Raw genomic sequence first — 72,089 nt, forward strand, 5'->3', positions numbered from 1 at the left:
GTTCCATCAAATGTTTCTTTTAATCAGTTTCTTTCTAGCTGGTGCCAAACAGAGCTAATTTGTTTAGTCTTAAGTGTTTTCAGCATGTCTTTAATTCCCATGTTCATGAAGGAGCCCACATTTCTCATTTACCATTTTTGTTACAACTTTCACACAATTGGGCAAGTGACCTTGAAATGCTAACTGGGAAGTCAGCAGAATAATCTCTCCAAATCTTGTTTTTTCTTTCTAATTGACGTTTTGAAAAACAAAACAGCAAACACGGAACCATTGTTGTACTTTCTATAAATATGGCTGTGCATATAGTCCACAACTGAACAGATAATAATAGAAAAATAATGGTATGAAAATAGTTTATTCTACAATAGATGTATTTGCCATAGTATAGCTACAAGCATGTTGTAGATAGCTATCAGTCCATTGGAAAGGAAGATAGCAGTTTTCAGGGCAATGTTTAAATGCAATTTAGTTTCATTATAGAATAAAGGCTATATAATCAAGTAAATATTTATTCTAGTATATTAATTATAAAATATACTCTCTTCCCTTAAAAATGGCTTAAACAAAGTAAATTAGCATATAATTATTAAAATCAGTAACAGATAAAAATAGCATACTATAATGAAATATTAGTATAGACTTGGTGGAAAACATGAGACTTAACCAATTAAGCTAATTTAGATCATTTTGATTTTAATGGGTATAATTTAATATGGCTAAACCCAAACTTCCTCCACATATTAGAAAATGCATTTTTACAGGAATAGTATACTATATTCCTATATGTCTCTCTCAATTACAGAATATTATTATAGAAATAAAGTCAAAATAATAACTACAATGACAAAAGTTTAAAACAAAATACCCAGTTAGAAAACACTTGAAAAATAGCATTCAATTTAATGCTTGCCAAAATAACAGTTTTCTTCACAAGTATTCAGTAGATTCTCCCAAATGTTTATATAAAATTTTCTTAGATTCTGTGGAGACATAAAACAAACAAAAATGATTTAACATTGGGCATTATCTATTTCATCTAAGAGCCTTTTTTAAAAAACAAATTATACTATTTGGGTTGCTTACAATGCAAATAAGACTTCTGTGGTTTTAATTACTTTTTAAGAAGTTCATTATTTAGTTGTTTCTATAGTCTGAGTTTATATGTTGGATAATAACAAATTATTAATAGAAAATGACACGAGAACACTTAATTAATAGTGCTCCATATATATCACAATCCAGCCAAAAGTTGGCAAGATTTTGGAGCTTCACTGAGCTCTGTGAGAAGAAGTTAAATGAGTGCTAAATTCTCCATTGAATGTTGTCTTATAAATTTATTAACTTTGGCCAGACAGTCCTCGTAGTGTATATACATTGTTTTTACAGAACTATATATTGGATGAACATCCCAAACTAGTTTATTAAACAGTAGATTGATGGCTAAGAGTTTATGCTTTATTAAGGTGACCAATAATGATGGTTAGATGGCCTACTAATAACTGAGAAACAATTTTACGATTCGAACGACAAAACCAATCTGTAACATCTTATCTGACAAATGGACACCCATATAAATTAGCTTAAAATAATATATAGATAGCAATATTTATATATTATGAGCCTTGGTGGCGCAGCGGACTAAAGTGCTGTTAAGTAGTACTTAGCTGCCAGCTGCCTGCAATTACTGCAAATTCAAATCTCACCAGGCTCAAGGTTGACTCAGTCTTCCATCCTTCCGAGGTAGGTAAAATGAGGACCCGGATTGTGGGGCAATAAGCTGACTTTGTATAAAAAAGAACATCGCTTAGGGGGGGCTGAAAGCCCTACTAAGCAGGTATATACAAAAGTATGAAGGCTATTGCTTAACGCATTTAAGCCACCCAGAGTCTCCAGAGAAGGGTGGCATACAGGGCCTGGTGGCTCAGCAAACTGATAGCATTGTGATTAACACCAGCTGTCTGCAATTACTGTAAGTTCGAATCTCACCAGGCTCAAGGTTGACTCAGCCTTCCATCCTTTCTAAGGTAGGTAAATTGAGGACCCAGTTTGTGGGGGCAATAAGCTGACTTTATATAAATATACAAAAGTATGAAGGCTATTGCTTAACGCATTGTAAGCCGCCCTGAGTCTCCGGAGAAGGGCGGCATATAAATCAAAATTATATATATATATGTCGAACCAATAAATAAATAAATAAAATATTGCAGACTGGTGGATTTTCTGTCCAGGGTTCAGACTGTTTCATTCAGTGGCTTCCGTGCACTGTTTATAATTTTCTGCCCATTAGCCTACTCAATCACTGCTGAGCTGTTTACTTTTCTTCCTCTTAAATGTTTCTTTTAATACCCCTGCAAGGGCTGAATGAAATTTTCCCCTTGCTATCCTCTCATTTGGATGGGTGGTTCTGATTTAACTATACAAGCTAGTTTGTCCTCAGCCTTCATCCTAAGGTAGAGGAAAAAGGTTCCCATTTAGACAAGAAGGGTGGGCCCGCAGAGTCATCAAAAACAAAAATTTGAAGGCTGAAATGGAAAGAATGTGGAGAGGTTCTGGCTATATTTAGTTTCAAGAGGCTGGTGGTATCCAGCTTTCTAGTGGGGAAGAAGCTGTAGAAGATACTTTTCAGGATTTCAAAGGCAGGAGATCTGTTTGCTTCCAATATACTCATCCTACATATTTGTAAATAAAGCAAATATTACAAATCTTGCATCTCTTTCTGAGTAAAAACCCAACTGGCTGAATTCCTGCATCATGTTAAGTAGTGGTTTGTTTAAATATGGCTTGTGTATATAGCATGCTAGTATAATACTAGTAGTGTAGCAGAAATCTCCACCTGGAAACCCTATGTACATAGAAACAGCAAACCCTCAGGTAGGAAACATATGACAAATATGTATAATAATTAATCTTTTTAATAATTCACTTTCAGACTTTGGTTTATAACTTCATTAACAGTTAACAAATTGCTCAGAGAGTAGCCTCAATTGGCATATGAGGCTGAACAAGGTGGGACTCTTAGTGAGTGGTTAACAATTAAACTAATTTTCTGCAATGGAATGCAGCCATGTTCTTTCAAGTAGCTATGTTCTTCTTGAAGTGCTGGCCCACTAACAGGAATATCCTCAAATCCTTAGGCATTTGAGCAGTGGCCTTCAACCTTTTGGGCACCAGGGACTGGTTCTGTGGAGAGAGGTTTTTCCGTGGACCAGAGGGGGCGTGGTTTCCCATGCTGCCTACATCCTGCAGATGGGGCTTTGCTTGTTTGCGCAGCCCGGTTTCTGGCATGCCGGAGTCCAGTGCTGATCCATGGACCAGCGTTTTGGGACTCCTGTATTAGAGAGAAGGCGAGTTGCACTAGTCAGTTAGTACAATTAGGCTAGAGTGCTTCATGAAAACTCCTAACTGGCACAAGTTAAGGCTCCTTACATGGTTAGGCATAGCTCTAACATCTCTAGCATAGATATATTTAAGGATCAGAGGGAGATGTAAGGTGTTTTCTACATTGCCTTGTTTTTCTTTTAAAAAGTACTGAATATCCAGTGCAGTGGTTCTCACCCTGTGGTCTGTGGAACCCTGGGGGGCCGTGAGATCATCACAGGGCGTCCACTAAGGCTTGAAGAAATGTTATGATTTAAATCTTGAGTTAAGTCTTGGTAGTCTGTGGCTATGGTTCGTGGCCACAAAAGGTATCTAAAGGCGAGTTGAAGAAAAAGTTGAGAACCACCGTCCTAATGTATCATGCACATATGACAGAGTGTGCATGACTAGATTAATACACACTATTCCCCTGTGCCTTAATTCATTTTAATCATAGTTCACTGATTATGCCACAAAGGATAGGTTTACATTTTACATTAAACTGCAGTTTTCTTAACTATAATTTATTGAATGAACGCAACTGGCCGGGTTCTCATTTTGTAATCCATTATATAAAAGCACAATGGCTGGCTTCACATATTAATGAAATATGTTACTCCAGTCTATGCCTGAATGAGTTATGTCTAGTGCACGGGTATCAAACCCGCGGTGTCACGTTGCTGTCACATGACGTTTTGTGACGGTTTTCCCATTTGCGGAGCTGGGGTGGGCGTGGCCTGTGCGTGATGCATCCAGCACACGGGCTGCCAGTTTGGTACCCCTGAGTCCAATAGTCCTTCAGATTCAGATCAGGGTCCAATAGTCCTTCAGATTTTTGTAGCCCAGCATGGAAGAAATGTAAATTATCTAGGTGAATGAGAAAAAATGTCTTGATATGATTTAGAGATGCATCGCTGGCTAATTACTGCCTCATCTGCCAATCTTCTATCTGGGAAATTGTGACTTAATGTATCTTAAGCGAGAATTTTGGCAAGGAAACTTGGGGGCGGGGGGGGAATGAAAGTCTGATTTGACTTCTTCTGGAAAGATTCACACAACACACTTGGCTAAAATGTGGTTGGCTAATGTATGGTATAGTAGTGCATTGTATAAACTTGTTTAATACCCCATGGATAATTTAATCATGGATAAGCTTCATTGTTCTGTCACACTCAGAACTATCTGTATTCATTGTTAGCAGCACTCTAGGTCAGGGGTGTCAAAATGGTGGCTCGCGGGCCAGATGCGTCATGTGCAGGCCACGCCCACCCCAGCTCTGCAAAGGGAAAAAATGTTGTGAAATGTCACGGCAACAGGACGCCACGAGTTTGACACCTGTGCTCTAGGTGTTTAGGTAAATTCTCATGTTTTCTTCTCAAGAACTTGAAAATGAATTTATTGAAGGCTACACTTATGAGGTTCATGTATATGTATGCAGTTCAGCACTAAGCTGTCATTACTACATGACACACAGAGCTATAGCTGTTACTTATATCTTATTTTACCCACATACTATTCTCTTGGTATAACATATAAGGCGTAATCTTCAGCTTTATGCTGTTCTGGTGTTTTGGAGTACATTCCTGTTATCTAGCCAATGTGGCCTTTGGTTATATTAGTTGATGATGGTATTTAGTGCCAGGTCCGGGATTACAACCAGAGCTGCTGGTATTCTGAAAATCCACTCAAAACAAATTAGAAAGTTGCATATTTTACCACCTTTCATGAATGTTGTCCATTAATTTTCAGCTATTCCCACCAATGGGGTGGGGAGGGGGGAAGAATGCAATCAGATTGGTTTTAATTCTGAAGGAAACATACACTGCTCAAAATGTATTTCAGATAATAATATCAAATGACCAGTACTAAAAGATATTGAGGCTATATTCCCATAAATCCATGGGACTTCTGTGAGTCTTCTTGGTCTTTCTGAGTAGGAATGCCTAATACAGTTAATGAATGCCACAACTTCAGCCAACCAGAAAATGGACTGCATGCTTAAGAACAGAGAAGTATAGTTTGCTTCTAATAATTTTACTGACATCTAGTGGTAACACTTGCAGAAACTCTTGAGAAATTATTAATATAGAATTGAATTTCATTAAAGGCAAGATCCAGTCATGGTTTAAAAAGAATAAAATGCATTCATTCTTATTCCGCTTCTGAAGCTCCTTGGATGTTTGCTAAATATCTCAATTTTTTTACTTCTGCTATTCCCTTATTTTTTTTCAAATTTTTGCTGTAAAAATCTATCCTATATTATCCTCCATAGCAAATACAATTGGATGCAGCAAAACTTAATGCGAAACATATGAAAATCTACAGGTAGTCTTTGATTTATGACCACGATACAAACTCAGAATTTTGGTCATAAGTCACTACAGTCAATAAGTTGGAGCACTGCATGAGATAGGACTTGATTTTACAAACATGTTAATGATAATTGTAAAATGAGTTATTGTGGTCCTTAAGTGAACCACATACCTATGAAGCAAATCCATTCTCCCGGATGGGTGTTTGTGTTTTTTCCTGGAAATTGGCAAAAAATATATATCATAAATTGTAGTCATGTGACCCCAGAACGCTGCAACTGGTTGTAAATGCGAGTCAGTTGCCAAGCAACCAAAATGTGATCACGTGACCAGAGTGGCAGAGGTCAGAATTTCAAGGACGACTTACTTGTAAGTGGCTATTTTGAAGTCATCATAGCTTCGAATGGTCTTGAACAACCAGTTGTAAATTGAGGACTACCAGTAGTGTTTTACTGATCTTTCCTTTGTCAGGTTTTTATTTTAATGTCTCAATCAGGGCATGAAATTATACACATGCACATACCCTTTTGTTTGAAAGATTACCAGAACAAGTTGAAATGTGACCATAGGAGAGATTTCTTTCTCATCGAAGTTAATCAGTATTTTTACCTTTTATGAGTTACAAACAAGTGCATTCATTGGATTCAAACTTTTAAACAATAGTTTTCTCCCAGGGCTCCTTTCTGGGAGAGCCACTATTGTTAGCAAGTATGGAGGATTAGGATGTTCTGGTTCAGGATAAGAAAAACAGTTAGTGGTAGCAGTATAAAAGGGAAGTCAGCTAAAGTTAGGGCAGCAAATCAGGATTTCAAATCAGAAGTTGTAGGGGCTTCATCACTGGAAGTTTTTTTTAAAAAGAGTGGGCAGCCACCTATCTGAAATGGTATAAGGTCTTCTGCTTAAGCAGGGTGTTGGAGTTCACTAGAAGATCTCCAAGGTCCTTCCCAGCTGTGTTCTGATTGATTAATTGATTGATTGGGTGAAAAAAATCCCACAAAGTTATATAGAGATTTTTTTTTTTTAAATTTGATTTATATGCCGCCCTTCTCCGGAGACTCAGGGCGGCTTACAATGCGTTAAGCAATAGCCTTCATACTTTTGTATATTTATACAAAGTCAGCTTATTGCCCCCACAAACTGGGTCCTTAATTTACCTACCTTAGAAAGGATGGAAGGCTGAGTCAACCTTGAGCCTGGTGAGATTCGAACTTACAGTAATTGCAGAGAGCTGGTATTAATCACAATGCTATCAGTCTGCTGAGCCACCAGGCCCTTAATTCTTAAGTCTTTGCTGCCATCTGAAGATTATCTGGATTTTTACACTCCAGATCTAGCTGTCCTAATTTAAAAATTCTCACTTCCCTCTTCCAGCAAGAAAAAAAGTTGGGACCCACTTCACTCTGCATATGAAAAAGCATTTGCAAAAATGGCCTCCAGCTATTAAAAAGGACCATGTGAAGAATGTGTAATTCCCCCAGCCCAATTCATTGGGAGCACAAAACTGTTTCTGTTCTGTCGCCAGTGCATTATTTTAGTTGTATCTACAGGACAATCTACAGGTAGTCCTCGATTTACGACCACAATTGAGCCCAAAATTCCAAGGTTGGGAAACACTGATTTGGAGAATGATGTGTGTATCTATTCTGTTTTTATTCTCTTTTTAACTGTTAGCTGCCCAGAGTTATACATATAAAATGGGTGGCCACGTAAAACAAATAAACTTATTAACCAGAAAATCCATATAATCTTTCAGCTTGTTTTATTTTGCTAAATACATAAGGTGGTACTTTTGTCTTAACAGTCTGAAGACACTTCATTTTTCACATTTCTGTATGACTTATCTTCCTCAAAGAGTAAGGCATTACTTAAGGTGTTAATTAGGTAAAGCAGCAATTATAGTGCTATATTTTACCAAATAGACAACATGGTCTCTATCATTTCTTGGTAACAAGAATGGAATAGTTAATCTAACAACACCCATCCACAGTGGGTAATATGCAGATTTGCAGATAGAACATTAATTTGCAGATAGAACAGCCTTTTCATATAATATAGTGAAGTGGTTGCTTCAAGGTGTTTTTTTTTTTATATAGAGGTAGGAACTGTTTGAATAATGCAGCCCTTCTTGGTGGAGGGGTAGTATTCAGGGGTGGGTTCTAAATTTTTTTACTACCGGTTCTGTGGGTGTGGCTTATTTTGTGGGTGTGGCTTGGAAGTCATGTGACTAGGTGGGCGTGGCTAGCTGGTCAGAGTCATTTCTGGAAGGTCCTCGCACTTATGACGAGTCCTCACACTTACGACCTGACTCATTTGTTTGCTTTTAACACTGATCAGCTGTAGGACGGCCCTTTGAAGCCCTGCAGCAAGAGTTTAAACAGTTTTTTCCCCTCTAGTCATCAGCTGGGACTCAGGAGGCAGCAATAGATTGGGGGTGGGACCAAATAAAAGGTAAGAATAATGTGGGTGGGTGGGTGGGAGGGAGGGCGGGGGGGTGGAGAACCGGTTCGGTGATGTCATATCGTCACCGCTACCGGCTCGACCGAACCGGGCCGAACTGGGAGGAACCCACCACTGGTAGTATTGCTTTTGGTTAGCCAGCAGTACACCAAAGTTGCTCATTGACCCCAATCAGACTTGGATGGTGACGGAGACCATTGAAAGAAATTGATGCTCTCTAACCTCTTGATCATGTACAAAGATATGGAGTTTTAAAAAGAAATAATAGAGCTTCAAGTGAGCTTGTCAGGACTACAGTGTAAACCATGGCTACTTTAAGACTTGTGGTCTTCAACTCCCAGAATTCCCCATTCCTCAGCATGGCTGGCTAAGGAATTCTGGGAGTTGAAGTCCACAAGTCTTAAAGTTGCCAAGGTTGAAGACCCAGGCCTAAACTGTGTGAAATTTTCACTAGGATGATGGCCAAGCCGTATATCTCCTTGGTAGGACTAATTACCTGAATCTTTTACCCCCCTAATTACCTGAATCTTTGTGCATTAGAATGTAGACATCCTCTTTATTGTCTCATCGAAGGTCTTCTGAAATCAGTGGGCTTTTTAAGCATAGCAGCATTCCTGGAAAACTGTGATGCCTGGTTTTTAAGTATTTTATACCGGGGAGACTTTGGTAGTAATTTATTTTCCTCGAAGCTGTCCAATCTCTTTTTGATGACCTCATTAATTAAGCCTGCAAAAGTAATTACCTTAAATTAACATTTACCTGAGTAGATAATCTCTTAACTGTAAAAATAGCTTCAGTTTTGAAATTGTATTTTGTTTCATCAACATAGCCTCAGATACACATCATTAAGGAAGGCAATAGAACTGAATAAAAAAAAGACAAGGACATAATTTGAATGCCACAAGGACAGCAGGTTAATGCTGAAATGTATGTTCAGAAAGAAGTAGATGGATGGAAACTAAAGTTGCTGCTGTTGCATCTTTGGGTTCTTGTGTGTTTTCTGAGCAGCTTTACAATAGAGATGTGTACAATATCGGAACATTACCATTTTCAATCTAGAGGTAACACAACATAAGCAGGCAAGAAACCAAAAACTTCACCCCAAACATGCCACCCTCTTGGTCTTTAGATCTTGCACACCTTGCAGCCAGTTGTACCATCACATGGTTGTGTGCTACTGCAAGATTACCAAAAATTCACATGTAAACTCTCAGCTATTTCAGATGGAAGATTATTAACTGATATGCCAGGGATTAAATCTAAAAAGAAAAAAAGAAAAGAAAGAGAGAGTGTGTCCAAAATGAAAACTACAAAAATTAAATCATGCAGTTTTGCTCAAATGAAATCAACTCAGGGCAGTTACTATGATGACCATATGTGTTTTTAATACACTTCCTTTTCTGCCTTATTAAATGCATGAGAAAAATATTGTGGAAGCTACAACCAAGGTTCTTGGTGGTTCACACAGTTGTGCACTCTTGCATTAAAGCAAGCATTAAGTTCTGACCATTATACTAGTGTCCTTTCCTCTGATTTTTGTATAATTCAGATGTTCACAATGCTAATTGCTTGGGCATCGTATTGATTTGGCTTTTCTCTGACCAGCAGGAGCAAATCCTGGATAGCCAGAGCATTTTGGTATACTTGCCATCTGTCATTATTCTTCCTAGAAGCGTTTTCTGCAGCCGAAGTTCTACACGGCCCATCACATATGGAAGGAATCCTTTCTCAATATCTATTTATGCAAAGTACCAAAGGAAAACAAGCATTATACAGTGCTGTGATTCTTAAATAGGTAGAAAACTCCTGTGTCCACTAAGTACAATGGCTGATTCTTTAGAAATTGTAATAAATAAGATTACAACTTATCAGGTTGGTATTTTTTGTTCATTATCTAGATAATTTTATGCGTGAAGCAAAGTGAGAAAAATGAAATATAGCATGATCCTAGATGTAATTATTTGGTGATATATCCATTCAGTTTCATTAACTTTCTTTCCAAATATGTAAGAACTTTTCTCAGGTTAGCTAACTATGCTGTGCTATTTCTTTATTTCCTTTTGCATTTTAGATATCTTTTCTTTTTACAAATAATTAGAATAATTTAGTGTATTAAATAACTTTTAATCTATCCAGAGAACTGACTACTAATGGATTAAAAATTTAATAGAATGGCTACTTAGTGCATATTTTAAAAATAGATACAAAAATCATTGTATGTTTTTTGTATTTATCAGCATTATCCTTTATTCAGAAAATATTTCTAACTGTAAAATACTAAGGACTCTTATTCTGAAAGAAGTGTTAAGTTTAAAAATAGTACTGATTCACAATATCCAGGAGGAGGAGATAGTTTTTTGAAGTATACCATGTGGAACTCAAGATGTGAGTTCCATGTGGAACTTTATCGAACTAACATGGGATTCTGTATGGAATTCTTGATAGAATTCCAAAAGAAACTAATGGTAAAAAAAGTCACTTGAAAATAGCTTTTTCTATCACTAGAACTTTGCCTCTCAATCAGGGGTTCTAGATGATGATGATGATGATGATGATAATGATCGATGGCCTGGAAACTTTGAAGCCCTTGCTTTTAGGAGATAGTTCTCTCCAGTTCTCTAGCTAGGTCCTGATCCCCGCTGCTTGGCCTAGGACATTGATGGTGAACCAGTGGTGGGTTTCACATTTTTTTACTACCGGTTCTGTGGGCATGGCTTGGTGGGCATAGCTTGGTGGGCGTGGCAGGGGAAGGATACTGCAAAATCCCCATTTCCTCCCGATCAGCTGGGACTTGGGAGGCAGAGAATAGATGGGGCGAGGCCAGTCAGAATTTTTACTACTGGTTCTCCAAACTACTCAAAATTTCTGCTACCGGTTCTCCAGAACTGGTCAGAACCTGCTGAAACCCACCTCTGTGGTGAACCTGTGGCACATGTGCCAGAGATGGCATGCAGCTCCCTCTCTGTGGGCATGCGAACTGCCGTCCCAGCTCAGCTCTGTCATGCATGCTCCCGCGCCTCCCACGGGCCAGCTGGTCTTCGGGTTTCTGCTGCACATGTGTGGGGGCTGGGGCGGCATGTGGGGGGCATGCGTGCATGTGCAGGGACCAGGACTGGGGCACATGTGGGGGGCACATGCATGCATGGGGTGGGCCACATGCACAGGGGGCAGGGTGCATGTGGGGTATGTGCACATGCATGGGGTGGGGTGCATGCAGGAGGCGCACATGCACAGGGGCAGGGCGCATGCGGGGGGCATGCACATTGCATTTGGGGGTTCATGCGCACTTGCACACATTCGCGTATGCACGCTTTGGGCATTCAGTCTGGAAAAATTCACCATCACTGGCCTAGGATATTTTCTATCTCCATCTTTTCTCAGAGAGTTTGTGATTACTTTCTGAATGTTTTGTTGGTTTGTTTTTTCCTTTCCTTTCTTTTAATATGCAAAAGCAACAATAGATAACAATACAGTGGAGACTTTAGGATTAACTATTAAATTTAAGACAGAAACCTTTAGCATATAATAAATGTTTGCAGTTTATTGATGCCACATTCATCTTTAAATCCAAGTAATCTTATGCTTATCAACTTGAATATTTCAGAAATCGCAGCTAATATTGATGCAACCCTTTTCATTTTTAATGGTTTAATTGCCTTGAAATTAATACTACCCCTTAGTCAATGTTGTGTAAATATCACTGTTAATTGATTATGTGCCATCAAGTTTTTTGTGATCCTAATCACTACATAGATTTTCTCCATGACAATATATCCCTAGCTAAATACCACTGACAATAATAATAGTAGTAGTAATAATAATAATAATAATAATAATAATAATAATAATAATGATGATGATGATGATGATGATGATGAAGATGATGATGATACCTTAACAGTTCCTAGGTCTTTGGTTAGGACTCGAGCTGCTGAGCTATTAACCAGCCTCAAAGGCTATGAATCTCACTAAAGATTAAATAATAATAATAATAATAATAATAATAATAATAATAATAATAATGATGGTTTGGGATCAAGCAACATATTTTTCCCCATCTGAATTTGCTCACTGCTTAAAAATAAATGACTGAGGCTCATGGTATTGTATGGATTATCCTTCTCTAGAGATTAGGCGAGATGATTAATGGAGTTTAAAGCCCCTTTCAGTTTTGGCTGCTGCTGTTTTTACTGTAGTCTTAAGTATCAGCTTAAGACACTTCTGCTTTCTCAATAGAGCTTAACCATTAAGGTTCTTGCGTAATTATATTACTTGCCAATTTAAGCTACTCAATTAATTCTTACTGTAGGGGGTTTTCTTTTAATCTCATCCATGTTATATAGAGTTTATCAGGGTTGATTTTTTTTTAAAAAAATAACTGCATAAGATATTAAAAGGCAGTCATATCTGAACCTAATCAAGCAAACACCATATGCAATTTTGTTCGTCACCTTGAGAATTTTTCAAAAAATGTAAAGTAAGTAAAAAAAATACTTATCAAGCAACACATGAACAAGAGAAATATTGTCCTAGCAAAGTCTTTTAAAATATTCTACACATTTGGGTTTGGCACATTTTGGAGGGCCAAGTGTTATCACATAGGATGATTTAAGGGATTACAGATATGGATTTTAAAATTTTATTTCCAATATGAATGACACTTACCTCTTTGTACTTCATCATAGAAAAATCCTTGATTTCGAAGGTTAAAAAAGGCTGAAGGAAACAGATCTGCCAGATATTGGAAAGAAAATGCCTGGGCTGCCACTTTCTTAGACACCGTTTCTCTTTTTGCTTTTATTTCATGTTGCTTTGCCATGCGACGTCTCTTTAAATAATCATCAATTTTTCCATGTGACTTTTAGTAATGTGGATATTTTTACATAATATATAAAATATGCAGACTTTTCCCCTTCCCCCTTATCTGTAAGTATTGAACAATGCATTGATTCCAGAGAAAACCAATAATAATGACTTTCTGCTGAAAGTCATTATTGTATTTTTTTAATTTTTTTTTTAAGAACAAAAACAAACATAAAAACATTATCATTCCAGACAGTTACAGACAACGTATCAGTCGGTGACATTTTTTGTGCTCCTCCTCTCTTCAATTTATCATTAAATATGCTTGCTTATTTCCAAAAATTTCAACATTCATTTATATCATAATTATCTCCAATTCTTATTCTCTATCCATTGATAAAATAAATCCCATATCAAATAATATTGTCTATCTTCCTGCTCTCTTATTTCAAATGTCAGTTTATTCATTTCAGCACACTCCATCATTTTCTTAATAATTTCTTCATCATTAGGTAATTTTTCTCCTTTCCAATTTTTAGCAAATACAATTCTGGCTGCTGTCAAAAGATTCACAATTAAGTATTGCAATTCTTTGTTATATATCTCTGGTATGATCCCTAATAAAAATATCTGGTTTAAAGTCAATACGGCTCTTTATCATTTTTTCCAACCACGTGTGTATCTTATTCCAGTATCTCCTTGCTTCGGCGATGACCACCACATGTGGTAATAAGATCATTATTGTATTTTGATTGTCTTATTAACGTTTGTATGGCTCCAATTATAAGTCATTTCTCAGACTGCTTTCAAATGTCAAGAAGGGCAAAAGTCTAACAAATATATAGCTGGGTTACCTGTCCCAAGGAACCTGCCTACTTTCTAAGGAGCTACAGGACCAAACTCCTCCCAGGTAACCAAGCAAAATTGCACTCCTGTTACCTTGACTCAATCTGTTTAATTGGAATTAAATTCCAAGTGAATTTCAGCAACATTGTTTGATAGGCACTTGGCCTGTATTAAGAATATGCTGTATGGATAAAGCCATCAAAATCTATTTTTAATCCTGAAGGCAGGACAAGAAGCAATGGATGGAAACTAATCAAGGAGAGAACCAGCTAAGAAATAAAAAGAAATTTCTTGGCAGTTAGAACAATTAATCAGTGGAATGACTTGCTTTCAGAAGTTGTGGATGCTCCAACACTGGAATTTTCTAAGAAGAGACTGGACTGCCACTTGTCTGAAATGGTATAGGGTTTGCTGCCTGAACAGGGGGTTGGACTAGGAGACCTCCAAGATACCTTCCATCTCTGTTATTCTGTTACTTTAAGTATTTATATGCCTTTTCCCTCATATTTGTATTTAACAGTATCAGTTTGTCTTACTTTACTTGCTATAAAAGAAGCTGTCCTTTTGAGATCATATCTAATTTAAATTATTTGTAACTTCAAGTCACTGAAAACTTGACAGATTTGAAACTAAGTGTATAAGAATCACTAATTTTTAGAGTGAGATGAAAACATTTTGATGCTCAAAGCAAAGGATAAGATGGCACCCAGCCTCAATTCCTTGTTTAAAAAATGCTAGAGCAAAATACATAAGCATCAAAGCAAACCACTAAGTAATGGTTTCTACAACAATTCTACCTTCTCCTCGCTGTGTCGCCGTTCTTTTTCTTCGAGGCGTTGCACTTCAGCCAACTCTGCATTGCGCAATTCCTGATAGACATGTTGGTGTGCCCGAAGATTGCTAAGATCCTCTTCTTCTCTGACTTCAAGCAAAGCTTGCTCCAAAGTTTTCCCTACCAACACCTCAAGCATTGGTTTAACTTCAACATCAAAGTCAAAGAGCTGAGGGTTAAAAAAAAAAAAAAGAGCCGAATGAATGCTGTGCAATATCATTCTACTCCATGACAGGAAACAAGAAAATATATTCTTCTGGTCAGGTCATAGACAAGCCTGTTCTGTCCCCCTTCCTCACACAGGCAAACATAATACTAAGCACGCCTGCCAATATTTTATTAGGTAAACAGATTAGAATTCTTGGCAGACCAAGGTTTTGGCAGCAAACTGCCGAATGCCTGCCAAGACCGTTTTCACTTCCATAAAGCAGAAGAGGAGTCATCTTCAGTCCGTTCCAGGAGCAACAAATTATCCACGAGACAAGAGTTTAGTCAATGTTCAGTCCAAAATATATCCAAGCCGAATTTCAGAGATCACAATGTGACTTTTAGGGTTTAACTTTGTTCGTCACAAAGCCTGAAGAGCAATCCGACCCACTTTTATTCTTGGTGGGGCGTGGCTTCGTGACTCAGCTCAATCTCTGGCCCTCCCACGCCTCTTCCGTTGCTGCACAAGCTTCTCCCTCCGACACTGCCAGGGATCAAGCCAGGATTCATCATCCTCGCTCCCTATTAATTGATGCTCCAATATGCCTTCCTCCTGGCACATCCCAGGCTGTTCCTCCTGGCCTTCGGATGGAACCTGAGGCATTGCCAGAAAGGAGGGTCCTGGAGAGGAAGGCCTTGTCAGTTTCTCCCCATTACCTTCTGAGTCCTCTTCCTCTGTTAGGACAGGCTCGGGAGTCGGGGTCACAACAAAGCCTTTCATTTGTTAAAAGGAGACAATCATTCTTATAAAGGACAATATTTGTAAGTTAGGGTTAAAATGAAGGGTCCTTGGTCCTCTTATGAGCTTGTTTCCTTGCAGATGTTTCATTATCCAATCTAGGTAACGTCATTAGAGCATCAAGTTCAGAGAGCATCAAGGACCTCCTCATAAATCATTCTTACCAAGCTTACAGAGTTGTTGAAAGGCTAGCTGGGCAACGGAAGTTTGGAGAAAGACAATAAATATGGTCTGTTCCTAAGGATCACATTGGGATTCTCAAATGAAATGAAATCCATCAAGCTTATGAAAATTGAGCAGGTGAAAGGCTTTATGTTAGATTTTGATATACCTTAACATGGACCACTTTTTCCATTCATGAAGAGCATTAGGGTCAATAGGAGGCATGGAAAAGGTGGAAATTGCTGTTATTGTTCAAGGGTCATTTTCCCTGAAAAGAAAGACTGGTGAAAAACATCCCCTTTCTCACTGCAGTGGCAACAAAGCAATTCTGTTTCCAACCTCTTTGTTAGATGTTGTCATTTTCTTCCTCCAGCTTCAATTGACCTAGGGTAAGAGGGGGAAACTTGTATCCCTCCAGATGTTCTGAGCTACAATCCTCAGCTTCCCAAATTAGTGGTCATGTAATAGAAATTAAAATCATCTGGACAAACATAAGTATCTTACTCCAGGTCTAGAGGTAAACAACTTTGACATGGATGGATGTCCTATGAGATGTACTTTCCTTTTGCTTGAATTTTCCCATAGCCCAGAGATCACGACCTCCAGAAGATGTTTTTTGTTATTATCATTTCTCAATCAGGAATTGCAGCCTGAAATATACGCCATAGTTATTTGTCTCTATTTCCCCTTTTAAACATTATTGTTGTCTTTGGGCAACCAGTTCTAGCAATCAGTGTGGGCACCATTAGGGAAGCTGCTTCAGTCCTTGTATCTGAGCATGCTCAGACACTTTAAACATGCTGAGAGTGTAAATACAGCAAATGTTAGGAAAGCGGGTGCAACAGTGATTTTTCTGGAGCACCTGCTAGATGCCTGGAGGTCATATTGTGCCACATGCTGCTTTCCTTGCTTTACTGAATGATTGCTAGGACCTTAGAGACAGGTCTTTATGGGCACATCACTGCCCCCCCCCAAAAAATTAGCTGACTCCCATTTTCTTGTAAGCACCTCAGTTGAAAAAAAATAGAACTGGGGTTCAGAATATCTGATGTGGTGTTTCACAGTTCTCATATAGTATTGAATTTTAGAATGATTGAAAGAACAAACTATTACAAAATGTTTTAACTTCTAAAGCAAGGCTGTCAAACTCGTGGCCCAGATGCATCATGTGCTGGCCACGCCCGGTTTAGCAAAGGGGAAAAAGTTGCAATATATCACGTGATGCTGCTGTGACCCTGCTAGTTTGACACCCCTGTTCTTTTTTTTTTTTTTAATAATCTTTATTTACATTTCAGTTAAAAAGAAAAGACAACACAACATAAAGTGACACACAAAAAACCAATACAACAATAAACAAACATACTTCCATATAGTACCTTAATGAACAAATATTCGGTACTATAACTCTATATTGTATTCCGGAGAAGACAGAACAGCTTATATACCTTAATACATCAATTAGGTCTATCCGACCTCACTTATCCTATATAATATAAGTTTCTCATTAAATACCGTTCCTCATCTAATGTGGGTTATAGTTTCCTCTTTTCTAACCATTTATAAAATTTGTCCCAAGCTAAACCTACTTGTGTTTGCTCTCTATCTTTTAATTTTTTAGTTAGCATATCTGCTTCCGCACATTCTAAAATTTTTTTTATAATAGCCTCCTCTGTTGGGATATTTTGATTTTTCCAGAGTTGAGCATACGTCAGTCTCGCCGCTGTAATGATATGTAGTGCCAAATACCATAAGTCCCTTTTTATATTTTCCGGCTTAGAAAACACTCCTGTTCTAAAGCTTCTACAATAGGAATTTTTAAAGATGTGTTTGGCAAAAAAACCCATTACCTCTTGAATTACCTAGAACAGGGGTCCCCAATCTTTTGGACCTCAAGGACCACCAAGTTCATAATTTTAAATCCCACAGACCACTAATATGAATCCAGCGCACCGCTTGCTGAAGCGCCTGGACTCCCAGTGACAAGATGGGGTCCTTCAGGCACTCTCCCTCCTCTCTCTCTCTCTCTCTCCCCCTCCCCACTCTTTCTCTCTCATTCTCCCTTTCTCTCTCTCCCCCCTCTCTTTCTCTCTCTTTCCCACACATTCTTTCTCTCATATCTCTCTTTCTCTCTCTCCAACCTCTGTCTCTTTTTCTCTCTTTCTGTCTCATTCTGATTCTCTCTCATTCTCTCTTTCATTCTCTCTTTCTCTCCCCCCTCTCTCTCTCCCTCTTTGTCATTCTCTCTCTCATTCTCTCTCTGTCTCTTTCTCTCTCTCTGTCTCTTTCATTCTCTCTTTGATTCTCTCTCTCTCATCTCTCTCTCTCTTTCATTCTCTCTCTGATTCTGATTCCCCGGAGATTCGTAGGATCCCCGACCTTCGCACCTTTCGCCGCGCCCTCAAAACGCTATTGTTTCACCAAGCAGGGCTGGCCTAAATGCTATTTTAATGGGTGGTTTCTATTTTAGCTCTTTCAGCCAAATTATTTAATATTTTTAAATTGTCTTTTAACTTTCATATAGTTGTGTTTTATTTTTGGCTGTACACCGCCCTGAGTCCTTCGGGAGAAGGGCGGTATAAAAATTTAATAAAATAAAATAAAACAAACAAACAAACAAACAAACAAACAAACAAATAAATAAATAAATAAATAAATTCTCTCTCTCCCTCTCTCATTCTCTCCCTCTCTCTCTCATCTCATGGGCTAGCCAGCGTCTTGGGGCTGAGAGGAAGTCAGGCATCTCCCCGTGCGTGGAGGACCAACAAGGGCCGGAAGATCCAGCAAGAGACGAAGCTTCGCTCTTGCTCTGAAATATGGAACAAATCTCCATCCCCCACCCTTCCCTTGCCAGGCAAGGAGTGACTGGGAAGGAAGGGCGAGGGGCAGGGACAGCCACTGGTGGGTTCAGTCGACAGGAAGCTACAGCAGGGGGAAGAAAGAGCCTGGGGTTGCCACCACCCATTCCTTCAGCCTGCCTGCACAGCCACCCCCCCCTTGCACCATTACCTCATTCCGGCTGGCGAGGGCTGCACTGCAAAGTTGCAAGTTGCACAAACCTCATGGTGGGGTTGAGATTTACAACTCCATCATGAGCTGCCTGGCCAGTTCCATATTCCAGAGCTCTAGTCACAGGACTGGTCATTGCTCATCCCGGAGCAGCTCCTCTACCCGGGTGCGTCTTGGACCACCAAAATTTTCTCGTGGACCACCAGTGGTCCACAGACCACCGGTTGGTAACCACTGATCTAGAATAGTATTGAAATATTGTTTGTACCTCTCCTTCTTCAATTTGTGTTGCTACATCAACTCCAGTCTTCTGTGGGATGAACACTGGGCTGGATAGCCTTTTTATAAAAGCATCTGTTTGACACTCAATGTCAACTTCAATAATACGATCTAAAATCTCTTCCAGGTACAGTTCTGAAAAATAAAACTCATGGAAGTCGGTCTTGTAATACTTCATGTTCCTAGGCTCTATCTGTGGTTCCTAGAACAGCCACTGAAAAAAAATATAGACTTCTTTTTTAATTTTACTTTATGCAGGTGTACTTTAACAGATTAACAGAATTGGAAGGGACCTTGAAGGTCATCCAGTCCAACCCCTTGCCCAAGCAGGAGACCCTACATCTGCCTTTACCTAGGATCAAATTCACAACCTCCTGATTGTGAGGCAAGAGTGCCACCTCTAGGCCACAGCATTGTGGATTGCATTAAAAAAAAAACCACAAAATGGTGGCCTTGATCATACAGTCATGGTCACTATCTAGATTTTGTTTTTTTAAAAAATACCTCCCTCTTGTGAATATCCATCATTAGGACACTCTTCTTGCCCAGAATATATGACAATATATGTACAGTATTGGCAGGACTGTTGACTGGAGTAACTTGTGGCTCTAAGGTGATTTGTTGTTCATTAAAAAGCAAGTACTGACAGTATTAGCATGATTGTTAATATTAAAAAAAAGAAGAACAAATAACACTATGTATTGAATGTATCCTATAGTGAATATGTTTAGGATGTCATCTTGAAAATGACATGCAGTATGTGCAGTGCAAAGAATGCTAATAGGAAAGACAAAACCTTTAATCCAGATGGTCCCTGGAAGGGATCCTAGCAATATGCTCTTTTTATAATGTCATGAAAAAAAAGTATAAAATGTAAGCAAAATCAGGAAAGTTGAAAAGAAAAAGGGAAATTCCTTCATGGTCCAATGCCCATTATTTGGGTGGATATTTCTTCCCCAACAGAGTATCCTTCGTCTCAGGTCTAGAAGTGATTTGATAATTGGTTGATGCTGTCTGGTGCTTTACCTGTCTGCACATCACTGCGATTTCCAACATCCTTAATTTCTGGTGGGTGGACCTCATTCTCTTTCTTTAATTGCTGCCGTTCAAGCATTTTCTTGTGGGCTTCATGTCGCTTCTTGATTTCAGCAGGTTCAGGTTCTGGACTCTGAAGAGGAAGGAGAAGAATTCTCTGCTATTTTACATGGTGTTCTTTCTTAATGTCTTATGTATAGCTGGGTGATTCAAGAGATCATGGGGGCATACACCGTACTTTCATCTCCTATCTTCCCCCATAACAACAACCCTCAGTAGTAGGTTGGGTTGGGTGAGAGAGTGTCAAAGTTTCCCATGGTTGAGAGTAGACATGAACCTTGATCTCCTTGCTCCTAATCCAAATATATCACACTGAGTCTCATTTGGAGACTGAAAATTATATTATATTGTGTTGTGTTGTGTTGTGTTGTATTGTATTGTAATATTTAATATAGTATGGTATAGTATAGTATAGTATAGTATAGTATAGTATAGTATAGTATAGTATAGTATAGTATAGTATAATATAGTATAGTGGCTCAGTGACTAAGATGCTGAGTTTGTCAATTGAAAGATTAGCAGTTCAGTGGTTTGAATCCCTAGTGCTGCATAATGGGGCAAGTTCCCGTTACTTGTCCCAGCTTCTGCCAACCTAGCAGTTAGAAAACATGTAAAAAATGCAAGTAGAAAAATAGGGACCACCTTTGGTGGGAAGGTAACAGCATTCTGTGCACCTTTGGCGTTTAATCATGCTGGCCACATGACAACGGAGACATTCGGGCAGCGCTGGCTCTTTGGCTTTGAAATGGAGATGAGCACCGCCCCTAGAGTTGGGAACGACTAGCACATATGTGCGAGGGAAACCTTTACCTTTATGTATAGTATGATATGGTATGGTATGGTATGGTATGGTATGGTATGGTATGGTATGGTATGGTATTACATTACATTACATTACATTACATTACATTACATTACATTACATTATTATTTTCACAGACTTAAAATATATTCCCCTTACAGTCCTCAAGAAACTGCTAACGGTATCATTGTATTGTTTCCTTTTTACTCTCTTTGGTTGTTGTAATCTTCCTCTTTTGTGTATGAAAGCAGCAGAAAAGCAGTTTACACAAATGTTATCCAATGCAACAGCACAAAATGCAATATAGAATTAATATGTTTACATATATAGTGTTGGGATCATCATACACATCTTTGAACTACCATAATGGTCCTTCATTCAGTATCCTTTGCTGGCACTTATTAGGCAACACATCCTCTGTGTTTTTCCCAAGCAAAGCAATGATGCTTAGCAGCTGCTCTTCCACAGATGGAGAGGACTAACAAGTCACAGATGACTGACAGAATAAACTAAAGAAAACCGAGCCTTTTCAAACTGCATGGAGAGCTAAAGGACACCCAGTGTAAAGCATGTTTGTAAGGAATTAAACCTTGAAGAATTCTTCAGGAGTTATTCTTGAATAAATAAGATGATTGAGACTGAAATACAATCACCTTCAAACTATATCCTATATTTACAGAACATTAATGATATCCAACAAAAGTCAAGACAGATAAGGCCATCAGGTTTTATTCAATCTATCAGACACTGTGCTCTTCTATTTTTCCTCAGGAATGGAATGACTTTCTAGAACATGAACAGCCTAGTATTCATTGGCATCATGGACAATGTTAGAAGGCCTCATCGCAGATTACATTGCTTAGACTAAAACTGGGTTGATACTATTATGCTTTGCATATTAATACAATTTTCATGTTCCTTCATTAACTGTTTTGGGCATGTCTACTTGCAAGTACCAAGGAGATCCATGAATCCTGAGAATTGATAGGACTAGAGCTTTAGGATATTTCATGTTAGGATTATTATCATGACAGATATTTTGAGCAATGGGCATTTTTTTAAAAAAAATTTGATTTATATGCCGCCCTTCTCAGACTCAGGGCGGCTTACAATGTGCTCAGCAATAGCCTTCATCCTTTTGTATATTTATACAAAGTCAGCTTATTGCCCCCACAACTGGGTCCTCAATTTACTTCAGAATTAAGTAAGAGAAAGGAGAAAGTCTCCTGGGATCTGCATTTGACCTATAATTCATGAGTTGCTAACTACAGAAGTACATCTAATACATAAACATATGTATTGCTAGTTAAGTTGCTTTATTTCAAATGAAATAGAATATATACAGGGGAGTGAGGGAGGGAGGGAGGGAGGGAGGGAGAGAGAGAGAGAGAGAGAGAGAGAGAGAGAGAGAGAGAGAGAGAGAGAAACAAACCCTATAAACATGTAAACATGTCTGCCTCAGCATTCAAATTCTAGTCTTTTCCTCCTACCAGCTTTTAAGTCAATGGACATTCTTCACCTCAAGTTGGGAGCTATATTCCAACTTTACACAGTGGCTCTATATAGTCTGAAAAGGTTGTTTCTCAACTTTAGTTCTTTGAGCACAACCATGCAGGATATTTTGGGAAGAATTATAATAGTGATCTGCTATTATCAATTTCTGGAATATTTTTCAACTTCTCAGTCTAGTATACTGAGATTCCTTGGTGGGACCCACCCTTGTACTAATAAACCTGACTTTTCTTAGAGGAGCTCAGACAAGTCAGCTGAGCACTATCATTTGATGAGATATTTTGCAACACAAATGTTGTAACTATAATACGTCATTGCATAAACTTTCCATTAGCTACTCAATTTTGATTTCTTTTCTAAAATGTGTGCCTAAAGTCATGAACATGCTAATCATATGATCATGAAGGCTATTTCCCATGGTGTGCCTTTATAGATAATTTATGAAGATATTGAAGAGTACTGGGCCTAAAACTGAACCGTAGGTACCCCACTACTTACTGCCTCCATGTGGATGTGGTTCTGTTGAGGACTACGCATTGAATATGGTTTGTCAGCCAGTTACAATTCCATCTGGTGATGATGCTGTCTATTCCATATTTTTCTAGCTTACCGAGAAGTAGGTTGTGATCTACTTTGTCAAATGTCTTACCAAAATCTAAGTATACTATGTTCACGGCATTTTGCTGAGCTACTAATTTAGTCACTTTGTCAAAGAATGAAATAAGATTTGTTTGGCATGATCTGTTTTTGACGAACCCATGTTGGCTACTGGTTATAATTTTATTTGTTCTTAGATGTGTAAGAAAGATGAATATTTATTTGTTTCTAGATAATTTTGATATTATAATGATTATAATGAGATATTTATTTGTTTCTGGATATTGTTTCTAGGTATCTAAGAAAGCTGGATATTTGAAGATGGAAATGCATTTCTTCAGTGATAAATCTATGCATGAACATCACTCAATGAGCAGCATGTGAATTAGGTACCACTACACCCACATAAATAAGCATATTTCACCAATAACATTCCAGCATTCCCATAATTAAAAGAGATAAAAATATTTATAAGAAAAGGAACCTACCCAGGATAACATCTGCATAGCATATGTGTTTCCTCGAACCACTCTACGATCATACATGAGGTTCCCATAGTTAATTGGCCCTTCTCTGTAATTCATAAAATTAAGAAGGGAATATATCAATATCTTGAAAATACTGCTAATGAGGGATTTATGAAAGAGACACAAACATATAGAAATTTGATTCCATAAATATTATCAGGCTGTGTGATAGAGCTAAATGCTCTTATGAAATGGGAGACATTTAACAATGTAGAATGTAGATGGGCTTTGTATCCATTCAGTTTTAGATTGCCTACTTTGACTCTATTTCTTCCTGATCTCAGATGGCAACTTTCTCCACATCTGGTTACTAGTACCTGATATTTTCAGAAAAAACAGAGATGGAAGAGTGATTTTGTAAAGCAGCTGCTCTAAACCAAGCTTTGGTATCTCTAATGGAAGTGAATTAGATTTTGGGTTTTAGTGATGGTGGTGCTTCCACCACCACCATAAAAATTTTATACTGGCACAACTCAATAGAATTATTAAACTGAGTGACTTTGCACTCTTTGGGCAGTGAGGTTTATGACTGTGGGGGTATAAACACAAATTTGTCTTGCTAGCAGCAGAAAAGGCAGAGACACATTCTATGTTAGGGTTCCAAGTAATACATCCCAATTCAATAAGAACTTCGAGGCAAGCAAGTTCCTCAAAGAAAGTTCTTTATTAGGACATATCAAATTAAATAAATAAATAAAATAAATAAATAATTTTATTTCTATACTGCCCTTCTCCCGAAGGACTCAGGGCGGTGTACAGCCTATTAAAAGCACAAGGACAGACATCAATTAAAAATAATTAAAATTATTAAATAATTTCGACTCAGATTTAAAACCCCAAAAATTTAAAACACCCAATTTAAAATCATTACATTGATAGCCCTGCCTGGCGGAACAGCAGGGTCTTGAGGGCACAGACACAGAGGTCAGAGATCTTACGCATTTCCAGGGGCAGTTCAATCTACAGGGCAGGGGCTCCCACAGAGAAGGCCCTCCCCCTGGGTTTCACCAGCTGACATAACTTGGCCGATGGCACCCTGAGGAGACCCTCTCTGTGGGAGCAGACTGGCTGGTGGGAGGCTATTGGTGGCAGAAGTCGGTCTCAAAGGTACCCAGGTCCCATGCCATGGAGTGCTTTAAAGGTGGTGACCAGCACCTTGAATCGCACCCGGAAGACCACTGAGAGCCAGTGCAGCTCGCGCAGGAGGGGTGTCACGTGGGCACAATGAGTTGTGCCCATAACCACCCACGCGGCCGCATTCTGGACCAGTTGGGGCCTCCGAGTGGTCTTCAAGGGGAGCCCCATGTAGAGAGCATTACAGTAGTCCAGCCGGGAGGTGACAAGGGCGTGAATGACCGTGCGCAAGGCATCCCGGTCCAGAAAGGGCTGCAACTGGTGAATCAGGCGAATCTGATAGAAAGCCCCCCTGGCCACGGCCATCATATGTTCTTCTAAAGACAGCCGTGTGTCCAGGAGGACACCCAGAATGCGGACCCTCTCTATGGGGGGCAGAGATTCACCCCCAATAGTCAGCGATAGCACCAGCTGACTATATCGGGACACCGGAAGCCACAGCCACTCGGTCTTGGAAGGGTTGAGTCTGAGCCTATTTCTCCCCATCCAAATTGTCATATTCCTGGTGGAAAACCAGTTCTAAGTTGGCACTGGTTTTTCCCCCAATTAAAAGTAAACTTTATCACTTCCCCCCATAGTCTCAGTCACATGGTCCAATCAGCATACAGCCCAGTTGCTAGATGACCTCATTCTCCACCCTGCGGACATCTGCATGAACGTCCTTGATTCCCAGGGGAAATAATTTTATTTAGACTATAACACCCCAGCTAATCTCTACACCCCACTTCCTGGCCCCTTCACTCCAGGCTGTGTCAGCTCTGAAGCAGTGAGAAAAGAAACCTCCCTAGAAACTACAAAAAAGAAAATGGCCACAGTTCAGCCAACTTCAGGGTTGACATTCTCTTTCAAGGAGGTGCTCACCTGTAATGCACAATAGGATGCATTTGTTAAACGTAACATGAATAATAGCTATATCAATAAAACCCATTATCCTTTCTTCAGTTTGCAGGGCACTGTCCCAAACAGTAGTTCTTTCTCAATAATAGAAAGACATAAATTAAATTATCCAGTGTATAGTGCTGCTGTTATCTGGAATAAGTATTCCAATGAAAGGAAAGGATCTTGATAATTTTATATACAGCCAAGAGCATGTTTAACAGGACAGATTTAATGCTCATGTGAATGCAGGGCTAGAGTTTGAAACATCTAATTGGCAAGGCAGGGGAAGAAAAGAAAAAGAATTTAGAGATGAAGGCTTGATTAGGCTGAGTCAGATTCATAATTGGGTTAGATGTTGAGTCCAAGACTGTAAAGTTAAGTGTCATTACTCACTGCCCATTGTTTACGTAGTGTTCTTGATACCGCTTTCTGTTGGGTACCACTCGGGGATAGCTGCTGTAAGTGTAGGTTTCTGTAGATGCTCTTGCATCCTCCTGGTTGAGAACCACTGAGGTCATGCTGGGTCTAAGCTACCATGGGTTCCAAGAGAGATTACAAAGACTTAGTGGCATTGTGGAACAATCCACCCTGCCTACTGTTGTTATGCGATGAGGAATTCCATCCCTAACAACAGTTGTCAAGGTAAACTGATCCCAGATCAGGGAGTAGGGTTGATTCACTGGAATTATTTGAATGTTCCCAATATATACGCTCTCCTGCATAAAAAGAGCCAGAAGATACTCTATTCCAAAAGGATTTCACTTGACTTAGTCAGGTTGCGATGCTTGAGGAATTCACATCATGCCTTGTGTAGCATCAAGGAATTATGACTTGCATCTAAACTAAGCTTCCAGGAATAGAAAATCATCTTTCATTCAGGGATAGCAGAGAAGTGGACATAGATTGACTCCTGATAATGAAAGAGGAGCCAATTAGAAAGTGTCCAAACTTGGTAGAATTTTTCCTAGGTAGGAGGACAATCTCAGATAATATTCCCAGCACCTCATACGATGATGTGGTTGTTATAGCATTAGTATGATTCTTGTCCTCTCCACCTTCCTTTTTGTCTTTCAAAACCTTCAGATATTCTAATTAGATTTCTGACTTTTTTACCATAAAGTGGTGGAATGTTTCATAAGACACTCATTTTAAAGATCTGCTGCTTTTAATCTTTTTAGTTATTATTTCCAAATGCTGTTTTTAATGAACAAGCCTTCTTTGATGCTCATACCAATTAAGCAGAATGTACAGGGGAAAAAAATGAGATTATGCTATTGGTTGCATATAGATGATACACGTCAGAAATACCACTTTTTTTTTTTAAATGGTTACTTATGAGAATCTAACCACAAGATGTCACTTTTATCCTTGTTGGTGTCATAGTCATGTGCCTTGAACTACTAGCTTTAGATTGCAAGATACTGAGAAGCAAACCACAGTGCAAATATTGTATTAAAACTGTCCCTACATTTGCAAAACAGAAGCAGAAAAATAAGGGCTGGATGATCACCGAGAAAATCAAATTAATGTGCAAAGCTTATCAATGATAAACGTGAAATGAAAACTTCCATTTTAACTGGGAGGAAAAGTGATGTCATTTTTATTAAGATAGCATTTCTTTTAAACTAGAGATGGGGGAATCTATGAGCCAAAATGGAGACAGCCCTTTTTATAGAGCACAAGCGAGAGTGGAAGAGATTGAACTATAATGATAGAAATGGAGAGTAAAGAGGAGAAACATCCCTTTGCAATTAATCAGTTCTTTGGGGAAAAAAAGGGACCAGAAAGATTCAGCAGCTAAAATGAGCAATGAAATAAAAGAAGGATGAGTTGGAGAAGAAGATCTCCACAAATAAATTATTCAAATCTATTGGTCAGGAAAGAAAATGCTGATGAGGGAGAAGAAGTAGAAATAGAGGAGATGGGGTTTAAGGATTATGAAAAAAAAAGAGAGAGAGAGATTAGAAGAAAGGGAAGGAAACAGAAGGAGTGGGAGAAAGGAAAAGTGATATCTTTATTCATCTTTGGCTACAGTCTTGGTCACCAATGCTGTGCTGTTTCTTGACAATAGATCCCTCAAAGCATTCAACCCTCAACCACAAGAATGATAAAAATATTTACCACAGCATGTATCCAGCCTTCTCTTTTTTGTGTGCCTGCAAAAGCATCCTAGAATGGATAGGGCTTCAAATTTCTGTTTGTAGTTTTGATGGGGAGGGGGGGAGTAATAGGGCAAAAGAGGGAGAAATTTAAGGCAACTTCTACCCTTTTCAGCTCCCACTTCTCTAAAATGAGGTGCCAGCCCTGCCTATTTTTGATCATGTGGTACCACAGTATGGTGGATCCTTCAGTCCATTGAAATTTGAGTTCTTGCACAACAGATGAAAGAGCCCTGCATGCTGTGGTGGGGACTGGCTATGATGGTGCATCTTGAAGACTTCAGACAGGACTTGTCTGCCATCCGTGTCTTCAGCAATACAACCTGTGCCTAGAGAGTGCTAAGGGGACACCGAAGGCTAAGAGATAGTGCTGGGCTTAGGATGGCTATGAATTCACCATGTTGAGCTGAATGGTATTTCTGGACTGTAGGGTTCTAGCTGGGTGTATTACATATGTGGGCTTTTATAATCAGTTGGGACAGCTTTTCCCCAAAGTTGCAGTGTATCATTTTTCTCATTAATTTTAATTTCAAAATATTTCTGAAATAGTAAATCATCTTCATGGAGCTTGAATTCCAATGTGTAACTAGTGATCTCTTAGTTAACTTAAGACCAGGGATGGGAATCAGCTGGTTTGGACCAGTTCAGGCGAACCGGATGTTAATTTTAATCTGGTTCACTGAACTAGTAGTTGCAAGGACTGGCTGATCTCGCCTATCCCACATCACCCCTTCCAGGAGTCTCCACCCAGCCTCTTTTGGATGCCAGGTAAATGCAGGGTCCATGTGGAGGCTCTGGGAGGGTGAAAAACGGCCCTACCAGAAGTTCTGGAAGTCTGAAAAACGGCCCTCCCAAATCTGGAGGGGCTCTGGAGCCCAGGGAAGGGTGTTTTCACCCTCCCAGAGGCTCAAGGAAAGCCTCCGGGGCCTGGGAAGGGTGAAAATGCCCCCCAGGCCCTGTGATGCAGGAGGCAGAGTAGGCCATGCCCACCATAGCCACACCCACCCAGCAACCAGGCAGAGAACCAGTTGCTAAAATTTCTGAATCCCACTCCTGCTTAAGGTTGTTCATAACTGTACTCAGGGATACTCAGAGTTCTGGTGCAAAAGAGCTAGAAAGGTCTAGGTTGCCTACTCTTCATGTATCATATACTGTACATGTTCAGAATAACTTTTTCTAAGTTTAGAAGAAAGATTCTGCACACTTATAGAGGAAGAATTGAATGAAGTGTAGAGTTAATGTTTGGACTAGAACTAGTAACACATAAGTTCAAGACTGTTCACAGATGAATCTGAAAACTGGACAGATTGGAGATACAAATCAATTTATGAAAATTTGATCTAGATGAACAGGAACTTGCCATTACTAAATCTTCCCCAAAATATTCTCCTGCCTCTGGTTGAATTATGCTGCTGAAATTAGACCTAAAGAAAAATTAAAAGACACTTCAATGATATGAATGACCCACAGAATTCTTTTATGGAATGAAGTTGCAAGTTTCCATACGTGATTTTGTTCATCTATTTCAGGGCTGTCAAACTCCCGGCCCACTGGCCAGATGCGTCACACGCTGGCCATGCCCACGCCCGGTTTAGCAAAGGAGGAAAAAGTCCTGATATGTCAAGTGACATCGCCATGACAACGTGAATTTGACATCCTTGATCTACTTGCTTCTTTTTTTCAGTTGGTGTTATTTTGATCAGAAAATGGTGTAACAAATAGCATATTGTTGTAGAGGACAGATTTAATGTATTCACAAAATACAAAAAAAAATTCAGGAATTGTGAGTCATATCATTGTAACTTTAACTGTTTACTTTAAGCCTCAGAAAAACATGGGGAAAGTCTCGAGATCTGTGAATAGATGGAAGCACTGAGTCATTTTCCTAGAATATAATGGTTGTCATACAGTCACAACAAAACAGGCAAAGAAAATATCCGCTGATGAACCTAGAAAAGATGCTGATAGAAATGGCCTGGTAAATAGAAACTGTCTTGTTCTCTGACACTTTAGGAACATAGAATAAGAACATCTAGATTTTAATCTTAATAAGATTAAGAATTCAAATCCCTGTTGAGAGATAAATGCTGATTATGAGTTTGGAAAACCCCCACCAGCAATAGAAAACAATCTGACTTTGATTTTTAGTTTCCATGTTAATGTATGAAACATAAACAGATGTGACTTCAAATACCAATTCTTCTACATATTTTTAAATGAAACTGTGTGTGTGTGTGTATTTTCCGTAACATGGTTAATAAATACATGTGATATTTCAGTTCTGTATGTGGGAAAGGATCAAAGGTACTGTATTAATTAACCATATCAGATCCACCCAACACCTGATTATCAGCTAAGTTCATACAAAGCACTCATCCCCAATTAACCTATTCTCAGATTTGATTAGTTTAGCATTCTGTTCAAATTCAACCTCCAAGTCGTCCAGCCAGATTCCATGGATGCAGATTTTAGGGGCCAATGCTTCTCATCAGTTTGGAGCCAATTATACCTTACTGACTTACTCAGTCTGATGTCTCCAAGAACTCCAATAAAGTCCAATAAAGTCCATACACATAGCTGATCTTTGGAGAGATGTTTCCTGCAGAACTATTCACTTTTGTTTAATCACCAAGGATGATTGAACATATAGGGCCTTGTGAGGTTTCCACTACTGGCCCTGTGGAAATGTTGATACTGGGAATGTGGGGAGATGTGCAAGAGTTTTATGCAAGCTGTAATCTGGGCTTGCCAGTTGGCTCATATCTTTCAACTGAAAAGATTAAGAACTAGAAGAACAATACCTCTTGCTCCTTTGGAAAATATTCACTTTTGTGTCCTTAGGCATGCATGTAAAATGAACTGGTGGTCACAGAATCTGTGATCAAGCAGCCATCCCAACTAAAATCCTCATGGTTCATCGTAAGCAGGACTGGAGTTGCTGGCTGGAGTAGGGGGGGATGGAACAGAATCCATTGCATTAATGTCAGGGCTAAATGTCTGTCTGTGGGACAGATCAGGAAGGCAAGGAGTTTAGGAGGTTGCAGACCCATTACTGTCACCCAACCTTCTTCAGGCAGGTCCGTGATAGGCCCTGTTTTGTTCCCAATATTTCTGCCACTATTGGGGAAAACCTCCGGCAATATGCAAGTGATGTTCTGTTAGATACACCTTTGAGGTGGAACAGGTCTTCTACTTCATCTGGCTCATCATTCACTATTCTGGCAAGTATAGGAGTTTTCTAGGAGTCAATGCAAACATTGTTGGGAAAATACCAACTTTAGATTTTTCAAAATAACCACATTGCTGGAAATATATACAGGGATGTTAGATCACAGAGGTACCTCAGGTTATCTCTCTTTTGCTTTACAGAGACACATCCCTGAATACAGGCTGGTCATGTAACAGTATGGTTCCAAGCAGTGGTGGGTTTCAAAAATTTTTACTACCGGTTCTGTGGGTGTGGCTTGGTGGGCATGGCATGGCTTGGTGGGTGTGGCAGGGGAAGGATACTGTGAAATCTCCATTCCCACCCCACCCCAGGGGAAGGATACTGCAAAATCTCCATTCCTACCCCACTCCAGGGAAAGGTTACTGCAAAATCCCCATTTCCTCCCGATCAGCTGGGACTCGGGAGGCAGAGAATAGATGGGGGCGGGGCCAGTCAGAATTTTTACTACCAGTTTTCTGAATTACTCAAAATTTCTGCTACTGATTCTCCAGAACTGGTCAGAATCGGCTGAAACCCATCTCTGGTTCCAAGTGAAACTTTAGGGGACTGTTTAAAAGAAGTTACCTGACTATTCCTAGGATATTAACTGCCTTGGCTGCCTTCTATATACTTTGAGTTAATATTTGTAAATGAAGCAACTTTAATATTAAGAGTGTCAGTGGTTGGAATTACATAGCCTACTAAGCATTTATATTAATCACTTTTTCTTGAATAAGCCATAGTGCTGGATTTGGATAGTCTACTAAGCCATAATCCCTGGTTAGTGGTTGGGTTCACACACAACATTGAAGCCAGACAAATAAACCACATTATGGCATTATGCAATGAGCAATTTTTATAGTAGTTTGATGAATCATAATAAACATATGTTATGTTCAGCTCCTGGAATTATGGGGAAACGTCAAGCTATACAATGTTGAATATTGTGTATGAATATTCTGCATGAATATTCTGTTGGGGTTTCTTCAATTTAGCATTTTCCAGATGAGTTACAACGGCATCTTTCTGAAATCCCAGACTACACAGCTGAGATTTGCCATTTCAACTCATCCAAAGCGCATGAAGTTGGGGAAGACTAAAATAATTTAGAAAGGCTTTCCTATACATTCAGACTATTTCTCTCATGCTGGTCCGAATGTGATATGTTCCAGAAGGAAACTTACATTACTAGAACTTTCAGGGATAGTATCATGAAACCGAAAGTCTCGCTGTTTCTACTGCAAGAACCATTTCATAACACTGAGGTTTAGTTCAGTTGGAAATCCTTTCCAAATAGGAAGTGGTGGTGGAAGAAACTGTATCACTTGAGAAATCCAAAACCAGACACAGCAGCAGAGCCAAGTCTGTTGCAAAGCACACATTTCCTTGGTCATATGACAGAGATTGACTCAAGAGCTCTACAGTATTTCCCCTTATCTCCTGCTTCTCTGTTTCTGTTTATATTGGATCCTTGTCTAGACTACTTTCAGAAAAAGAAGAAACAACTAATGCGGGGGTTTGCTATAAGAACAAAGTGGATAAAGCTGCTGGATCTATTGTATGGATTTTGAAATATGCTTTTAACATTCAAGGGAATAACCAAGCCCAGATTAGGACATAATTATTTTGTACAAAATGGGCCGAAGAGCAAAACACATTACACCGGATACTAGACAAAATACAATTTTATGGAAAATTGGATTTATATCTGCTTAGGCAATAATATTTGGCAAAAGTCTTGCTTCCATGCTTGACATAGAATGCATACATTTGTACTGAAATGAGAAAATTAAGTTTAAACATAGGATTCTTTTGCACGTTGTAAGTGCTCAAAAGTTATCTGATTGTTCTGTAGCGTCACATATTCTTGCTTGTTCTTTTGATATGACCCAGACATGGTCCTGAGACGGTACACTTGAGGGGTCAAAGGCAAATTTGCCCGTGAATGTATTCCAATAACAAAATCCACAACTGGTGTTTTGTCCTGGGAGTCCTTGATCAAAGAGGATCTGTCATTAAAAAGATTCTCATTTGCTTTTTTTGTTTCTTTCTTGAGCCTGGGACATTGAGATGCAGTATCCTGAGGAACCTTGGTGGGCCTCAGAGGATGGGCTCTTAAATTGTTGTGTGATGGAAATCTAACAGCAGAAAAGTGTTTGGTTGCCTCTTCATAGGAAGGAGGCCTTCTAGGTTTATTTTGATCTACAAGTCGAAACACTTCAACTGCTGACATAAAACGGGATCTCAGTGGACAACCTGAGGGTTCTGGACTGGGAACAGTCTCCTGAGTTGCTTGAACAATTTGACAGGAAAGTGGTCTTTCTTTTCTGGAGCCTTTTTTGAAACTGCCTTTTTGAAAGCAACCTCTGCCTTGACTTTCTGTTTTGGCCAGCAGCTTCTTGCGGGTTGCCACAGAAAATGACATGGAGTGCTTCTTGAGCTCTGAGACAGCTCTGTCACTTCCATGTGAAATTTTGGCAGAGAAGGACTGTGGCCGTGTTAAGACATTGTTCGTGAAGATGGCAGGTGATGAGAGTGGTGAACTAGTGAATACAGAAGAGTCCGAGATAGAGGAAGCACTGTCTAGTGAACTGGAAGAAGATGTGCTGAGTAAGGAATCACTTGATAATTCTGCAGGGAAGTTGGCTTTGATTCTGAGATCTGATGGCTTTTTGTTCCTGTAGCGACCGGAAGGATAAGATTCTTCAACTGTCTGCATTCCCATTCTCAGCTCTCTATCCTTCAGTCCCAATTCTTTCTGCAGAATAAAATTATCCTCACTTTTGGAAAGTTTTGGAAGTTTCACACAGCCTTTCCGGCAATTCTTGGAAGACTGCAAATCTGGTTCTGAGAACCTCCTCTCAAGTTTCTCCATTGTTGTTTTAAAACGAGCCAGGGACAAGGCAGAAGGGATCTGGGTTCGTGGCTGTTTGGGGTACAATTCTGTACTGTTTGGTCTGCTGGTGTGGGATAAGCCCCTGGGTTGAAGGTCACTGAGACTGCATTCCCCTTCAAGGTCTATGCTGTCATAAGCAGAATCACGATGCTGGTTTGGTGATGACGTTTCTGGAGGAAGGAAAGGAAATGTTGAGACTAATGTTGGACAGAATCAGCCTTAGAAATAAGTCAGTCTCCACTAACTGCTATAAAGTATGTGTACATCACTAGCAATTGAGGAATAAATCCTTCCTGCCCAACATAGTGAAAAGGATTTTTAATTTTTTTTAAAGGGTACAAAATATAGGCAAGGGATTAAGTTACATAGAAATAATAAAACTTAACTGAAGTCCCTGAAAAGAAAAATGATAAAAAAAACAAAAACAAAAAAAATTGAACCATATTTATATTAAACTTAGAAATAGTCACTGGTTTATAAAAAATATCATATAATGCTATTTTATAATTCGATATCCACAAATTGGGCCCAGTTTTTCTGATAAATCTTCCTAAAACTTTACATATGTTATTTCTGTTTCTCTACCCTGGTTTGAAAGGAATCTTAATGATAGGTGACTGTCTTGTGAAACTCTAAGATACACTGTGGTTAACATTTAGAAATAGTTTACTGTTGCTACTGGTTGGTTATTTTTTGCCACTTCCTTAGCAACTAGAATCAAACATTGTTAAACAGTACTTTCAATGAAATCTAAGCACATTCAGAAAAAAATGATTAGCCAGAAACTGTTTTAAATATACACGTCAAAGACATGCAAAATCAGGGTACCTGTCATATCTAGGGAATTATCAGTATTCCTAGATAACAGTGAGTAAATTTCTTCTCCAAATATATCCGAACAATTATTAATGAGGAATTCCACCAGTGCCTTCACCTATGCAAGCCAAACAAAGAATGTAAATCAGAGATTAACTTGGAGTCATTTCAACAGTGGAATCTATATATTAAGAACCATATATTAAGAATATTTTGATAGGAAATCCACATGTAAATTCCAGTCTTGAAAAGTACAAGCAGAAAAACAACATACAGAATTCTTGTCTTTTAAATCCTGCCTTGTTTCCTAGTAAAAATAAACTACTTCTGAGATAGCCCTCCCCCCACCCCATTGTTTGTTTGTTTATGTGGGCCTGTTAACCTCTTCATTTGAACGTATGGAAGCTTATCTTTGCAATTGTGTTGCTGTAGGTTTAGCTGGTTGCATAATTCCCGAAGCTTATGCCCTGATTCTAGAACTAGCTTCTTCCACCAAACCACAATTGCAAGACTTTTAATGATCACATGTTTTAAAAATCAACTAAGAAAGCTGTACTTCCCAGTCAAGAGGATCTGAAGTCTGTACTTAAAATGCTGGGGAGTTTCTTAACCAGCTATTGAAGATAATTATAAATTGCCTATGAGCTCTTAGTTCAGGATGGAGAACTTTTGCTTTGAGTTTTGGAGAGTTATATTTCCTTGGCAGCGATTTATGTTTTGGGTAAGCAGGCTTGAAGTCAATAGTGGATGTAACCTGGACCGTCCTCTTTTTCCCCATAAGATCCTTTATTTTCTCTTCTTCTCCTCCAATCTTATACAACATCAGGTTGTATGAAGATCCTGAGCACAATTTGACTCTATAGGGATATCCCAATTCCATTTGTTGGAGTGGTTGCCTTTGAGGTACTACTTTTGACCCAGAGAAAGCATGATCCTCTGCCTTAATCCTTGTAGTTAAAAAGCCCTGAGACAGGGTACTTTTCTGTACCCATCCATGGGGCTTCTGTAAAAATGTCTTCTGCAAATGGAGATGCATCAATTTGAAGCAGCACCTTGCTCCACTTTGCTGCCTAAAAATGGGACACAGCTTCTTAATACCACATCAGAGAGGCACTTTATTGAAGGATGAATCAGAGAAGTGCCCCTTTAAGGCTTCCCATAATTCTAGTGTATGGGAGCTGAATTAATTAAGATGTTGCAATGTGGCTACAGCATGCATACCTAATCTTGGCAAGTTTCAGATGTATGCACTCCAACTCCAAAAATACTGGCTGGGAAATTCTGGGAGTTGAAGTCCACATGTCTTTAAATTGCCAAGATTGGGAACCTTAGGTCTACAGGATAGGGCCACTATTTCAAGTGTGAAAGTCTTTCACTGTGAGTCGGGTAAATGCCAAAGGGATTCATTGCCAGGCATGTTATACTGACTGGCTTCCTTGTAACTAGAGAAAAAAAAAACAGTCAAAGATAAAAGACAATGTGGAACAGGTGGAAAGAAAACCAAGGTACCTTATCAGCTAGTTCTTTCTGGATTTCAAGTGTCAGGCTTTTGTCCCAATTTGGACTCAACATGGTTGGTCCAAAACAGATGGCGAGGTTGCTGGAATCCATTTTGTTGACTTTGGAGTTTTTGCTGATGTGGTGAAGAAGAGAAAGCAAGTGTTTGAGCAAATGAAGATTCGGCTGTGGCAATTTGCTTGCAATCCTGCAAAAATGGACACAAGAAAAAAAAGTCATCCTCAGATTACAGCTTCTGTTTTTTTTTAAAAAAAAGTTAAACTGCATTCACTTATATGAGTAACACTTCCTCTAAAATGTGGAAGTATTTAAAGTGGTTACCCAAAATTCCCATTCAAAAGTCCCAGTCAGTGAATTCATTGTGAGTTTCTCTATGCGGGAGATGGGCAGTTCCAAAATGGTAGCTAGTTAGCTAGTAGCAGCTTGCTAGCTAGCTAGCTAGTTTGATAGATAGATAGATGCAGGTAGACATAAATACCTGAGTAGACACCAAGCAGAAATTGTTCTGTCTCTTGGAAAATTATGGGGTGAAATGTTCTTAAACTTATAATTAAATATGTACTGTATAAGATATGTATAATATGCACATGTGTTTCCCCCCTCCCCCCATTATGGGGTGAAATGTTCTTAAACTTATAATTAAATATGTACTGTATAAGATATGTATAATATGCACATGTGTTTCCCCCCCCCCATTATGTGGTATTCATCAGCTGGAAATATTACAGGTATTTCTTGTTTAGGGACACAACTGGGACTGGCAATTGAGCAAAGCAGTTGCTAAGTAAAACCATGACTCTGCTTATGATCTTACTTCAACTTTCTTTTGCGTTACAGAACTGTGAAAGTCATAAATGTGAGGACTGGTTGCAAAGTTACATTTTGATCACCATTGTAACTGCAAACAATCATTGAAAGAGGCTATCAGTATTCATTGGTTTGCTTCATGGGACTCTCTCTCTCTCTCTGTGTATATGTGTGTGTGTGTATGTATGTACGTACATACGTATGAAGAAATGTATGCATAGCCAGAGTTAAGCACATTTTATTCCTTGCATTGTATTCTGACATAGTTTCAAATTTGAAATGAATTGATGGCATTGTGTTGTCATGAAGTCAGTCAGATTTGATTATGGGATAATATTACTGCTCTCCCCCACTCATGTTCTCCCAGCCTTTTGAAAGGGAAGGAAGGGAAAAAATAGCATTATTGCAAAACTATTTAGGTTTTTACTTTCCCCATTGCTAGTGTTTGCACTGAGGATTCATTCCTCCTCCTACAGTGTTTGCTCATTATGAATAGTTCTCCAGCTTTCAATAAAGATGAATAAGAAATATGGAAAATAAAAGATATGGAAACCCACACACGTCTAGTCACAAGAAAGCATCTGAAACCGGAACAAAACACAAACCTAACCACATTTCTGGGGGAAGAAATTCTACTGAATTCAATGAGAATGACGGGGAGTAAAAATTGCAGGAAATCCTTGGGTAGGCTGCACTATTAGCCAGGCTTACTTGACAGCAAGACCCATTAGTGCATTTTAAGCAGGCATAGAGTTTCACTTCAATATAGCCTTTTCATTTCAGAATAGATAGGAGATGTAGTAAAACTTTAAGCTGAAGTCTATAGTCTTAGATATCATTTTCTCTGGCATCAATCAAATTTTCCAGATAAAACTTTTACCTTGCTTTGCTTCATTGATGAGATTTTAGGGAGGAGGATAGAATGCAGAAAGGAACTGATTATGTCATTTCCCATTCATAATTCTCTTCCATAGTTTTTTGTTGCATGAGTGGGATTAAAAAGGAAATCATATAACACTTTTTGATTTCTTGAATTAAGAGCTATCTGTCTGGAAGTGTCCAGGTAAGGATTTCAGAATCTGTGTCTATTTGCGTTGCTTATTACAGAACAACAAAAAACCACTCTTGAAGAGAGGCCCACTTACTCTTTCATGGCTTCAGTTTTTTCTTGATGATTTATTTTTTCTAATGCTGTCATCCACTCATCGTAAAGCTCAGTCAGCAACAATTTGTGGGGAATGCTTCGGAGGAAATCCTGCAAGAAACAAACTTCAATTAAGCCATGGGAGGCAATTTACAGCCAACATGCATCTTGGAACTCTTTCAATTTGGTTCATACCACACTTTCCTGGGACCGTGCATCCCAAAGTCATAGACAGATCATAAAAACAACAGCTTTGTCTCCTACCATTTTCTATCAGGAGGCTAAATACATAAGATGCAACAATAGCGGAATTTATTTCCTAACTGCACTGGTTTTAGGAATATCTCTTCCTAATACTTAAAAAACTGGGATCTACAATAAGAAACCAAATTAATAGATGTGTACCTTAAAAACCACAGCTAGCAGATAAACAGACTTTTTTTCTAAGGCGATGTTGTCTCCAGCATTTAATTCCTCTCTCAGCTCCTTGCGTGCCTTCTCATTGGCAGCTTTTCGAAATATCCCTTCAGTGAATGGTCCTTTTTGGAAGAGTATTGTAAGGATATCCTACAATGTGAACAGGAATAAAAAGAATATCACCTGTATTAAGATCCAGACCGGGAACTGAACACCATCATTATCCTATGCTCACCTTTTCAGCATTGTGTATTTGACAGGACAACATTCATATACATTATGATACTGACTTACTAGGTTGGGTTACATGCAATTCTTCCCTGTTCTTTCTGAATTATTTTTTTCCTCCCTATATTATTTCCCCTAGCCTTTAGGCTGTTTCCTTTTCAGCTATCCTAGACTTAAGTAGAAATTCCTTTCTCCCTGCAGAAGGCAGGATTCTTGACACAATATTATGAAACTTCAATAATATACCGTACAACTCATGATTCTGTTTTGCCTTAGAGAAGAGTTTGTTTGGCATAGATTTGAATTATTTTAAAGAACTTTTAATCGTAATTCAGCTTCTTCCATTTATGACTAGTAGGAAGAAGAAAATCCTCCTATTGCTTAGGTTAGGGATTATGTTATACAGCCAAAGCAGAAAGCACTATTCATACATGATGAATACAATACCCTACTGCTTATTTACCTGTATAGATTTGGGCAGCGTATCTTCAGCACCATAAACAAGTGATAGAGGAAGATCAAACAAAGGTGGTTTCAACACAGATTCTAGATGCCCCTGACTTTCTGATTCATGGGTAGATCGTCTGAACATAAATGGCAAAGATATCACATTTTTTCTTTTCCTGTGACGATCTGTTGGAAGAACAAAAGGAATAGGAATGATGTGCAATGAATGAGTGACATCAGCACTAGATACATGAATATAGGATTGTAGAATTATATGAATCAGCTATTGTCAATAAAATGATTTTCAGTTGCTTTAGGCCAGGGCTGTCAAACTCGCGGCCTGTGGGCCAGATGCTTCATGCACTGGCCACACCCACACCTGGTTTAGTGAAGGGGGAAAAGTCACAATATGTCACGTGATGCCACTGTGACGACAGAGTTTGACACCCCTGCTTTAGACTATAGCTCCTACTCTGATCAATTGCCACACTGGCTAGGCATGGATTGGGGATATTGAGCTTTATAGTCTATTACAGTTTGGGGAAAGTTACTATAGTCATACAGGTAGTCCTCAACTTATGACCACAATTGAGCCCAAAATTTCTGTTGCTAAGTGAAACATTTGTTAATTGAGTTTTGCTCTGTTTTATGACCTTTCTTGTCACAGTTGATAAGTTATTAACTTAGTCACACGGTTGTTAAGTGAATCTGACTTCCCCATTGACTTTGCTTGTCAGAAGTTTGCAAAAGGTGATCACATGACCCTGGAACACTGCAACCATCATAAATATGAGTCAGTTGCCAAGTGTTTGAATTTTGATCACCTGACCATGGGATGCTGCAATGGTTGTAAGTATGAAAAACGGTCTTAAGTCACTTTTTTCAGTGCTGTTGTAATTTTGAATGGCCACTACATGAGCTGTTGTAAGTCAAGGACTACCTGTACTCCTTATCAGCATTCAGCAATTCTAGAAGGAACAATCAGATCAATTCAATCTAAACAAATGCAGTTTGTAAAACTTAATTAGTAGCAAAGAGGACTAGCACAGTTGTTCTTGGTATCAGAGGTAAAAATTGGTTTCTTGTCAAAAGTGATTGAGAACATTCAAAGTGATAAATATATCACTTTTGAACTGATCACAAACTTATCTAGCTTATTTAAAATGGCACTTAATTCTGTTCTACTATCAAACCAGCTATAAACTCTGTACCTCCAACTTTGTTCTTGCTGGAATCATGCAATCTGTATCACTTGCATATTTAAATTTTAACCACAATCCCCTTCTTAAGGAAACCAGCCTGTGTTTCAACCATCAGTGGTGGCAATTAAATATGTAGTTAACCTGCCATCCTATGGTTTGTCCTAGAACAGCCAATCAATCAACCAGATTGCTTACAGCTCTAGACATTTTAGGTGTATATATATTGCCACCAGGTGGCAATTTAGAATTATATGTTATGATTTAAACCTGAGAACCCACCAACCTGTGGCTACTACATAAAAATGTGGACATTCTCAGTGCCAGAAGAGAACAGTCAACTATCTATTCCCTTGACCAAAAGACACTTGGGTCTCATTCTGTCTCTTCCTCTACCATCCAGAAGAGCAGAATAAATGCTCTTCTCTTGTAGAGAACAAAGTTCAAGGTACATTGGTTTAGCACTATTCACTGTTTAAGAAGGGTTTGCACACATACCCATCGGCTGACATGGCTCCTCTTCATTATCACATGTCACGAAGAAGTGACGTTTTTTGAGATCCTCCTAAAGTCAGTAAAAATGATCAATCCATCATGCAGCATAGAGTCAAATAAAACTGTAATACATCACGTTGCTCAGTTCCTCAAAACAGAGAGACAAAACCCATACCCGCTTGTTTCAGAAAAGGATGCATTCAATTGCAACACTGAATTGCACTCAACCAAACATTAAACAGAAGCAACAATAAATACGAAAGCTGTCTACAGCTATCCTGTTTACTTTGGTTAAAGGAACCCTTAGTGAGCTCTGCAAATAATATAGATCCAAAACAGCAAGCAAATATATGGTTGGTTTCACACCTTTGGCCATGATTACTATTGATATCAATGGATCTTTTATTATTCAGGGACTAACTAAACTTCTATTGATGTCAATGAATTCATTCTAAATTTGAGTGAGTAATGAGGGCCTGCATGGAAAGGTGGGTGGGTGAGAAGAAAATTAAACAGATACAGTTCAGACAGGAATTAATGTATGATAGAGAGGATTGCAGTCAGGAATTTCCCAGGGCAAATGTGAGCTGTCTTATGTGAGCTGCTCTTTGGATTTCAGCCATACATCCAAGTAAGGCTATAAAGTGATTGCTAATGGAATGCACTGGAAACAGGCTCACTGAAATTAATAGGTTTTTGAAGTAACAGGTGTTTAGCATTTGGATATTATAATCCAGACCACAGCCTTACATATTTCTGTTCAACCCTCTATTATTCAACACTCTATTATGAGCACAAATCTCGTTCCTTTGGCTTGAACTGTAGCAGAGAGCGTAACACACTCATTCATGTCTAAACAGATTTCCCCAAATTTGTAATGAGTGTGGATGATAGTTTAGGAGTTTTCATTTCATTCAGTCTTTAAAGTGATTTGAATTTGGTAACTATAAAGGTGCAAGCAAAGGATCAGGTATACTATTATAAAATATTGACTAGAATTACAGTGCTATTAAAAATAATGACCCCCCCAAGCTAAAGCTTAGCAGGAATGACTGACCATGACTTTACAAAAGCATAGGATGTGTTGTACAATTCTGAGTGAGTTTACTCAGAAATAAGTCACCCAGAGTCCCATAAGAAGTATGCTTACAATCACAAACTCTAATACATAGAAACGGCAAAGGGCTTTATGTGTGTTTACCTCTGAAGAGTGTGCCGTTAAAGCCTCCATCTCTTTTGCATTTAAACTTTTGGGCTGTAAAGTAAAACAAAGGAAAAATACAATCAGAAATCATCTGGTTTCAACAGCACTAATTTGTAACACTTCTAGAGAGAAGAACATGAAGAGAAAAGGCACTCACTGCATTGCAACTGCTTAGCACCTTCATCAGTAATCAAACTGTTACAGCTTTAATGAACTTGCTTCCCTGAATTCCTCTTGTTTGCCTATTTCAGAAGACAAGAATGATATTAGCAATCTCTGCTAAAGCACACAACCATACTTTTTTCCATTGCAAAATTAAATTCGATACAGACAAAAGCAATTTAAGACAGAGGTGCCGGCCTAAGTAATTCATTTTTTCCTATTCATTGTTTCTGATTTCTGAAGAAAGAAAAACAAATGCCCAAAACAAAAAGGAGGCTTGACCACTCTAAAGACAGCAGATCCACTCTCACTTTGGAAAAAAAAAATTGTAACTTGCTGCAATAAATCTGAATGAACAAATCCTACAGATAGTCCTTCACAGCACAGTGTTATAGCAGCTCTGAAAAACCACTTGTTAATCACATAATAAGTTGAACGAATGTTCTACAGTTTGAAACAGCCAGGGAAGACATGAAAAACCAGCTAAAATAAAACAAGTCATATGGTATATGCTAAGAATTTATCAGTCAGTCAAGCCTTGTCCCGGAGTTCATTATGAACAAGCATTTTGTCAGCAGTACTACGTAGCTAAACTGGTCAGGGATTGGGGCTGAAAGCAATCTGAAACTTTTTTTCTGATTCAAAGCCCTAAAGTAGAGAACTATCCTGATCAAATCCATATGCTTATCTTACAAACTTACCGGGAAAGGGTCTCTGGCTGAGGTTTTTTCACTTTACGCGAACTGCAGAGGAGGAGAACAGCAGCATAACCACTTGGCAGTATCTACTGTATCTCACTGGAGAGCACTGAGGATTCAACCGTTCAGCCCACATGTGCCGCATTCGGAATGACTGCTGGTGGTTGTAGTTGAGGAGGCAGGTGGAAAGTCACAACGTCAGAACAACAGGAAAAAGCATCACAGTCAGAGGGCAGAGCTAAGCGAAGCATTCACTGGCAGATGCTTGCTAGCTCATGGGTTTCCTCTTCCTTTTAGGGCAGCTGCAACAACTGTTGTAAGAGAAAAAATTTTCCCACTTCTTACAAGAAAAAAAAAAGTCCGGTGTGGCCGCTGATAGAAACGTGATGGAACAGATGAGGTGTGTCACAGGCAGAAGTTCCAAATTACAAGGAGAATTGGGTGGGATGTGTGAAAAGCTCTAGTGCTCCGTAGGTTGTCTTAAAAGGGCCTACACAACTATAAAGGGCAATTTATACGTCCAGACAGAAAATTCTTATCGGAAGAGTGTATCTGTTATGTATGATTTGTCTGAAGATATCAAATCTAACCACACGTAAACCTCAGTGGCTTTAAAAGTACAAGTTTAAATCCCCAGTTAACCTTTTAAAAAGTACCCATCTTGTGCACTGAGAGGTGTCAACAAATACATCACATTCCTCTTCTCAAATTTATTATCGTTTTATTGTTTTGATTGCTTCTTTACTTTTGGGGATGGCATTGTAATAAAATATCGTATAATGATCAGATTCTTTTTTTACGTTTGTTACAGTATGTACAGTATATGTCTAAAGATTCTCTCTCTCCCTCTCTCTCTCTCTCTCTCTCTGTAAAAAAAATTAGGAACAATTGTTACATACTGTATGTGATTTTCCAGAATGGTCCTTTGTCCTCAGAAGATTTGGGCATCACAGACCTGAATATTCTGAGCTATGCATCCTTAAAGTAAATATTTAAAAAATCCCCGAGTGTTCCACATATAGATCTACAGTCCTATTATGCAAAGTGACCAGATCACTGTTTTAAAAAAGAAATGCCAGATTAGGAAATGGCCCCTATTCAAGTCCCATAAAGTGTAACGGAAATCCACCAAGCTAGTGGAGCAGCTGGTGGGAGGCAAGATGACATGGGAGGGGGTGAAGATAAAAATGTTCACTGGCCTGAAAGAAACAATGGGCTCGTTGCAGCTGCTGAGGTGGGTATGCATTTTGTTTAGACATGGGAGTCACTAAACTGATTGTGCATCTCATAGTGACAGATGGCTCACACAGAGAGGCTTGAAGCCCTCCTTCAGCTGCTCAAAGGTTGGGATTCTCTCTGTCTGAAGACCAAAAGAACTTCAGAAGCTCCTGGGTGGAGGGTGGGGGGGTAAGCGCCTCATAGGTATGGCATTTTCTTAGTGAACTAGGCAACCTGATTCCAGAGATTTGGGGAAATGAGATGATTTGAAGAAAAAAGGACATGCTAATCAAGCAACCTCTTAGTGTGTCCCCAGTTTCTATATTAAGAAAGGAATTTTTCTTTCTTTTTTTTCCAGGCTAATTTATTTGCACAAGTGGGATGTAGCTTTGGATAAATGTTCACTGAGAAAACTCCCTGATTTTTTTCTTATTGCCAAATTCATTGGATACTTTGACTTCTGAAATGGGAACCTCTTGATAGCTGTTCAGAGATGCCCCTATCTGCTTTTATTATTTTTTTTAATAATCCAGTACAAGATAGCATACTGTCCTGTTATTTCTTGATAGGTCAAGGATTAATCATGCCTGACCTCGTTTAGTTTCTGAGCCTGGCTTCTAAGGTTAGCCAGATACTATCTATGTTAAATATTGCAAATAAATCTCTAATCTCACCTGTTGTGAGTCTTGCCCCCATTGCAAACCTTCATATCTGAAATGTGCAACCAGAAATGCGTTAGTGGAACACCCCTTGGATCAGGGGTCTCCAACTTTGGCCATTAAGACTTGTGGACTTCAACTCCTAGAATTCTGGGAGAATTCTGGGAGTTGAAGTCCACAAGTCTTAAAGTGGCCAAGGTTGAAGATCCCTGCCTTGGATCATACCCGTAATTTATTTCTAATGTTTCTAAATTATGGCCTTTGTCACAGCAAATCCAAATTTGTATTCAAACAAAAACATCATAAAATTCTCCTCCCCCTAAAAAGAGGGGGGGAAATAGAGCATTTATACAGGGAAAGGTTCATGAGGCTGTAGAGCAGATCCTTACCTTCTAATAACTTGGCACATAGGTCCTTGTACCTGAAGAAAACCTATGTGTGTAACTCTAAACATGGGTTTAGAGTTATTCCACACAGAATAAGATTTTAACTGGCCTATGGATGCTAGTTTTGTCCCCTTTCCTGAAATATAACTCTTGTATTACTCTGCCATGGCCTTTCCCATAATCTTCTCTTTGCATAATCCAATAGTCTCCCCAACCAGCATATCTGATACCTAACTCTTCACATCACTGTGTTAAATGTCTGTAGAGATTCTCAGTCATCCTGGTCATAGTTGTCCCAAAGATGCTTTTTCAAAAGGAAACTGGACTTTCTTTTTCCTTTAAAGATGTTTTGCTTCTCATCCAAGAAGCCTTCTTCAGTTCTGATTGAAGAAACCGAAGAAGCTTCTTGGATGAGAAGCGAAACGTTTTCAAGGAAAAACAAAGTCCAGTTGCTTTTTTAAAAAGCACCTTTGGGATCACCTGGTTAACTTTTGTCCCTGAGAAAAATTGTTGCAGAATGTTTTCCCTGGAGAAGCTGATTAACTTGTAAGGTCAATCAGCCTGGCTTTCCAAGAAAGATGGAAGTCCCTTAAGATAATGAATGCATGTAAGGTCAGAGCTAGTTTCAGATGAGGATAAATCTTTATGAATTTGAGTCATGCGGGCTACTTTTTGCAGCTGCTTCAGCAATATTGAAAAAGTGAAAAAAGTTTCTAATGAGAAATGCATGAGACTTTGTGGCATGCACAGCGCTTTCAATTATCATATTCCAAACTGAAATTCAGGAAACTCTTAGTCAATCTTAACAATAATTAAAACCTACAAAAATATACTGTGCTACAGAGAAGAAAAGGCAAGGACAGGTCAAAGGATCTTGGAAATCAAAAGCTACAGAGGCAAACCGCGTAGGATTTATTATTATTTTTCTCTCTTCCTCAAGAAGCATTTTTTTTTGTTCTGCTATGAAACTATGAGAGGGAAAATCCCAAGCATCACGAATGTGTGTCTGTTTTCAATAGAGTTTTAATCAACCGATGACCGTTGCAGATGGGGGTTGCCTGTGACTAAATGGGGACCAATCTGTGTTTGTTACAGTGTCATGCTAATGAGAAAATGGTAAAGCTTCACAACGGTTATAGGGACAAAAGAATGCTACTCAGCCAAGGAGTGTTTTATTAAAGCTGAGTGCACAATGGAGGAAAATAATGGGAATCCAGGACTGGGCCTCTGGATGTTCATATATAGAATGGATTCTAACTTTGTCAGAGTTGGCACATTCATCTTCTCCAGGGAAACCACGGAAACATTGGATAAATAGAAAAGGTGCCACTATGTAACACATGGACAACAAGCTTTTGTTTTTTTAAAAAATATTTTGCTCTGCTTAGCCTTGCCAGTAATCTTAAAAAACACCCTCTGGTTTCCCCTCCCACATGGTGTGTGTTTTTTTTTTTGGTTTTTTTCAAATTTTATACTTTATTAAATATAGTTGTTCAAGACAAACTATTCATTTTCTTCACTGCGCAGTCTGGCATTTGGATTGGTAACTTTGATAGCAAGCTGAGCTGCTCTCTCCACAATTATCTTCCGGTTCTTGGATGAAACGTTATGAGCAATTCCTGCGCAAAATGACTTGTTGCTCATCATTAGCACCTCTAGCTCTTTGACATTGTGAACAAGAAATTTCCGGAATCCCGAGGGCAGCATGTGTTTTGTTTTCTTATTGCTCCTGTAGCCCATGTTGGGCATCAAGATCTGACCCTTAAATCTTCTGCGAACTCTGTTGTCGATACCTCTTGGCTTGTGCCAGTTACGCTTGATTTTGACATAGCGATCAGACTGATGATGGATGAACTTCTTGGTCTTCTTTTTGACAATATTAGGTTTGATGAGAGGCCTCAAAGCTGGCATTGTAATGACTATCTTAAGTGCCGCAGTAAGGATATCTTGGCAGCACGGAAGGAAAAAGGACCACATGGTGTTTTTTGAGATTCAGAAATGGCTCTCAAAGAGGAATTAAGGTCCATCATGTAGCTTGATTGGTTTATTATCTTCAGTTGCACAGTTTGAAATGGAGGACATGTGCCAGGTTATCCCTAGACATTTTGCAAGGGAGGAATGCACCCATTCCATAGAAACAATCAAATACCAACCCTTACACATAGGAAAGCCTGAAGTTCTGTAGACACAGGGATGGGCTGCTGGGGGTTCGCAGGGGTTCGGGAGAACCTCTAGCTAAGATTCTGTGCAATTTGGAGAACCCCCAAATCCCACTCCTGGCTGGCTCTGCCCACCCCACCCTGCCCCTCCCAGGAGTCCCCACGTGGCCCGTTTTGGATGTAGGTAAGTGCAGGGCGCGTGCGGAGGCTCAGGAAGGGCGAAAAATGGGCCTACTGGAAGTTCGGGAAGGCCAGAAATGGGCCAGTTTCTGGCCTCCAGAGGGCCTCCAGAGCCTGGGGGGACCCGTTTTCACCCTCCCAGAGGCTTAAGGAAAACCTCCGAAGCCAGGGGAGAGCAAAAATGCACCCCACCCCCGCTGTAGTGCAGGAGGCTGACTAGGCCAAGTCCACTGTGGCCACGCCCACCCAGCAACCAGGCAGAGAACCCCTTGCTAAAATTTTTGAAGCCCATCCCTGTGTAGACAGCTAGCCACTGATAATGAATAAGCTTTGTTTCCAACCAGTGCTGGCAGGGAATAACAGTGCTAGCAGCAAGTGACCAAGGAATTGTGTTGTGGCCTCATGACTGGGAACATCCAGAAGCACTCTTTGAAAACCCAAGTTTCACCCTTAGATATGAATAAATGTTGTTTTATTGCTGGAGTAATGTACAGGTAGTCCTCGACTTACGACCACAATTGAGCCCAAAATCTATGTTGCTAAGCCAGACATTTGTTAAGTGAGTTTTGTCACATTTTTTTTACTTTTCTTGCCACAGTTATTAACCACTGCGGTTGTTAAGTTAGTACTACAGTTGTTCACTGATTCTGTTTGCAAACATGACCCTGGCACACTGCAGCTGTCATAAACGTGAACCTGTTACCAAGCACCTGGATTTTGATCATGTGACCGTGGGGATGCTGCAACAGTCATAAGTGGGAAAACAGTCAAAAATAACTTTTTTTCAGCGCTGTCGTAACTTTGAACGGTCACTAAATGAGTGGCTTTATGTTGAGGACTATATTTATTGGTGTTTTTAATTTTGGAAAGCCTTTCGGGTTTGCCTGGAATAGGTGGCCTACAGATACAGCAAATAAATAGTTTTAGATGTACATAATTATCTTTTGCCTCTACATAATAATGTCACTCATTAACATGTCCCTTAGTGCCACCAAAGCTGACATAGAGTGAGCAAAATGTCACCTCTCCTCTGGTCCCCTGAGAACATAAGTAAGATGGTGCTCTTTATAAAGAGCCATAGAAACTACAGCTGCAGGAGACAGATGGATCCTGAGAGATCAGATTGATCCTCCAATCAGTGTGTTCTCTTGTGCAAATTCTTGGAGATAAACAGAAAATAATAAAAAGACTAGAAAGTACAGTCAGGCTAACTGTTGTCAGAAGCTGTGGAAACCCTATAATTCATTATGTGGTGATGAACTAGTAACATTTTGCAGGAAGAATCCAACTGCCTTTTGATTGCTTTTTTAGTTTAAATGGACCTTTTATGCAGCAGAGGGTTTGGGCTCTTTTAAAAGAGGGCTAAAGCTGTGTTTAAAAAAATAGATCTCATGTTCTTTTCAAATAAGCCAAAACCACACTGAGCTTGTTGATCAGAAAGGTCGGCAGTTCGGTGGTTCGAATCCCTAGTACAGGTTTCCTCAGTGGTGGGATTCAAATAATTTAACAACCGGTTCTCTGCCCTAATGATTTCTTCCAACAACCAGTTCACCAAACTGCTCAGAAAGTTAACAACCGGTTCTCCCGAAGTGGTGCCAACTGGCTGAATCCCACCACTGGGTCTCCTGCGTGAGCAGGGGCTTGGACTAGATGACCTCCAAGGTCCCTTCCAAATCTGTTACTGTTACTTCTTCAACCTAGGTCTCCTCCTTCTAGGTCTCAATACTGAAGGAAAATTTACTGTGTTGCAAAGTTCTTTGTCCAAGTCTATGAGAAGTTTAGAAGCTCTAGAAACTGCTGGTGAGGCATAATGTAAGCAAATGCCTTGCAGAAGTCAGGTGTGTGATCTCTCTTAGACCCAAATCTAAAGTGGCAACAGAAGAAAATTCATGAGGAAAAATGGTAAAGTCCCTGACTATATCAGCAATCAAATGTCGGTGCAATTTGCCTCCACAACAAAAATTGTGTTGAGAGAAGAGAGGAAATAGATATTGAAAACTGGAACAGTAAATGTGACATGATAGCAGTGTCCAATATTTGAGGGGCTGCCACAAAGAAGAGGTGGTCAACTTATTTTCCAAAGCACCTGAAGGCTGGACAAGAAGCAATGGATGGAAACTAATCAAGGAGAGAAGCAACCTAGAAATAAGGAGAAATTTCCTGTCAGAAAACAGAACAATTGTTAGAACAATTACCATAATCAGTGGAACAACTTGCCTTCAGAAGTTGTGCGTGTTCCATCACTGGAGGTTTTAAAGAAGAGATTGGACAACCATTTACCTCCTTGAGCAGGGGGTTGGACTAGAAGACCTCCAAGGTCACTTCCAACTCTGTTATTCTGTTAAAGTCTCTGCTAAATGTTGATTTTAAGCTGCTTCAAAGATGGAACAAGGCGAGGCAAAGACAACACTGATGTAACAAGACATGTGCAGACATTATCAGACCAGCATGATTTTGTTTCCATGTACATGACCAAATCCTGCTGCACTATTTATAAAACCAGCCACACCGTGACTGCATCAATGATCAAGTCATAAATTGTTTTATTTTGTTCGGTTTGTTGGAGTCTGGCTGGTGACTGTGATAAGGATACGTGCGTGTGTGTGTGTGTGTGTATGGCAGACATGGCAGAAAAAGTGAGTATCTGGATAGGTTTGAGGAGTCATTAAGGGCAACAGAAGAGCCCTTTCTTCCTGAGAATCCTGCAGAACAGAGTTCAGGAGGCCTTGTGAGGCAAGAGTTCCTCTAAGAATTCATGAGTCAGGCCCATGACAAGCTATCCTGAGCCACAGAATTTCAAAAAAAATTTCAAATTTCAAACCTTTATTGTCAGAGTACAACATGTGTACAATGAGATTGGCTGAGCTTCCCTTCGTGCACCCCCCAACTCAATACAACTCACAGTGAAAGACAGTAAAAGAAAAAAAAATCTCTAACCCAGTGAATCCTACTAACAAACACACAATCCTACTGCACCATATGAACCGGGGTGGGTTCTACTTACCTTTACTACTGGTTCGCGACGGGATCACGCCTTGCTTCTGCAGATGCGCAGATCGCTGATGATGACATCCGGGGTGATGGGCAGGGCCTCCCGCCAATTTTACTACCGGTTCTTGTGAACCTGTCTGAACCAGGTTCACTGATGTGAATTTATTGCACATTTGCACTGGCCCCACAAGTCAATCGTACTATGTTGTTGTAAAGTTATTTTCCATTCAGAAACCTGACAGCCCACAGATAAAAACTATTCTTCAGCCTGCCTATACTTCTATTTCTCCTTCCCGACGGCAGGAGAATAAAGAAATGCTGACCAGAGTGTGAGTCATCCCTGAGGATTTTCCTCACTCTTCTAAGGCAGCGAGCCCTAACGATGTTGTCTAGTGATATCAGGGGACAGCCCACAATGTTTTGTGCTGTGCTCACCACCCTCTGTAATGTCTTTCTATCCACGGCTGTCAGGCCGGCATACCACAACGTAATGCAATGTGTGAGGACACTTTCTATTGTGGACTAGTAAAAGGAGGTCATCAGTTGCTGTTCCACTTTGTTTTTTTGTAAGACCCTGAGGAATTGGAGTCTGTTGGGCTTTTCTGGCCACCTTGGTAGTGTTGATTTTCCAGGTGAGATCTTCGCTGAGGTAGACTCCCAGGAATTTAAAGGAGGAAACTCTCTCCACACAGCCCCCCTTGATGTAAAGTGGGGCAGGTTCCTCTCTCTTCTTCTGGAAGTCTAACACCATCCATCTCCTTTGTCTTGCTGATGTTCAGGTGCAGATTGTTTTCTAAGCACCATATGGATAATTTTTGAACCTCCCCCCTGTACACTGTTTTGTCTCCACCTGTAATAAGACCCAATACCGTGGTAACATCTGCGAACTTAATGATCACAGTGGATGGGTCAGACGATACACAATCATGTGTGTACAGTGAATACAGGTAGGGACTGAGCACAAAGCCCTGTGGCGAGCCAGTGCTAAGCTTCAGGGAAGTGGATATGACAGACCCAACCCTCATTGTTTTTGACCGGTCCCTCAAAAAGTCTTTGATCCAGTCGCAGATGGAAGAGGGAAAATCCAAGTCAGTCAGCTTTTCAATAAGGATGCTCGGCAGGATGGTATTGAAGGCCGAGCTATAGTCTATGAAAAGCATCCTGACATAGTTTCCGGGTTTCTCCAGATGGCTCACTACAGAATGTAAAGCAGTAGCTATGGTGTCATCTGTCAATCTATTTCCCCTGTAGGCAAACTGCAGCAGCATACTTTATTGCGGTCATAGACCAAAAAAACCAAAACATCCAAGACACATAGCTGGCACATGACCAGACTGAAGTGCAGAACGGCAACAAGATCAGTGGTGGAAATCCCTCCGTCAAACTCACAGTTCATGTATTTTAAATTTTTAGCTCCAATCTATATGGACTATAGTCGATTAAAATTGTACATAGGTAGAAAATACTATATTGCAATTTGCATAAAATCCACACATCGGCACTTTATACAACCACCATCTAACTCAACCGCTGGTGATCAATAAGGCTACCCTGTAGGCAAACTGATGTTTGTCAAAGTTCGATGGGAGGCATGTCCTAAGGTGTTGGAGAACCAATCTCTTGAAGCATTTCATCACTACAGACAATGCGATAGGTCTGTAGCAGGGGTGAAATTCAGCAGATTCTGACAGATTCTGGAGAACCGGTAGCGGAAATTTTGAGTAGTTCAGAGAACCAGCAAATACCACCCCTGGGTAGCCCCAGAGGGGTGGGAATGGAGATTTTGTGATATCCTTCCCCTGGAGTGGGGTGGGAATGGAGATTTTGCAGTATCCTTTCCTTGCCATGCCCATCAAGCCATGCCCATCAAGCCCCACCACGCCCACCAAGCCATACCCACTGAACCGGTAGTAAAAAAAATTGAAATTCATCACTGGTCTATAGTCATTTAGGCAGTTAATTGCTGTTTTCTTTGGGACTGGGACAATAGTGGCTGCTTTCAAGCATGATGGAACACAGGCCGTTTACAGCGAGATGTTAAAGATCCTTGTCAGGACCCCTGCTAATTGATCAGCACAATTCTTTATCACTATCCCCAGCACCCCATCTGGTCCTACAGCTTTGCTAGGATTCACAGCCTTCAATACAGCTCTCACTTGGTGTTCGTAGAGAGTGAGTGGCTGGGAACCAGAAAGCTGGCGGGCAGCGGCTACAGGATCTGGTCTTTTCACCTCGTAGTGGGCGAAGAAGGTATTCAACTCCTCCACCAACGAGGCGTCAGCATCAATTTTAGTATTGACTCTGATCATTTCCAATCATAAATGAGCTGACTTAGATTTCCAAAGTAAATGCTGGTGTGTGAAATCACACTGGCAAGGAGCTTAATATGGAGTGGTAAAAAAAACAACCTTGTGTGGAAGTGTTCTCTATGAATCTTGCGGAAGCAATTGCATTTTGTGTGCGTACAAGAGCTTGATGCCGTTGAAAGAAGCAAATTAAAAAGGAGAAAATAAATCCATTAACTCACTGTATAGGAACTGTCAAAGGATGAATTTCAGAATGAAGAGCTAGGAAGCCAAACTGTTCCAAATCCTCCTGGGAAGATAAGGGATCTGAGACCTGGAATCAGTGATTTTTAAAAACTATTTCCAGTGTACCTATAATAGACATGTGGGACTTTGAAAACTGACACAATTAGTTTTAATTTTTTTTTTTGTTTATTTCTGAATGTTCAGACACTTAATGGACTTGCAGAGCAAACATACAGTCAACAGCGGAAATCTGAAGCAGCATTAATAAGGACAATTAAGCAATTTTTTGAAGTCCTCCTTCTTCTCCTCCCCCTCCCCCGCCCGAAGGCTACAGTAGGTATTTGTGCCTTGTGTCCATGCTTCAAACAGATTCAGTTTATTGCGTGTGCCTCTTGGGCGGCAACTTTTTGAAAAGATATTGCTGTGGCACTGCCTTCTATAGAGAAGAGGCTGCACTGATAATCTATCAGGGTTGCAGGTAGGGCACATCACCTGACCTGTTCTTACTGAATATTTCTTTTCTTTCCCAGTGTTCTGTGACTTTGAATGCACTTTTCTCCTTGAAAGGCCAAAAAACAGAATTATTTTATTTCCTCCCCCCCCCAATTTGAAAAAAAAAGTCCCAAATCAATTCCCCAAATACACAAAACAAATTGATTACATTTGTAGAAGTGATCAGAATGCAACAGTTTGATAGCCATGTGCTAAACGTTTTCCAGAAAGAATGAACTTTTGTATAGTGTACATGATATTCTATAAACATGATTATCATAGATTTAGTTATCCTTCTTACAATCTATCCAAGACCTAACTTGCACAACTACTACCATGTTTCCCTAAAAATAAGACCCTGTCTTATATTTTTTTGAACCCTGAAATAAGCGTTTGGCCTTATTTTCGGGGAGATCTTATTATTTTGGGGCACGTGGAGCAAGACGGGGGTCCTCTTGCCATCTTACCTGATTTCCAGCTCTGGCTCCCTAACCCTAACCAGAGGAAATGTGGGGACTGGCTGCGCATGCATTTAAATATTTTCGGGGAGGTCTTATTTTCGGGGGAGGTCTTATTTTTCAGGGGAGAGTTTATTTTTGGGCAGGTCTTATTTTTGGGGGAGGTCTTGTTTTTGGGAAAACATGGTACAAGGGTTGCCAAGTTGCTATAGCTATAGCTATGACTTGCAGAAACTGGATGAAATCTTTTCTTTCTTTCTTTCTTTCTTTCTTTCTTTCTTTCTTTCTTTCTTTCTTTCTTTCTTTCTTGTTAATTGTTTCAGGTTTTCTTCCCCTCCCATATTTTAAATTTTGTATTTATGTTATATTGAAGTTTCTGCATTTGAAATTGAGTAGATGGGTAGTTGCAGCAGCATGATTGAATCCATTTATTTATTTACTTATTTGTATCCCGCCTTTATTATTTATACAAATACCTCAAGGCAACGAATATATCCAACCTTCCTCCTCTTATCTTCCCTACAACAACAAACCCTTGTGAGGTGGTTTGGTCTGAGAGAGAGTGACTGGCCCAAAGTCCCCCAGTTGGCTTTCATGGCTAAGATGGGACTTGAACTCACAGTCTCACGTTTCTAGCCTAGTGCCCTAACCACTAGACCAAACTGGCTCTCTTTTTTTGTGTCATTGATGAACCTACAAAAGACAGGGCTTCAATCAAGCTATTCTGACTCTTTTGAGCCCTCTTTGTTGTTTCTAAGCCCTTCCAAAGGAATTTCTGGCCTACTTGCTGTGCTTCGTTCTGTTCTGCAAAAATGCTTTCATTCAGTTCTGTGGTGAGGCTCCCTCCATCTGCCCCTCAGTCTCCCTCTCGCTTGTCAATGCCCATTTCATGCTGGGGTGCCTGCCACAAATGGTTGGACCGTTGGCAGTGATGAGGGTTATTTTGTTTTGTCAAATCAATAGTAAAAGTGTGACCGTTTGTCTGTTTGGTTCTTTCTTTTAACAGGGGGAATTTGAAAAGAATTTTGCCCTGTTTCTGTTTCTATCCCAGGTAACAGGGAGAACTGTTAAACTTGATTTCCTTTTTAAAAAACTGAACCAAACCAGGTGGAATAATGAAATGCTGCCTTTTCTTTTCTATCATAAGTGAATTTTTTATCTGTGTATGTAGGTATTTTTTTTATTTTTATTTTTGTTTATTTTTTTGCATTTCTGAACCACCCATTTCCTTCAGTGAGGGACTCTGGGCAGTTCACAATGAAATATCAGAATATAAAAGAAGCATATAAAAATTAAAATGTTAGAATTAAACTTTCAAAATAAATTTTTTAGAGGGAGGCAATAATGAATAATTATTAAGCTCTGTTAAAAATCAATTGAAAAGATGAAGGGAGGGATCTTATTCTGACATTTATTGAAATCCCCCCTTCTAACTCAAGGAAGAGGAAGAACAATAAAAATGTCATTTTCCCTCTCCCCCCCCCTTCCAAAAACACAAGCTTTTAGAATGGAAAGCCTTGGTAGTTGCTTTCCAAGTTGGAGGGGTTCAAGGAAGGAGCAGTAGAATCCACCCATCAAGGGCAGGATAGACAAAACACCAAGGCTGAACATCCCTGTGACCAGAATGGAGGAAAAGATTGACATTTGGAAAGGGACTTCTTCAGTTGGCTTCAGTTCCAGCCAGACTCCCGTGAGCTTAAGCATGCTTAGCTCAATATTAGGTTGCACAATTTATTAGAAACACATTTCCCATGGCCTACTGGATAATCTATACACATTTGGCCTGAGAAAATATGGGACAAAATGTTCTGGAGTATGAAGAGCTCAGCATTCAGATAAATCATGCAGACAAACAAAAACTAAACATTTTTTTTAAAAAAATGATCTCAATGTGCTGCGTTGCTGCTGTTAACCACTGGTACTGTTTCTTTATTGCTTTTTAATGAACTCTCTAGTTTTTAAAAATAAAATATCTTTGTTGTAGTCCTTGCAAGGTTATTTGGGTTCTTCATACCACATGGACTTTACGATAAGCAGAGAAGCCCAACTTGGGGTCCAGCAAGGAGATAGTCCACAAAGATGTAGTAGCAAAGATACTTCAAATGCCCTGGATCCATTTTGAATGCCCGCAAAATAAAATGCACCCCATTTTATCTTGCTGTTGTTGTTTTTTTGAAAGCTACTTCTCCTTCTGTTTTAAAATGCCATATTGTTTACCCTCATTAGATTTTCTGTTATTTTTATTTTATTTTAATTGTGTGTATAAGGTGCCCAACTGTACAATGATTTTGAATGGCATATGGTAACAACAATCCTAAATAAAAACTAAATGTCTGGAACAGAAGCAGAGAACGATGGCTCTTTCATGACTTGTGGACTTCAACTCTCAGAATTCCTGAGCCAGCTGGTCTAGAAGAACAGCAACCATTAAAAAATAGTCCAATGCACAGGATTGTCATCTCTTCTAACCCAAAGCCTGGAAAAAGATCCAGGTTTGCAGATCTCTTTTAAGCCCAACCAGGATAGGGGAATTTGATTCCAGATAACAGGAACTATGACAGAGAAGGTCTGCTTCCTAGGTCTCAAGTGATGCAGCCTAATGGATGGATTTGGAGCCAGCTGAGCCCGATTTTATAGGCTGGGCAGAATCCGTGGAAGACAGTCCTTGCCATGAAGAGTTTTATCAGTGATCACCAGATCACTTTAATTCTGTTTTCAGAATTCCTGAGATGGATAAAACATAGTCCATATTGTCACTGAAGCACAATCTCCAAAGTTTTCTGTATAAGAGCTGTGGTGGTGCATTGGTTAGAATGTAGTATTGCAGGTGAACTCTGCTCACTGCCAGGTGTTCGATTCCTTTGATCCTGCCTGGCTCAAGGTTGATTCAGCCTTCCATCCTTCTGAAGTCGGTAAAATGAGGGCCTAAATTATTGGGGACCATATGCTGACTCTGCAAATCACTTAGAGAGGGCTGTAAAGCACTATGAAGAGGTATATAAGTCTAAGTGTTATTGCTATTGCTATCATTGGCAACCTTCAGTCTCAAAAGACTATGGTATCGTGCTTTGGTACAAGGTCCTAAAATAGCATCTGGTGTGACTAAAAAGGCCAATTCGAGAGTGGCAATCCCTTCCACACTGAGAGCAGATATATTCTGTCCCCTGCCCAGCCCCCAGATTTTGCTGGTCCCAGGACTGCCTCTTTGCCTCAGCCTGCTGAACAAGTGTCTCTTCAAATTGGAGAAGGCCATGCTGCATCTTTAGCCTCAAAGCTCAATGATCAGAGGTCAAGGTTTCCCAGTTGTTAATGTCCATTCCCAATAGAGAATGGACATTAACTTTTGCTATAAAGGATTGGCAAATGAACAATGAAGTTCAGCTATAGACACAGAACTATTGAGTTGCAAATGACTTTTAATATTCTGCTATCCAGACTGTGTTACAATGTAGTCAGTGTCATTCACACTCTTGCAGATGTCCTAGACTTGTTTCAGATTTTAAGGCATTTTATTGTTCTTTCCAGATAATGTCTAGGTTCTCTTCTCTATGTCATGGCTTCCTGCATTTTCTGCTGTTTTATGATGCCAAACTGCTCAATTTGCCATAATAAAGATCATCAAGAGTTGCAAAGGACTAGATAGGTGGTAAACTGAACTGTTTGCTAACCCCAAGGATCCAAATTAATGGCTTTCTAGCCTTAGCTTGAAGACCTTCAATGAAGAGAAGTCCATTGTTTTTCTAGTTAACTGGTTCCACTGGAGTAGTAAAACATCCAGAACTCGAGATAAATAAAGCTACAAACCATAAATGAAATACAGAGATAAAAAGAATCTTTAGTTTGGTTATTAAAAGCAATGAAGCAAATTTTATAATCTAGTGTTGGGATGTCATTGTGATGGAAAATGTCCCCTTGGAAGGTCCACAAGTGCCTTAAGCATTCTGGATGCCCTGACATCAAAACATTCCTTCAGTAAGCTGTAGAACTTCTTCGGGAAAAGGATTGGAAGGGTCAACAGGGCAACAGTAGAAAGCACCACATCATTTACATTACGAATATGTGTGTTCTAATAGGATTATGTATGCACATGGGTTTATGCATTCTGCAGGGACAAAAGCACTGCTTACACTAAGTGTACTTTAGAATACTTTTTTGCTCATACGAACTAGACTGAGTCTGTGTAACCACAGCAAAAAGATCGGCGTGTTAAAAATTCCAAGCATCTTCTCCTTTTAAAGAACCATTTTGGCTTCCCCTTTCTTCATTTATCATATGAATAAATTAAATTGAGACAATTTTCTCTGAGAACAATGATAGCATGTTCCCTTATAAACAAAACCTTATTTGGTATCTGGTTGAAACTTTCCATAATGAAGATTTTTTCCTTCAGACCTTTCCAAAATATTTAGGAAATCCATACATAAGAGAAGGCATCATTCAGAAGGCAGCTAAAGTTCAGCTTCAGTTTATAGCTTCCAACTTGCAGGGTTTAGCAGTTGCAAAGTAACATGGTTTACAAGCCAGTCTAGCTCAGCTGCAACATTGTTATATACTGAACAACTAATATTGGAAAAAAGAGCCATACTAGGTAAAAGGTAAGGTAAAGATTCCCCTTCCACATATATGCTAGTCATTCCCAACTCTAGGGGACGGTGCTCATCTCTGTTTCAAAGCCGAAGATGTCTCTGTGGTCATGTGGCCCGCATGACTAAATGCCAAAGGTGCACAGAATGCTGTTACCTTTCCACCAAAGGTGGTCCCTATTTTTCTACTTGCATTTTTTACGTGCTTTCGAATTGCTAGGTTGGCAGAAGCTGGGACAAGTAATGGGAGCTCACCCTGTTATGTGACACTAGGATTTGAACCACTGAACTGCTAACCTTTCAATCGATAAGCTCAGCGTCTTAGCCGCTGAGCCACTGTGTCCCTTGTAAGAATCATACTAGTTCAGGCTAATTTACTCCAGCACTCTTTTTATACAGTGATCAAGCAGTTGCCTTTAAGAAATCCATGAGCAATGCCTGAGTGCAATAATATTTTACAGGGTTCTCTGGCAATCCACATTGGATCCTCTGACTCAGGAAATAGCAATCTTTGCCCTCCTACAGTGTAATGCCATTGTGGTGTAGTGTTAAGATGTTGAACTAGGACTTAAGAGGCCCAGGTTGAAGACCACTTACAGCCATGAAAGTCACTGGTGATTTTGGGACAGTAATTAAGTTCTTCATTTTTGCTGAATGTAAAGATACTATAAGAAGAACCCTGAAGTCCAATTCATCCATATCCTTAATTGCTACAAAAGATGAAATGTATACTGGAAGTATTAGAAGGCATCTTGAAGATCATATAATCCAACCACCTATCTTGTGCAAAAATACACTATTATAGCATACCTGACAGAGAAACATTCACCTTCCATTTAAATACTTTTAGCAAAGGGGAATTGACCTTCTAAGTCACTGTTCCATTGTTAACAAGGAAGTGAGAAGTTCAAGATAACTCCTTCAATTTAACCTTCTTCTTCCAAAGAATTGTAATACATAGCTCAGGCTGGCCAGCTGAATGTACATCTGACATAGTCTTCTGCTTGGCACCAGAAGACACTGAAGGAAATGTTAATCCAGACTGGAAATGTATATGTCATTACTCATTGTTTGTTGCTTGTGGAGGCCCTCTACATCATAGAAAGAGCTTGTGCCTAGATCAGCAGTGCAAGTGTTCAGAGAGCATCAAAACAATCAAGGAGAGATCCAACCTAGAACGAAGGAGAAATTTCCTGACAGTTAGAACAATTAATGATTAATCAGGCAATTAATTGACTTTAGAAGTTGTGGGTGCCCCAACACTTTTAAGAAGAGATTGGACAACCATTTGTTTGAAATGGTATAGGATCCCCTGCTTGAACCGGTGGTTGCATTAGAAGACCTCCAAGGCCCCTTCCAGCTCTGTTATTCTGTTATTCTGGAGGTTGTACTGCCCTCTGTTCACTTATTTATTAAATTTATATGCTGCCTAGCTCACTGTTGAAGTGACTCTAGGAGGCTGTTGAGGCTGGGCGCACCAGCATTCATCTGGGAGAAACCAGGTTGCAGCAAGCTTCAAGCTCTCAAGAAGATGAGGCAAGGGCAGATGCACCTCAAGCAGAAGAGGGAGAGAGTTCCCAGCCTGGCCCAGAAAGTCTGGCCTTCTTCTGTCAAACTGATTTTCAAACCCTTTTGCGGCTGTTCCTTTTCTCCACTCTTTGTAATAAACAGTCTGGTGGCCCCATCTTTGGGAGGGCCATTTTCTTCCCTGCCTCTTATTTTGACAATGGTTAGATCAGTTATCATCATCCTGATTTTCTCTGACTGAATGGGAACTGACTCTCATAATGATGCTGGTTGGGGAAAAAAAAAGAAAGCCAGGGAATCCATCAAGTGCCACCCTAAAACTGTCCTGCATGAAATCTGTAAGGATAACAGCATTTGCTGGCTGGGTTGATGAGGCACAATGAAATTTGGCCATATGATATTGTTCTACTTTGGAATAAATTACAATCTCTGAAGAAAAGATTCAGAATATGTCTACACTACACGATGATAGTTTGACTGTTGGTTTTATACAAATAGATGGATGACTGAATGTAGAACAGGGTCACATTTTTAAATGGCAATGCTCTGCCAAAAAGCAAAATGGGAGGAGGAAGAGGAGGAGGGAAAGGGAAAGAGAAGGGAATAAGTTGTAGTGTTGAAAGAATGCTACATGGGTCTGTTGAACAAGCTGCCAGAATTCTGACATGCTACATGAACCAGACTGATTCAGTAGTTAGCAGTTCTACATGAGGGAGGTCCTGTTCCATCAAAGATGTTTACTGTGAGCTAACAAAATGTCTCTGTTGTGATATAAGGAGAAGGAACTTCTTGATATGAGTGAAATTGGAGCAGGGGAACGACTTATTTTTCTAAATATGCTTACCTTAATTTATCTTAACTACATTAAGGAAGGTGTTGTGCTCTGTAGGTAAGGCCAGGCTTCTATTAAATATTAAGGAAAAACTTCATGAGGAAATTCCACCCATGAGGCCATTCCATAAAGAGGAATTTTGTCAGTTCCTAAGGACAAGACCCTCATTAAGAATTTTTTTTTTCCTGTGAAGAATTTGGAAAAACCATCCTCTATGTGTGAGTAAGAGTGCTGAGCTCTCCTACACTTACCACTTATTTCTCTCTTGCTTGTCTTTTGAATCCTATCTTCCCAGCCAAGTATATATATGTGTGTCTGGAGTATCCAAAAACAGGCTGAGAAATTATTGGAGTGAAAAACTACAGAGGTTTATTCCAGGGAATGGAAGGCAAAAATTAATGCATCTCACCTAATTATCACTTTTATGCTAAAATCTAACTTCCCTCATCTGGTTTTATAAGTTATGGTGGGATAAGATTTTTTTTAATGCTTTAACTGCTATCTAAGTTTTATTTTAAGTTTCATCTTAAGTTTCATCTATTCTCTATAATAGAGTATATATTTTAATTGACAGAATCTGGTAATGGATTGGGATGGGCTTAAAATTTTTTAGCAAGGGGTTCTCTGCCCGGTTGCTGGGTGGGTGTGGCCATGGTGGGCGTGGCCTAGTCAGCCTCCTGCACCATGACGGGGGAGTGTTTTTGCCCTCCCTGGGCTCCGGAGGCTTTCCTCAAGCCTGGGGAGGCTCCAGAGGCCCTCTGACAGCTGGAAACAGGCCCGTTTCCAGTCTTCCCAAATTTCTGTTAGGCCCATTTTTTGCCCTCCCCAAGCCTCCACACGTGCTCTGCACTTATCTGCATCTAAAACGGGCCGTGTGGGGACTCCTGGGAAGAGTGGGTGGGGTGGGCGGGGCCAGCCAGGAGTGGGATTTGGGGGTTCTCCGAACTGCACATAATCTTAGCTAGAGGTTGTCCCGAACCCCTGCGAACCCCCTGCAGCCCACCCCTATAATGGATCTACCCTTCTGGGAATAATTGTGCCTTTCTTTCACTGAAACAAAGCAACAATTTGGGGAAGGTATATGACACAATACTAACTGCTTTTCTAATAAAGAGGAAGAGTAAATATCCTGCATATCTCTGGTGCAGTGACTCAAATAAGTGTTACACAAGTAATGGAATTTGAGAGCAATTGGAGCTTTTGAGAATTATTGGGTGTGAGGGTTTTTTTCCAATATTGTGATTCTTATGAATTATTACAACAGGCATTTTGAGTTTGTGAGAGCATCACAAAGCTTTTTAGTTAGGAGTCTTATCTCATCTTAAGCTACGTTATATGAATATTCCATTGAAGCCAGATTTAAGCAGTTGCTTGTTTTAACTAGCTTTTGTTTAATAAGCAATGATGGGATCACATATTAGGCCATGGTTTCCAAGCTTAAGTAGTTGGTTGGCATATTACATAAACTTAAACCCAACAAATCACGTTATGACTTATTCCGATAACCTAGTCAATATTGTCACTGAGTGTACATAGTAGTTGGACCTCTAGTTTATATTTTGTCAAGATAAACTTTCTCTGAGTTGGTACTAGAGATCAATTTTTCCCAATTCAACCTTGGCTTTGTGTTCCACAGAACAATGGAATTCCACCAAATATTATGGGATAGACTCCAGTAAGCAAATTGTTTACATGCTAAAAGAAGCTCTTTTAAACATTGTGTACATGTAGCACTTCCTTTTCTTCTTTCTGTGTGGGTTGAAAAGAACTCAGTCACACAACCGTAATTCTTCTCCTAAATTAGGACTTGTGAAGTTGTCTGGATCAAGGATTATGATTCATAACAGATTCTGGTCAGTTTCCAAAGATTGATTGCAGGCATTGGCAATCAATCTGAAGCTGTAAGGTTAGTTAAGCAGAATTTGTTATAACCTCTCCCAGTTTGTAGATTCAAGAAAAACAGATCTGAAAGCAGTAAGAAAAGGAAGAAAAGAGGAAGGGAAATGAGTCCAAGGCTCAGATAACTTTTCCACCTGCTTTTTAATATAATGCTTTATATTCCACAAATATGTATATTGGGGTTTGAGATGAAAGATTAAAAAAAAATCACATCTGCCAGCAATCAGATGCAATTTCACACCAACCATTTAAACATTTTATTAAGTTAATATTTTCCCCCTTTCTCCTAAGCAGGTCTCTCTAAATTTGCCTCAAATATTTGTTTTAAAAGAAACTCTATGATTATTCAGAGATGTGTATGAACTCTTCTATGTTGATGAATTTCACTCTTCATTATCCTGGTTCTCCTAGTTGTAAATGTTACATTAGGTTTATTCTTAATGGATGGATAACTAGCGTAATGTAAGTGCATGTGTGTGAGGAGAATTACTCCTTCCTTGGACTACTACCTCAAAGTTCTTTCCTGGTATACTTTTGACATGCTTTGGTAACTAAGAGCCTGCAACATTTGTCTTGGAATTTGAGACACTGTGAGGCAGTATAGCAATGAAAGTATAGGAACAAGGAGACCCAAGTTCAAGTCTACCCTCAGCTACAGATGTTCACCAATGACCTTGGGCCAATCATTCTCTTTCTGGCTAAACTACTTCACAGGCTAAGAAGAGAAGAAGGAACACTATGTATATCATCCTCAGTTCCTGAATAACAGGTGGAATACAAAGCTATCTAATATATAAATAAATACAGAGTATGTATCAGTTCATCCTCAAAATATGACCACAAAGACACAGAATCTGATTCAGCTTTTGTTAACTAAAATACGTTTTTTTTCCTTTTAACAACCCTGTAATTTCTTGCATCGGGGTGGAGCCAGGGCGACTAAATGGAGCTGAAAATTTATCAGCCGGATGCCCTTCCTGGCTCCTACATGGAGCTCATAGCAAGATATTTTCTCTTTGTGCCCAGAGAGAGAAATATCTGCCACTACCTAGAATCGAATCGAATCGAATCACAAGCCTCCCAATTGTGTGGTGAGGGTTCCACCTCTAGGCCACCACGCCATTCTTGTTATTTAAAATAGTTAAGGGGGATATATCTATAGCAGCTCCCTTCTTCAGTGCCTAGAAGTTGTAAAGGAAAAAAGAAGCACATTCTGTCCTGAAAATAGATTGTTTTTCATGAAAATATCTCCAGTAGTCACTGATTTTTGTTGAGGTCACAGTAAGGCCTCAGTCTGCGGCTTAGAGTCTTCTCACTGAGCTGACTGTATTGCAATGGCATATGTATTATTATTATTTTTTTAAATGTAATTCCTGGTCATTTTAGAAGCGCCAGATTAGGAAGGCTATTTTTAAAAGGCTGTCATTTTATACATCTTGGAAACTGTATTGAAGTGATAAATATATTCCTGAGGGTGATGTATAATCCATCTTGGCAAAATTGCAGCTAATTTATTTAGTGGAAGAATTGCTAAATGAGAAAATAAAGTTTTTCTTTATATTCATAGTATAAATTCCAGCAGCTCAGAATGAGATTATTTTAACGCCCAGTGATATAATTCAGCATGGTGCTTGGAAGCCTTTTTTACTTATTGCATTTTTTTATGCTTTATTTTTTTCAGTTGATTAGAAGGACGCTATACAGGTAGTCCTTGACTTACAACCATTTATTTAGTGACTATTCAAAGTTACAACAGCTTTAAAAAAACAACTTATGGCCATTTTTCATACTCATGACTGCTGCAGCATCACTGTGGTTAGGTGATCAAAATTCAGACACTTGGCAACTGGCATGTATTTATGACGGTTGCAGTGTCCCAGGGTCATGTGATCACTTTTTGTGACCTGATAAGCAAAATCAATGGGGAAGCCAGATTCCCTTAAAAGCCATCTTACCAACTGAACAACTGCAGTAATTCCCTTGATAACTATGGCAAGAAAAGTCGTAAAATGGGGCAAAACTTGCTTAACAATGGTCTTGCTTAGCAATAGAAATTTTGGGTTCAGTTGTGGTCGTAGATTGAGGACTACTTGTATATGGTTTCTCTTGCTGGTATTTTACTTCTTTTAATGAAGATTGGATTGAGAAAAGGCAACTGGTTCAAGCCTCACAATTTGATTTATAGCTGATTATAGATTTGAAATTTTTGTTCCTGTTCAACATTTTAGATCTGCCTTCTCCAATTCATATAACTCCCAATGAATATGGATCAAATGTTGGCCATACTGGAGGGGAATCATGGGATTTGTAGTTCAACTCATTTGTGGAAAACCTGGATGGAGAAGGCTGTTTTAATTAACCAGTGGAACAGCTTGCCTTCATCACTGGTTGCTTCATCACTGGAGGTTTTTAAGAAGAGACTGGACAGTCACTTGTCTGAAATGGTATGGGGCCGTGATGGCAAACCTACGGCATGCATGCCACAGGTGGCACATGGAGTCATATCTGTGGGCACGAGAGCGTTGCCCTAGCTCAGCTCCAATGTGCATGTGTGCGCCAGCCAGCTGATTTTTGGGCCTTCTGGGCCCACTGGAAGTTGGGAAATGGGCCGTTTCTGGCCTCTGGAGGGCCTCCGGGGGGGAGGCTGTTTTTGCCCTCCCCAGGCTCCAAGAAAGCCTCTGGAGCCTGGGGAGGGCAAAAAGCAGGCCTACTGGCCCACCGGTAACCTTTTTGCCGTCAAGTGCCAAAAGCGGGGGTCGCGCAGGGTGGTAGTGGTTGCGTGTGCATGCAGAGGGGGCATTGAATTATGGGTGTGGGCACGCGCGTGCGCGCGACACACACACACACACCCGCGCTTCCCCCGCTTTTGGCACACGGCGGCAAAAAGGTTAACCATCACTGGTATAGGGTCTGCTGCTTGAGCAGGGGGCTGGACTAGAAGACCTCTGAGGTCCCTTCCAGCTAGATTCTGATTCTAATCATTGTGGCTACAATCCTAGGAGAAATCCTTTCTGACATTAAGAGACTTCTGTCAGAGCATGATTTAAGGATTAAATTGCATAATATGATCTGCTGTTATGATTTTATGCCATATCTGTTGAGTTCCATTCTTCAGTTTTCCCCAGTTTGTTACAAACCTCCATTCCAAACTTCAGAGGTCTACTAGGGAGGGCAAATTGTTATCAAAGGCAAGCAACAGAAATTTACTTGCTAGAAATATGACTCAGTTCTGCAAAATAACGTCATAAACTAATAGGTTCAAATATTTGCTCTGGCAAAGTCACGTATTGGCTTAGTTTAGTGGTCTCTTGTGAAACTCAGTATCTTTCTAAAGGCAAATAACTATTTCTTGTCTTCCATGAGCTCCTCCTCTTTTGTTATCCACAATGAATAAGAACCTTTCCAAAAGCATGCATTCTGTAAATAGAGTATATCCTGAATTAGGAATATATTTTGGAAGGCTACATTCTGTATTGGCCTTTGAAGGAGACAGAGAATATTTTGGACATGTGATATTCACCCGGAAAAATACGCCATATTTCACTTAATCCTCCAGGAAAAGATTGAAGGCAAATGAGGTCCAGACAGAAGAAGAACATCATGGCTTCAAAATCTAAGTGACTGGTTTGGACCAAACACAGCAGCATTTTTCGTACAGCTGTTGATAAAAATAGGATCGCCAACATGATCGCCAACATCCGATGACGTATATGGAAGAAGAAGAAGAAAGAAGAAGAAGAAGAAGAAGAAGAAGAAGAAGAAGAAGAAGAAGAAGAAGAAGAAGAAGAAGAAGAAGAGGAGGAGGAGGAGGAGGAGGAGGAGGAGGAGGAGGAGGAGGAGGAGGAGGAGGAGGAGGAGGAGGAGGAGGAGGAGACGGCCATGATACAAGAAATATGCATATCCAGGAAAAGCAGTGAGCAGGAACAGAATTTAAAAAAAAAAAAACCCAAATTTGATTTGATGTACATGTACAATGAACATGGAATTAACAATATGTTATATAAATACAGTTAATATAATTGCCAGTGGCAGTGATTGTCTAATTACATCTACCAGGTGCTCTCAAAATTTCAAGTATTCATTTGCCCACCCCATCCCCCAGATGTTGACTAAGTCCAAACACATCTGGAGCATATCAGACTTGATATTCAATTCATCCTCATTATTTCAAGGACTGTCAAACTTGCGGCCCATGGACCAGATGCGTCACGCGCTGGCCACACCCACACCCAGTTTAGTGAAGGGGGGAAAAGTCCTGATACGTCACGTGACACCGCCATGACAATACGAGTTTGACATCCATGCTGTAGCTACTTTGTAATGCTGTTTTTATTGTAAAACATTTTAGGATGGTAACTTTGGGCCAATCACTCTCTCTCAGCCCAACCTACAGGATTGCTGTTGTTGTGGGGAAAATAGAAGAAAGATCTATTGAATATGTTTGCCACCTTGAGTTATTTATAAATAATAATAAAGGAACAATAAGTAATAAAAGGATATAAATAAATAAATAAATAAATAAATAAATAAATAAATAAATAAATAAATACTTTGTAATAAGAAGCAATACAGAAACCCCTGTCTCAAAATTAATAATAAATCATAGAGGACCAACTATGATACCTTGTTCCATTCTTTGTCTTATTGGATTAATTTGTTTGTTTTCCTACTGTATAAGACTGTATAACCCATCTTTTTTTAATAAGCAGAATTCATTCAAATGACCCGAGACTGGTAGGTTTATAATCCAGTAGATGATTGTGTGAAACTTGAAAGTTCTCTTTTTTTGTGAAAGCAAAACTCCCAGCATTTTGGAACTTCCCATTTCAGGCCATTTTAGACACACCACAAACCTTTCTTGATGGGGTTTTTTTTTGTTTCATATTTTTTTTTTTAAAAAAAAAGCTAAATAACGAGTGAAATAATGTGGCAATACAAGTCCAGAGTGTAACTGAATTTAGTGCAATTTATTCCTGCGAAAACAGGAATTTCATCATTGACATTTGATTTCTATGAAGCCTTTCTCTTTTCATCAGACTTATTGACCTATCTTGTAGAAGGATCAATTTCCTTTGTAATAATCAATATGTATCACAGAGCTATTGCAATTATTCCAGGCAAATTAATTTCTGGAACAAAATGGGGAAACAATAGATTCAGGATAGAGTTCTGAATATCTCCAGGATAGATTCTGGAACCTTTGATGCAGGTCTTAGTTTGGTTGTCCTTATATTTTATTTTATATTTTATATTACTGTATACACAGGTAGCCCTCAACTTACAACCATTCATTTAGTGACTGTTTGAAGTTATAACGGCATTCAAAAAAGTAACTTATGAACATTTATCACAAACTTACGATTGCAGCTTCCTCATGGACATGTGATCAAAATTTAGATGCTTGGCAACAGTGGTGGGTTTCAAATTTTTTTACTACCAGTTCTGTGGGTGTGGCTTGGTGGGTGTGGCATGGCTTGGTGGGCGTGGCAGGAGAAGGATATTGTAAAATCTCCATTCCCACCCCACTCCAGGGGAAGGTTACTGCAAAATCCCCATTTTCTCCCGATCAGCTGGGACTTTGGAGGCAGAGAATAGATGGGGACGGGGCCAGTCAGAGGTGGTATTTACTGGTTCTCTGAACTACTCAAAATTTCTGCTATTGGTTCTCCGGAACTGGTCAGAACCTGCTAAAACCCACCTAGGCTTGGCACCTGACTCATGTATATGATGGTTGCAGTGTCCCAGAGTCATGTGATCATTTTTTGTGAGCTTCTGACAAGCAAAGTCAATGGGGAAGCCAGATCCAGTTAAGAACTGTGTCAGTAACTTAACAACTGCAGCTATTCGCTTAACAGTTGTGGCAAGGAAGGTCGTTAAAATGGGGCAAAATTTACTTAACAAATTCTTGCTTAGCAATGGAAATTTTGGGCTCAATTGTGGTTGCAAGTCAAGGACTACCTGTATTAATCTTGGAATGAAGAGATTCAGGTGAAATTAAACATCTATGGAAAATGTGGTACTAGATGTACAAATACAGAAAGGCGGAATAAAATAGTAGCAAAGACACACAGAACAGCTCAGGTCATTCCATAATATAATTTAACAACATAACTCTAATTACATCTACATCCGCCTTTCTGTATTTGTTTGTTTAGAGCCCACAGGGCTCATTTCACATTGTCCTTTTGTTATTAAATCTTACTCTACATAATAAATATATAATGAGGGGTCTCCAAACTTGGCAACTTTAAGACTTGTGGACTTCAAGTCCCAGAATTCCACAGCCAGCATAGAATTCTGGGAATTGAAGTCGAGAAGTTTTCAAGTTGCAAAGTTTAGTGACTCCTGAGCTACATAATAAATATTTCCGTAACAGTATTGTATCATCTTCTGAAATCCATAGGTCACATTCCAATAGAAAATGTAGCTTGCCATGCATTACAGACACTCAGTAGCTAGAAGAAGCTGAAAGCAGGGAGGAGGCCTGATCTCTTCCTCCCACCACCACCACCACCAAAAAGCTATAGAGAGAAATTTTCTCTGTAAAGAGTAGTGGTGAAAGCAATCAGACAAACCTATGGAAAGATGCAACAGTAGGGATTGTGAAGAAAGGACGCAAGGACCTCTGTTGGAGGGAATAGATATACCAGCTCACCACCTCCCTGTGGATGCAGTCATTTACATAGACTCCTTTTGCAAAAGTATTTTTAATCAAAAACAATAGTAGTCACAATACCCTTTATAGGTTCTGATGAAAATGATTTTGCAAAGTTTTGGATGTACTACCCCCTTTCCCCTCCCAAAATCTAGGCAAGGACATGTTTATTAAGCTAAGGGGGGAAAAATTCCTCTGTCTTCCACTTTTGCAACATTATTTAAACAACTGCTTGTTTTGACCTGAATGGGACAAAGGCAGCTAATGTTAAAGATGTCTAGCTTGCAGTTGCCCCAGCCAGGTCTTTCCCCCTTGCTGAACTATCCGTTTAGCAAAAAAAAAAGAGAGAGAGAGAGAGAGAGAGAGAGAGAGAGAGAGAGAGAGAGAGAGAGAGAGAGAGAGAGAGAGAGAGAGAGAGAGAGAGAGAGAGAGAGAAAACCAATACTGGCATGAAATGTGCTGGCCACATTGCCTAAGACTATTCTGCTTGTATTGTGTTTGTTCTGAATCACTGCCATATAATGCTGTCCTGATAAGGTGCATGCTGCCTGTAACAGCCAAAATGACTGGTTTCACCAGCTTTCTAGACATGTCGGCTCAGAGCATCATTAGCTGATGGGGAAAACATGATAATCACAGAATGGAGGCTGGAATGGGCCAGACAGACCTAACAGCAGTCCCCTTATTATTATCATTCCTGTATCTTTTCTCATATAGCCTATCCTGTCTGATTAATTTTCTTTAACTTTCATTGACGTAAAACCAATGTTTCCGGATTCACCTGTTCTCTCTTTGGGAAGCAATGCACTGGATGGAAGGAAGTTCGTTTCATTTCACGATTACTCTATTTCATTGTTATGTTCAACTGGCAAGGGCTATGAAATCAAAGCACTTACAGCAGTGCCAACTGAGCTACTTAGGCTAATTGAACAAATCTGGTAGGCCACCATTTAAATTTACCAGGCATCAGTTGATTTTGCCATTGGAAGGAGAATGAAAAATGATGGCTTCCATGGTGCTATATAGATAGATATGCACTTGTTTCAGGGAACTGTTTGCATGAAGATATAATGGAATGGCAGAAGAATGTAAAAAGGCCCATTTAATCAAATGAATGAATGACCAGATTCATATGCAAATCTGAATGGCCATCAGCAGAGCATCACTGCATCCAGCTTTTTAGAAGACAACGGAAGAACGCCAACATATGAGGTAAACAGGAAAGGGAGGGGAATGTTTGCATCTGCTCTGCCCAAAATAACCAATAAACAGTTCTCTGATCCCATTTGCTAGGGATCACCTGACTTCACCTCCAAAATAATAGTAAGTGGGAAAACATAATGGATCTTGCATTTCTGTTAGATGCTGTTAGCTAAAAAAGGAAATACCCTATCTGCATAGTTATGGACAATTTGAGCCTGTCTGCCTAATGCAATTGGGATGAGGTAAGGGTGACATTATTGTAACAACAGAAAAATGACATTTCACAGTATCTTACAAGAAGATTGACTGAAGTTCATTTAAAGAATCTCCAGTGGGAGAAGGAAATAGAATGGTATATTTATGGGTGATCTGTAGTAGAGTGGCATCTTTCATTGAGAAAATGCAGTTATGTGTCTTTCCATCAGTAGGAAAAGATGTGAGAAAGAATCAGATGTCCTTCATGTAAACATGCATTTTCTTAGGATGCTCAGGTGCAGTGTGTACCCACACTTAATGTGACAGATCTTTCTATCTTTGGATCTAAAGCACAGCACATCCCTTTCAATCAGAAATCATAGCTGTTAAGCCCAAGGTCAACCAAATCATGATATAAAGTTAAATATTATTTTAATCTGTGGAAGGCGAGGCTCTCTGTGTGTTTAATCGCAAATCCCATCATGTTCCCATAGCAGAATGGCTGAAGGTTCTGGGAATTATACTTTAGTATATCTGAAGATGTCTCAACATGCAAGAGACTCTGCTAATTTACAAACATTTACAAGCCACATATAATCCTGTTTTTAGTGTCTACCGTACTATCCCAGTAAAATTAGTAGTAGTGATGAAAAACAAGTCTTGGGATTACTAAAGCGAATATTGAAATCAAGACTGATATAACAGCAGTTAAATCTGCTTTCCAAAGCATGTTAAAGTCACACAATAAAAGCTTTTCTGGTAAGTAATCAGTAGAATGCTGCATTATTTTACTAGAAGCATGTAGGAGGAATAGTAAAGGTTAAAACTGTATTAGTGGGCTTGTTGCCCAGAAGACAATTGAGTGATATCTGCTTGTACAGCTTATATGTGGGAGAAAGTATGAAAAAAAAATCGAACTATTGCAACAAAGCGGGAAATTTGGGGGAGTTCTATTTTGCTTATTATAAAGAGCAAATGATAAAGAAAAAGTAATAACTGCACTCCATCTTTATATTATATAGAATGATATAATCTACATGTTGGGGATTAATGGCAGAGCCAGAGAGGATACAGAAGATTTTTAGTTCCAGAGAGAAAGGAGTAGTTGGTGAGAAATCAGCAGCATATGCATATCTCTTTGGAACTGCAGCATGGCCAGATATGGGGTGGTTAACAT

At 39.5% G+C, this 72,089-nt stretch overlaps 2 protein-coding genes and 1 pseudogene across 2 annotated transcripts; all 3 read right to left on the bottom strand.

Annotated features, from left to right (window-relative positions):
* Positions 1-673: 673 nt before the first annotated feature.
* Positions 674-26,116, bottom strand: RSPH3 (radial spoke head 3). Its single transcript, XM_034427266.3, has 9 exons — positions 25,940-26,116; positions 23,495-23,579; positions 20,027-20,168; positions 18,990-19,135; positions 14,573-14,776; positions 12,792-12,954; positions 9,775-9,861; positions 8,648-8,852; positions 674-980 (listed from the first exon to the last, which is right to left on the bottom strand). The coding sequence occupies exons 1-8, from the start codon at positions 26,062-26,064 to the stop codon at positions 8,683-8,685; spliced, it is 1,122 nt and encodes a 373-aa protein (XP_034283157.2). The 5' UTR covers positions 26,065-26,116; the 3' UTR covers positions 674-980; positions 8,648-8,682.
* Positions 26,117-32,580: 6,464 nt separating this feature from the next.
* TAGAP (T cell activation RhoGTPase activating protein) lies at positions 32,581-43,255 on the bottom strand. Its single transcript, XM_034428547.3, has 10 exons — positions 42,948-43,255; positions 42,242-42,326; positions 42,082-42,135; positions 40,884-40,950; positions 39,203-39,372; positions 38,500-38,661; positions 38,096-38,205; positions 36,135-36,330; positions 34,638-34,743; positions 32,581-33,979 (listed from the first exon to the last, which is right to left on the bottom strand). Exons 2-10 carry the CDS (start codon positions 42,266-42,268, stop codon positions 32,709-32,711), a joined length of 2,163 nt encoding a protein of 720 aa, XP_034284438.2. The 5' UTR covers positions 42,269-42,326; positions 42,948-43,255; the 3' UTR covers positions 32,581-32,708.
* A 3,395-nt stretch (positions 43,256-46,650) lies between these two features.
* Positions 46,651-47,159, bottom strand: LOC117671467 (large ribosomal subunit protein eL32 pseudogene; annotated as a pseudogene).
* Positions 47,160-72,089: the final 24,930 nt, after the last annotated feature.

The sequence above is a fragment of the Pantherophis guttatus genome, chromosome 1, assembly GCF_059756535.1.
Source record: "Pantherophis guttatus breed Tessera chromosome 1, ASM5975653v1, whole genome shotgun sequence".
In the NCBI taxonomy this organism is placed as follows: domain Eukaryota; kingdom Metazoa; phylum Chordata; class Lepidosauria; order Squamata; family Colubridae; genus Pantherophis; species Pantherophis guttatus.

Coding starts and splice junctions, on each gene's coding strand:
- RSPH3 (XM_034427266.3), bottom strand. CDS start 26,064: ATGACCTCAGTGGTTCTCAACCAGGAGGATGCAAGAGCATCTACAGAA. Junction 20,169..23,494: donor CTATGCAGATGTTATCCTGG/GTAGGTTCCTTT, acceptor CTTCCTCTTCAG/AGTCCAGAACCTGAACCTGC. Junction 9,862..12,791: donor CTATGATGAAGTACAAAGAG/GTAAGTGTCATT, acceptor TTGCATAAATAG/ATATTGAGAAAGGATTCCTT.
- TAGAP (XM_034428547.3), bottom strand. CDS start 42,268: ATGAAGGTGCTAAGCAGTTGCAATGCA. Junction 39,373..40,883: donor GGAGCCATGTCAGCCGATGG/GTATGTGTGCAA, acceptor TTCTTCCAACAG/ATCGTCACAGGAAAAGAAAA. Junction 38,662..39,202: donor CGCTGCCCAAATCTATACAG/GTAAATAAGCAG, acceptor TTCACATTGTAG/GATATCCTTACAATACTCTT.